The 60,948-nt window shown below is 39.9% G+C and overlaps 1 protein-coding gene across 3 annotated transcripts; it reads right to left on the bottom strand.

The window, feature by feature from the left end:
* Window positions 1-14,972: 14,972 nt before the first annotated feature.
* Window positions 14,973-21,553, bottom strand: LOC108257511 (bifunctional protein GlmU). Of its 3 annotated transcripts, XM_047150981.1 has the most exons (4): window positions 21,159-21,553; window positions 20,817-20,855; window positions 15,940-16,125; window positions 14,973-15,653 (listed from the first exon to the last, which is right to left on the bottom strand). In XM_047150981.1, exons 1-4 carry the CDS (start codon window positions 21,159-21,161, stop codon window positions 15,402-15,404), a joined length of 480 nt encoding a protein of 159 aa, XP_047006937.1. In that variant the 5' UTR covers window positions 21,162-21,553; the 3' UTR covers window positions 14,973-15,401. The 3 variants fall into 3 exon arrangements, with proteins under 3 accessions (XP_047006937.1, XP_047006936.1, XP_047006938.1); XM_047150980.2 differs by lacking the exons at window positions 20,817-20,855; window positions 21,159-21,553 and adding an exon at window positions 17,712-17,876; XM_047150982.2 differs by lacking the exons at window positions 20,817-20,855; window positions 21,159-21,553 and adding an exon at window positions 17,712-17,876 and having other exon boundaries at window positions 15,515-15,653; window positions 15,929-16,125.
* Between the last annotated feature and the right edge of the window lie 39,395 nt (window positions 21,554-60,948).

Here is a 60,948-nt window from a genome sequence, read left to right as displayed (position 1 = left end):
TTATTTATTTATTTTTTAAAAGTCATTCTTTGACATACTACCTGCCTTTAGATATGAATGAGTGTGCGTATGTGTTGCCCTGTGATGGATTCGCTTTCCATCCAGGGAACATTCCTGCTGACAAATAGATGAATGAATGATTAAATGAATAAATGAAGAAAGCATCTAAAGGAAAACTGTGTTGCTTTGTGCAAAATTGTGTACAGTATACCAGTGTGTCTATTTTTGTTCATGTTAAGAAGATAGCAATAGTAATAAGCTCTAAGGCTTGTTGATGTGTATAATGGCTGTGAAACAGTATGACGTGTACTTTAATCACCAAATAAATTCATTAGTTTGCAGAAAATCCGCACAAGCCATTATTCGTGGTCTCCCTTTCTATGTTGTGATTAGCAACAGTTTGAGATACATGAAAAGCTCGACATGAAAAGCTTAAGACGAATTCAAATAGCACAAAAGATCGATTTACACCTCCGAGGCTCGACCGGGGTCACGAACCGTGGGCCTCTTTGAAGAGCACCTTCTTTAAGCCCACTTTGATCAGTACAGAGAATGAGCACCATTATCTACCATGGCTGAAATTCATACACAATCACAGTTGGCTTAGTTGTGACAGACTCAGAGATTCTGCAGTATCTCTTTGTATGAAAAGGATCCTAGATTCCTCATCTACAGTAATGTATGTCTCTTCAGTGTGTTGTTATGCGACAGTTAATAAAGGAATAAATATCTGAATAATTGTAATAGATCAAACTGAAAGAAATGTGGAAACTGCTGCAGGGTTGGTGGGCTCTTATCTGCGTTTGCATCAGTTTTATCCTGCATTAAGTACATTATGTGATAGAGGTTAGGACAGATGCAAATGCAGATAAGAGATATATTAGAGTAGAGATAGGGAGACAAATCCAAGACGTGAGAGAATAGCGTGGTCAAAAACAGGCAATAGGTCAGGCAATCGGCAAACGGGCATAAACAAAGCTAAACGGGAATTGAGAAACGAGGACGAGAATAGGATCAAAACTATGACATAAAACACAAGGCCCAACGTCTTGGCGCAGTGATAACACGAGGCCCACGGGCTTGGCGCGGTGATAACATGAGGCCCACCGGCTTGGCGTGGTGATAACACCCAATACTTTGCACTGAACACAGACACACAGGGGTTTAAATAACAAACGTAATCGGGGTGAAACACAAAACAGCTGAGAACAATGATGACACATACAGGAAACAACCAATGACAATACAGGGGCAGAGACAGGACAGAAATCATCACAGATGCACATGTAGAATGTAAACAAAGTCAAAGTCACTGAAAACCTCGAAGCGTGAGCTCGAGCTTCAGAATGAACTGTGTGCCACAGCACTAGTGTGAGGGGAAATCATGACACGAAGACCTTTAGCTCATTCACTGGCATTATATAAACTCTACATTTTATTGTCGTGTCCATTGTAATTAGTCTCTTGTTCACAATTATTCAATTCAATTCAATTCAATTTTATTTGTATAGCGCTTTTTACAATAGACATTGTCTCAAAGCAGCTTTACAGAAATATCAACATGGTATACAGATATTAAAGGTGCGAATTTATCCCAACTGAGCAAGCCACTGAGTGGCGACGGTGGCAAGGAAAAATTCCCTAAGATTTTTTAAGAGGAAGAAACCTTGAGAGGAACCTGACTCAGAAGGGAACCCATCCTCATCTGGGTAACAACAGATAGTGTGAAAAAGTTCATTATGGATTTATATGAAGTCTGTATGGCCTTAGGAGCAGCCGTAGTCCCAGCAGTCTGGAATTAGAGAAGATTTGAGCTCCATCCAGAGGCAGAAAGGATCTGGATCTCTAGTATCTCCATAAATTCGTGTGGGGCTCGGCGAAAGGAGAGAGGGAGAAAAAAGATAATTATGACTGCGAAGTAGTAGAACAGAATCTAGTCAGGGTAGGCTTGAGTAAACAAATATGTTTTAAGCTTAGACTTAAACACTGAGACTGTGTCTGAGTCCCGAACACTAATAGGAAGACTGTTCCATAACTGTGGGGCTCTATAAGAGAAAGCTCTTCCCCCTGCTGTAGCCTTCACTATTCGAGGTACCGTCAGATAGCCTGCATCTTTTGATCTAAGTAGGCGTGGCGGATCATATAAAACCAAAAGGTCGCTTAGATATTGTGGCGCGAGACCATTTAGTGCTTTATAGGTTAATAAAAGTATTTTATAATTAATGCGAGATTTTACTGGGAGCCAATGCAGTATTGATAATATCGGTGTGATTTGGTCGTATCTTCTAGTTCTAGTTAGGACTCTAGCAGCTGCATTCTGGACTAATTGGAGCTTATTTATATTCCTACTGGAACATCCAGACAGTATGGCATTACAGTAATCTAATCTAGAGGTGACGAATGCATGAACTAGTATTTCCGCATCATGTAGTGACAATAGGTTTCTTATTTTAGAAATATTTCTGAGATGAAAGAAGGCTATCCTAGTAATATTATCTACATGAGCATCAAATGATAGGCTGGAGTCAATAATCACTCCAAGGTCTTTAACTGCTGCACATGATGAAACAGAAAGACCATCCAGAGTAACCATGTGATCAGAAAGAATACTTCTAGCTACACGTGGGCCTAATAAAAGTATTTCTGTTTTATCAGAATTAAGTAGAAGGAAGTTAATTAACATCCAATGTCTAATGTCCTTTGCACAATCCTCAACTTTACTAAGCTTCTGTCTGTCCTCTGGCTTCGCTGAAACATACAACTGTGTATCATCAGCATAACAGTGGAAGCTAATTCCATGTTTACGAATAATTTGACCTAGGGGTAGCATATATAAAGTAAAGAGCAGTGGGCCTAAAACAGAACCCTGTGGAACTCCAAAAGTAACCTCAGTACGCATGGAGAATTCACCATTTACATCTACGAACTGATAACGATCGGTCAGATAAGACCTGAGCCAGGAGAGGACTGTTCCCTTAATACCAACAACATTTTCTAATCTATCAAGTAGAATAGTGTGATCTATAGTATCAAAAGCTGCACTAAGGTCGAGTAACACAAGCAGCGAGACACAACCCTGATCGTAGGTCAGTAGAAGGTCATTTACTACTTTAACTAACGCTGTCTCTGTGCTATGAAATTATCTTTCCTCTGCATTTGGTAATTATACACTGCAATGCAGAACATCTGATTGCGTGTATGGCAGTAAACTATTATTATTATTATTATTATTATTATTATTATTATTATTATCATTATTATTATTGCCATTGTAGTTGTTGTCTGATACATAATCATATTCACTATTGAACCAGGTTCTACATTAAATGAGGATTCTCCATTTAAAAGCATATTTCAAGAATCCAAACAGACCCAGCATTGTACATGTAATCCTAAAACTGGACAGGAAAAAAATTGTTTTGATGGCCACTAATGGTTAAGGTGCTTCACATAATAGTACACTAATACCAGTAATTGACTTAGACTGAACCGGCCACAATTTGCTACAAAAATGGCTTTTATGGTCCATTAATCCGATCATTTAATATCTGATAATGGAACAATGTAGGACGGTGGTCTGAAGAACAGAACAGTAATAGCATTCAAGTTTTACTGTGGGGGGGAGGGGGGGGGGGGTTACAGACTGACAGAGGATATTCTATAATAAGGACAACCTCACAAACAAAACACCACATTTTTAAGTTATATATATTCTATAGACATTGAGTATAGCCAGCGTTTAACTGCTAAAGTCCTAAACTGTTCATATGTGCTAAAACAAACAAAGAAACAAACAGAGGATCTTCCTGTCAAGCTTCCTGTTTTGGAAGCCTGGTGCCCATTGCATCTGCTTATATGGACTTATACCACTGCACTGTTGAATTCTAAAATCTGATTGGTCAGGATGTGTCAATTCATTTTCTATTACAGCAGCTCTGACATGTAGTTCTAGCTGCAAGGCAAATCACAGATTATATTAAAGCATTTGTTCTGATGTTATTGTTATTATGTTTTTGGGTTGTCTGTCAGTCCTTCCTTACGTGTGCCCATCCGAGATTCTCATTTTTAGCACAACATCTCAAGAACGAGTGTTTGAATGTTTGTAGGATTTACATGGAATTATTAATGTAACCAGCAGACGATCTGATTTGATTTTGGAATTGATCCCAGCAGGGGAAAGGTCATTGATTATTTTCATACTGATAAGTAAGACTATATTAGCATGTGCACTGCTGTCAATTTTGCTGTTATTTATTGTAAAGTCTTTCAAACACTAGCATTTGGAATAAACCATCAGACATAGTAAAGTTGAAAAACTGAACATGTGAAAGGTGTTGTACCCGTTATTTTTATGCCAAGACATCCTCACTGAATGCTACAATGAATTTCAAGAAGTCAAATAACAGAAAAAATGTCTCAAAAATTTCATTGCATCATGGAAACTGGGATCTTTTTCCTTTGGCCTAATTGAAAGGAGTGGGTTGAAACACAGCTCTAAAGCACTCTCGGTGGATGCGGCATGGTTTAATTGGCCTAAATTGATGTGAATTGAAAGCACTCTGTAAAAAGCAAGACAACGCGCTGGCGGGTGGCCTGATATAGCCTGTAATATGAGAGCGTGAGGGCCCTTAGCCTCCCATTAGCATGGAAATGCAGAGAATGAGCATCCGGCATAAAGGATTTTAATAACAAACGCGCTTCCTCCCGTTAGTCTCAAGCTGGAGTGGGATTCGGTTATTTTCTGAGGCCGATTGTTGGCATTTCTGCTAGGTACGAGAGTGCTTTAGCCAATTTTTCCTAGTTTTGGAAGGAATGTAATCAGACCTTGGCTAAAATGTATCACTTATCTGAGGAGGGATTTAACTAACAGAGCTCTCAGTAGATAGTCAACATTAACCGTGTATTCATGACCATGGTTATTTTGTGAAATGACCACTCAGTGTGTGTTGACCAGAAAATCATGGCCATGGTCATGGGAAAACTAAAAAACTAAATCGTTGCCTGAATATCACAGATTGGTCAAATACCTTTTGTTTAAGTTCAAAGTTCTCCTTGTGTCTGTGTGGGTTTGCTTCAGGTTCTCCAGTTTCTTCCCACTTCACAAAAACATGCCATTAGCTAAGCCAATTTGCCCCTAGGTGTAAATGTTTGTGTGTAAATAATGTCCTGTGATAGACCGGTGTCCCATCCAGGGTGTATTCCCACCTCACACCCAGTGTTCCTCGGATCTGGATCCACCACAATCTTGACTTGGATAAAGTGCTATTGAAGATTTATGAATCATGTAATTTTGTAAATTTTTATGATCTTAAGTCTGTTCCAGATCCCTGGCACAGTTTCCTGCTGAAAAATCCAAAATAGTCTGACCAGCTATCAGGTACAAAAACTCAAGCTGATAAAGTTGGTAGAACATCTTTTCTAACACCTTATTGCTACTAATGCTACAACATAGACAGGTAGTCTTTAAGAAAACAACATTAAGGCAATTAGAAAATATTGGACATTTATTGGTCAGGTAATAATGAAGCTGGAAAATAAATAACTTACCATCTGGGAAAGATGGTCTACCAGCTTGTACAGCTTAGCCTGTGTCTTGGAAACTGGTAGCTTGTCAGAACAAGTTGGATTTTTCCACAAGATTAGAGGTGAATATACACTATATGGCCAAATATTTGTGGACACCTGACCAACACACCCATATGTGCTTTTTCCATTCCAGATTTAGATTTATTACATTTGCTGTAATAATAAGCTGCACTCTTCTGAGAATGCTTTTCCAAGAGTATTTAGAGCATAGCTGTGGGGATTTTTGTTCATTCAGCCACAAGAGCATGAGTGAGGTCAGGCAATGATGTCGGGTGAGGAGGCCTGGGGTGCAGTCAGTGTTCCAGTTCATCCCAAAGGTGTTCAGTGGGGTTAAGGTCAAGGTTCCTGTAGGAAACTAGAGTTCTTCCTCTCCAACCTTGGCAAACCATGTATTCATGGTGCTCGCTTTGTGCTCAGAGGCATTGTCATTCTGGAACATGTTTGGGCCTCTTTGTTCCAGTGAAGGGAAACTGTAATGCTACAGCATAAAAAGACATTACAATTACTATATGTGCTTCAAACTTTGTGGCAACAGTTTGGGGAAGACCTACTGTGCCATTGCACGATTGACAAATATCTATCATGCTTTTATTGTACAGGTCACGGTACTGGCCATGGTTTCTGCAGTGCAAGGTGAGGCTCTCATTCATGAGAGACCTAGGACCACTCTTTTTACTCAAAAGGTTCCAGCAGCATGGAAAGGAGTTGAATGTAAAGGCGTTGAGTGAAAGCATTCAGATATTTGGAAATAGTGATAAATATCTTTACATGTTAGCTTGTTGTCACATTAATTTGCTGCTCTTTTCTAGCCAAAAGCTTCCCGCTCAAAAAAAAATCTCATTTACTCCACTGGGCAGTCATGGCTGAGCAGCAAGAACCGATTCAAGGTGCCGGTGGACCGGTTCAGCTTCTCACAATGTGTTAACCTTGGGACATACACCAGATGAAGGAGAGCAAATCCATTAGGACTTTCTTTTCTATTTCTGCAGGAGTGCCTCAAATGAGAGGGTCCTGGCCATCACAAAGACAACCTGAAACCTATAATTTTGAGAGGGTTATGTGTCAATTTACACTTTAGCTCTTCAAAGCTCTGTGTTTTGTTGCTACCCTGTGTGTTATGGTGGTGTTTCTGAGACAGAAAGGAGAAGCCTGGTCAAGATGTACCAGTCAAAATGATAGGGTATTAGTGATGGTGGTATATTATTCTGTATTCTTCTTTTAAAAAGCCTTTTGTAATATAAAAGCGGTGGCCTTTAAACTAAGAGCAGAATAATGGAGGTTTTACAATGGTGTAATGCTTAAGCTACAAGACCACACACTGGTGTGTGGTTTTCTTGGTCACTGATCACTCTTTTTTATTCATTATACAGTAGTGTACATTTTCACATTGCATTTCTTGCTATTGAGAATTGATTAACTACATACAGGGTAAGGGATACCCTTCATTTTTGGCTAAAACTATTGCTTTATTTACAGTCCATTCTGAAATTATTAGAACAGCAAGGCCAATTCCTTTGTATTTGTTATACACTGACGACGTTAGGATTTGAGAGCAAAAGAACTTCTCTAAGGTGTAGTTTGTTTGGGGGGCGGGGGTTGGTTCTGTAGGATTCTGAATTCATTCTGTTGCTACCTTCATGAGTTACATCATCAATAAAGATTAGTGAGCCTGCTCCAGAAGCAGCCATGCAAGCCCAAGCCATGACACTACCTCCACCATGCTTGACTGATAAGCTTGTATGTTTTGGATCATGAACACATCCTTTCTTTCATCACACTTTCTTAGAGGTTAATCTTGTTTTCAGACCTTTTGTGGATCATCTCTGTATATCTTTGCAAATTCCAACCTGGCCTTCTGATCCTTACTGCTGATGAGTGGTTTGCATCTTGTAGTATGGCCTCTATATTTCTGATCTCAAAGTCTTCTTCAAAGTCTTCCGCTTTTCTCCCATAGACAGCTCTCTGGTCTTCATGTTGGTTGATCTTTTTTTAACAACAAATGCATTCACTCCAACCAGGGCTCACACCAAGAGGAGACATTCAGAGCTATTGATTGTTTAAACAGTAAATCTATCAGGGCACACCTGGGTAACAATAAACATCTGTAAGTCACATGTCCCAATATGTTTGATCACTTGGGTGGGTTCAAACAAAAGGTGCCATGTTCTAAATTGTTTAAAACATGTAGATTTAAATATCAGGAATTGAAACTTTAGTCTCAAACCCAATTGTCTTCAGTGTAAAACAAACAAACAAACAAACAAAAATGGAATTGACCTTGCTGTTCCAATACTTTCAGAGGGGACTGTATATAAATACTCAATACTATTAGACTAAGCACACAAAATGTCTGCCTGTTTTCAGTGGCTCTGTTAATGGATAGACTGAGTGTAATAAATACCATCAGTATCTTTGTCAAAGGGATTGGAAATCAAGTGGAAATTCTAAGATGACAAAAAGTAGGATTTAATTCAGTTTAAGGCCAGGCTGGTAATGTCCACAGTGCACATTTGAGATGCTCTTAAACAACCCACGCTATCTTTAAATGTGGTCTCAATGTAATCTAGGAAGGTGAATATGAATGTTCACTTATGCAACAGCAATCTACACTCTACATATGTACTGTAATTCTATATATTAGATAATACTATATAATATTTTTAGCAATGTAGCACACAGTATATACAACGCCTGCAACATATTGTAAATATATTGCCCAATTTATATAATAACGCATAATAACACAGGTAGTACTGCAGTACATACAATTATCAGAGTCCTGCTTCTCTTTATGTTGCAGCCCTGACCTTTATCTGTTTAATATGATATTATATGATCACATCACTGAAAATCAATACAAAGTTCTTTTGGCTGATCACCTTAATGCTAGGACGAAACATGTTCTCTTCTGGAACAACCCCAGTCCCACCCACAGGGCACAAGGATCCAGTGAATGGTTTGATGTAAAATTAAAATGCTGTAAATTATGTGCTATGGATTTCACAGTCACTTGGTCTCAACCCAACTGAACACCAATGGGAGCGACGTATTAGACATTGCTCAACACCACACAACAAATTAGGTAATATATATATTTTTAATGGTGTTTCATTAGTCCAGTACGGTTCCAGAGATTTTTTTGTTTTGTTTTCTTTATAATTGTGTAACAAGTTTGAGAGCAACAATTGTGAAGCTATATCTTCATATGGGGCCAATAATGGCCTCTTTGTACAGCCTGGTGGCCTTGGTTGCTAAGACCTGCTCCTTCTGCTCAAAAGAGGGCCTATTTCCATAAAATCCTTTCAGCATGTGCATATATACTTGTTCAAAAGGACATAATAATGCATAGTAATTATTTGAAAAGACAAAAGAAAACTTGTTTATAAACTTGATATTTAGCTGGATACATGGTGGATAATTGGTTAACACATTTGCCTTGCACCTGTGGGGTTGGGGGTTCAAATCCTGCCTCCGCCCTGAATGTGCGGAGGGGAATGAGTGGAGCTTGCATGTTCTTCCTGGGCCTTGGGGGTTTCCTCCCCCAGTCGAAAGATGGCATTTCCAAATTGACTATAGTGTCCGTATTGTGAGCTGCGATGGGTTGGCTCCCCATCCAGGGTGTCCCCCACCTTGCCTGGATAGGCTCCAGGCTCCCCCATGACCCCGTGTAGGATAAGCAGTATGGAAAATGGATGAATGGACATTTAGCTGATGATCCCATCCATCCATCCATCCATCCATCCATCTTCTATACCGCTTAATCCTTTTCAGGGTCATGGGGAAACCTGGAGCCTATCCCAGGAAGCATCGAGCACAAGGCGGGGTACACACTGGACAGGGTGCCAATGATCCCAACAGAGTCTTTTCATGTAAATAAATTCAGCTACATTAGTGCTTTATGTAAGTCACCGGGGATCTACTTCACTTTTGTTCCTTATCATATTTGCTTGCTTTTTTTCACCACACTAAATCTAAAGTTGTTCTTTTGAATAAACTTTCACTTTGTTAAATGATGAAACTTCTTGAGAGCTCTCCCACACAGATCGGTGAAGATTCATCAAGTAAAGAGGACACCGCTCAACACATCTTCATATTTAAAACAAAGCTTCAGGACGTTTCATAACACAGCTCAGCACAAGTTGACTCTCAAAGCTGAGAGGGAACTGAAGGGGTGTCTGGAATAAAAAAATAGGGAGAAAACTAAGAATCAGACAGGACAAGAGGTGGGCAGATAACCATAATCCTCCTCATGCAAAGCTCCGTCACTAATTCTGAACTCGACTGATTGTTGAAAAACTAAACAGGAATTCACTCTTTCAGTCATGTGGAAGGCGTTCAGTCAGTCATGTTTAATTGATTTGTCTATACACATTACATATGCACCTGTGGTGCATGGAAACATATTGGCGGAAACAGGCAAAACAAAACAAAATTCAAGATCATTTTAAGACTCAATCAAGAGGATATGCCCAAGAAGAAAGGAACGTCTAAACACCTCAAATCCGTGTACTGAATTCCATTTTTCATTCAGTAATTACCCAGAGCAACTTATAAAAAGTGCAAACAGCTGAAAGTCTGATGATGTAAAGTATTAGGAGAATATTCATAACCTGAAAGACAAGAGTAAATATGGTTCATGTAAAAAGTGTCACATCAATAATACTGATATAATCTAGAGTCTCAGCTCAAGTCTCATGAGTGCATATTTTAGAGCAGGCCAAGTTCTCTGTTCTTTGCTTTTTAGAGACGAAGAATGCTTTTTGTCTTTCAGCACATATAAAAAAACCATCTACTGCATTTATGATGGGACTATATCGAGATATTACTGCAAAATGTCACAATTATGATTATTAGTATTAGTATTCTAATATCATTTGAAGCGATTGTGCCATCATTCTTGATAAACAGACATAATATGCCCTCGAGCATGTCCATTATCCATCTTACAGAAATGATTTCATCATAAACAATAAAAACAAACACTCCCTTTGAGAGTTGTGTTAATCTCGCCCCCGATAAAGGCATATTACAGGAGATCAGTGGTTGTACACATTAATAGCTGTGCCACAAAACAACATATGAGCAGGATATGGTAGGTCAGTAGATCAGTGGATGCTGTGAGAGGTTCAGAGCACACAGACTTGATAGGTTTTACATCAGGAATGGATTGTGTACTGGACAGAGAGAGAGAGAGAGAGAGAGAGAGAGAGAGAGAGAGAGAGAGTGACTGCAACAGAAATTCAGACGATGAAATGATTCTAATTCATTATCTTTAACACAGAGACCTGAATTCTGGACACTCCACATAAATCAGACGTAAAGCTGTAACTATAATTTTTCAGACATCATACATGGGAAAGTGAATATACTATACGCACAGTATATACTTTTGCTTAGGATAGCCACATAACCACCTCGCACCCTGAGCACCCATCAGCCATATGCTTAAAGACACATGCAGACGGTGCATGAGTGGGCTGAACATCTCTAATGAACACAATATCTCATTAAAAGAGACAGGTCAAAGTGTGTGTTGGGGGAACAACAGGATTCTGCCAAATGCAGGCTTAAATGGAGCTGGCCACAAGTGTTTCAGCACAAAGCTCATTTCTGCAGACATCTCTGGCCTTTTGTTTTGGTGTGTTTGCTCAGTCTGGTGGTGGAGAGTGTTGACCCTGCTACCCTTTGGGACTGATTATCCTCCACATTCCCAGTGATCCTGGAGATCAGTGAGGAAAATTGAAAAAGGATTCAGGAGCCAGACTGTAGGAGACGTAACGCTTGATCAAGGTCCGAAAAGGATCCGCAGATAAGCTGAGTGTCTAGTTTTCCTGTTGGATTTTTATAGCAAGAAAGTGTGAGAAGTGCTAGCTGTTGTATTCAAACAACAAGACAAATGGAACATTTTATCTTCCATCTACAGATCATGGTGGAGAAAGTTAGATATATGAGTTATACAGTATACAGTATAAGATATACAGTAAGTGTATATACTGTATAATAATTAGATAGATAGATAGATAGATAGATAAATAGATAGAGAGTCCACTTTATTCATCCCAGAGGCAAATTCACCTATTACAACAGCACAGAGAGTTAGAACTATACTGAGTAAATATGTATATATTGACAAGTGAAGTGAACTGTGAAGTGAGAAACAGAAGATGGCAATCAATAAAAACAATCAAAAACGTAAGTGTTTTCTTTTGAGTGTCTGTATTGTGTACTATGTGTCACAAATCACTTTCTTTATATTGATGGTACAATTGAAGATCATGAAGGAACAGTACATATGTTTATACACCAGTCTGTGATAATTAATACAAATGTTTGTATTTGGGAGAGATGGTCCATTTCAAATACAATCTATTTACAATTTTGCTAGTTTATTAGGTAACACCTGCCTTGTAGCTTCACTCATTGGCCATTTATCAGGTACATCCACCATATTGCATCTTGGAAGTACACAATTACAGACTGTAATTCATTTATTGATTCATACAATTAGCCAGTCCATCCACAATTTACAACATCCATCAATTGAAATGGACCACCAGTAGCCCATAGATACTGTATCATTTGGGAGTTAGATGAAAATGCAAAAATTTGGAGGTGGATGCAAACATAAGCTTTTTTTTGTTGCTGTTTTATTTTTTAATAAAATACAACCAGAACAAACAAATTCACTGTGAGATTCATAAACTGAGAAAATCAAGAACTAGGTCCCAACACATGAACATGATGTACTGCATATAACAAGTAACAACAACAACAATCTACCACAATGATAGCTACTAAGCAACTAAGAGGAAAAACGCAAAACTTATATAGGAGACTAATCGGGGAGAACAACAACAACAACAAAAACAGGCATGCACAAACACAAGATATGATTTGTACAAGCGAAGAGGAATGCTGAATCCCAGTTTGCCTACTATCCGTTCTCAATAGTATCCAAGATAAGAATTAGTGTGTCCCAAATTGCAGTATGTTGAAATGAGTATCACAGACGTATCCGGATGGTCTGCTATTTCCGCTAGATTTTCAAAGTATGGATTCATGGACAGTTTTTCAGCTAATATTACCCACAATTCCGTATGCGAGGGGGGAGTTTTGTGACGGTTTGCTTCGCCAAATTTGACCTGCAAACATGAGGGTAACATCTGTGATGTGTATTTTAGAGAGGTGTTAATGAAAATAAGTCAAGAGAATGGTAAATTAAAATGCATGGTATAAATTATGTAAGGAATAATGAATAAAGAAAAGCTGAAATGCAACAAGGAGTTTGTTTACGGTGACAGTGTGCGTAACTAGGCAAAAATGTTCTTTTCAGTTACACAATGTGTTCACATGTCCCAGTACTTGCACACTCAAAAGTATTTATTTTTCTTCACAAAAAGAGTACATACTATTAATGCATAGTATAAGTGGGGTGCAGCATTACCCAAATCCATTAGAGGGTGCCATCTGACGTCTTGGCGGAAAACTGTCCATGATGGGTGTGACAAAATCTTTGGGAAGATTATTATTTGGGTAGTAAATTTTCATATGTGATAAGGCAGGCAGGATGTATAACTAAATATAAAGTCTAAGAGTTAATTTTGAAACACGCCAGCCTTATGAATCAACAGTGCAGTTCTGAAATAGTGAACTTTGGTTCTTCTTTGCTTCCTATAACATCCTCCTCACTGGGCAGGATGGGTGGATTTGGAGGTATACAGTATTATTATGGGATATATAAATGCTTATGGAATATCAGGGGTGCCTTCTGAAACAAACAATTAGAACAAATAGAAACCATCACAGAAATTCGAATGGCTTCTACTACAAATACCATTACAAACTACGAGTTAACCATTAAAAGCATTACCACTACCATTATGAGTCCTTAATAGTATCCACTATACTTTACATGCCACCATGCTTCAGGAGTTTCTTCCGGGTACTCCGGTTATCTCCCCCAGTTCAAAGACATGCATTGTAGGCTGATTGGCATGTCCAAAAAAGTGTCTAATGTATGAATGGGTGTGTGAATGTGTGAGTGATTGTGCCCATGCCCCCTGGGATAGCCTCCAGGTTCCCCGTAACCCAGTAAGGATAAGCGGTACAGAAAATAGATGGATGGAATAGAAGGCAACAAATTACCATTACAGTTTCCATGAAAATCAATACAATTCCCATTATAAACCCTCATAGATATTTTTTTTTCATACATTGTTTTTTTCAGGAGGGTGGACAAATCATAAATCTCACATAGCCCAATGGGTAAGGATTGTTGCCCAGCATGTTGCCCAGTCCCAGTTGTTGTGAACACTTCAATTATAAGATCTGCTGATCTATCCTTGCATCACAAGTAAGTAAGTAAGATAGTACCTTTATTTTTTTCTGAATATGTTTAACATATATATAGTGACTGCGTTCTGTGCTAGCAGGAGAGTTGCACTACAGTTTTTATTTTGTCTGTGATCTGTCAGAAAAATAGTTTGACAGACTGCAACAGGTAGCCTGCACTATACATACATTGTGATGTGGCATAATGTGTTGAAGTGCAATATGTTTAAACATAGCTACATAGCAAATGGAAAGCAGTAAATAAGGTTTTTTTCTCTCCTGGTTGTTAAACCTGCTTGAATAATGAAAAATAATAGCCCAGGCATGAAATATGCTTGTACCTTCTGGATATATAAAATGAAAGAATTTTTGAATAAAAAAAACCCCCAAAACAAATTAGTTGTTCATTTTCCAATTACACAAATGTCTCAATAACCTTCTTCCACTTTTGAGTTGTTTCCTCTTTAGAGAAAAGTAAATAATGAATTTGGTAACGTAATACATTTAACCTGTTTTTTTGAAAGGTACAAATAATTCTGTATTTAACTAGACTGCAACACGGCTTCAGCATCATCTCATTATACTATTTTTAGCCTCATGTAAAGAAAAAGCTACATCTTTCCATTGCTACCGCACTGCTGCTTTCTCAAGTACCACTTACATTTAAACGATCCCAATGGGACAACAGTCGCAAATCAGCCGTGCCTTTAACTAATATCTCATAAATTTAGTCCTCTGTTTTTACTCAGGGCAGATGATGGTCACATAATCATGCTGCCTAAAAGATAAGTGTCTGTTCTTTTGAAGCTCATGTATATATTCAGAGTCTTGCTGATTTCAAGGTCATTTTTGGCAGATCTACCTCGGCACACTGAGTAGGAAATTACTAACAGGTTTCTTTTATTACATAATTGTGAAACGCTGAAGAGACATGTATCAAGAGCTTATAATTCCTGATGCATTTAATGAAACCCACTGATTTATAAGCTGTACTGATTGAAGTACATGTATTCTGCTTAGGGCTTGCTGGAAAGTGAACTCAAAATGTACACAACTCATTATACAATCACATCTTTATTACATTGCAGTAATAAAATATTAGACTGTGTAATACTGTGTTGATTCACCCTGGCACTTTCTCTCTTTTCAGAAGTGCACTAACTGCTTTTGTCCACTAACTGCTTTAGACCACATAATGCCTCATGGTGCCCGATCATTCATTCACCTGATGGCCTAATCATCATTTTAATCTATTCTCTTTTGTGAACCCCAGAATACACTTTTAAAAACAAAAAGTGCTCAGTCCTTAACCTTTAATTCATCCAACTCTTCATTACAATTCATCAGTTAATGCTTAATTTGTAAGAATACACTATGTAAAATGAAGATTTATGGCGGTTTATAATACAAGAAGTATTATATAGAATTACCGTACATCTAAACATCCTGTCCACAGATCATTCTCAGTAGTGCACTAAAATAGGTCATGTCTGCTCAAGACGCTTTTGAATGACCAGCTCAGGAAAGCCGGTCCTGCTGTCCATCTCTCTGGTAAAGTAGAGATCAGTGGCTTCCCCTAGAATCACTTCTGCTGTAGTGAACACTTCCAGGTCACCCAGCACGTGACCGCCAACGGTTCGACCCTCCTTATCAGCCAGGCAGATGTGAAGATGAGCTTCAGTGTTTAGTGTGCCTACCAGAGATACAATCTCAAAGCATTCCTGCAGCTGAATCACCTACAAACACACACACACACACACACACACACACACACACACACACACACACACACACCCCAACCATTAAAAACTAATTCATGAGTCATAGAAATACATAAACATTTTTAATATAATGTAAAACACAGTATTTTACTGAAGGATTTAGACATGCACAGTGCCACATCATGGCTCCATCGCAATACTAAAGAAGCAAACCTCAGACACAGAATATACAGTATCTGGTCTGATTTACTGTATTGCGAAACTAGTGCACATTTCCTTTAACTATATACCTGATATAGACCTGATTGGTGTTGTCTGCCGTTGCATTGGCCAGTCGTAGTGTTGCCTTTGTCACGCTGCCCACGCATGTGATGATGAATGGAGCTTTGAGCTGCTTCTCCTCTACAAATGCCTGCAGAGAGGAGAGTAACTCCTGTCTTGGGCCCAGACGCAGGGCAAACACACTCAGAGGCGAGCCTGGTGTGGCCTACACACAAACACACAGACAGACAGAGAGAATGACTATGTGTAACGATACCTGTTGGAGACAAGCGCAGATGGGCAGGGTAGCGTGCGTAGAATCGACAGAAGAGTAAACACGGAAGACAGACGAAAGTCAGGCGAACAATCCAAACGAGGCAGGGCATCGTAATCGATAAACAGGGAGATATGTCCAAACAGGGAGATAAACAGGGAGATATGACTGAAGGCTGGGCGGCCTTCAGTCTCCAGTGGTTCCGGTGGGGAGTCATTGGGCACCGCCATGGCCAAGGGACCCGGTATTACTGGCTTGAGGAGAGAGACATGGAATGACTGGGCAATGTGGCTATGCTTGGGCAGGTCCAGGCGGTACGTGATGTCATTAATCTGCTTCAGGATACAGAAGGGGCCGATATACTTGGGTTTAAGTTTTCTGCCCGGGAGTGGCGACTTTCGAACTCTTGTGGAAAGCCGCACCCTGTCCCCGGGTTGATAGTTGGGGTGATTCCTCCGGTGCCGGTCCACCTTCTGTTTGGCGGTGCGGGAGGCCTGCACCAACTGTTGATGGGTGCGTTCCCAGACCTGTTCACTCCGGCAGAACCACTCATCTACCACTGGTGAGTCAGTGGGGGAGGCGTACCAGGGAAACAATGTCAGCTGATAGCCCAAGACACACTGAAAGGGGGGTGAGATGGGTGGCAGAATGTCGCAGAGAGTTTTGTGTGTATTCCGCCCACGGGAGGAAGTGGCCCCAGTCCTCCGGATTGGTGGCGCAAAAGGTTCGGAGGAATCATAACTTCTTGATTGGCCCGTTCTGCCTGTCCGTTGGCCTGGGGGTGGTAACCGGAAGTGAGATTAACAGTGACTCCCATCTTCTCCATGAAACTGGCCCAGACACGAGACGTGAATTGCGGACCCCGATCACTCACAATCTCCTGCGGGATGCCGAAGTATCTAAACACGTGTTGGAAAAGTAGTTCGGCTTGGGAGAGCAGGTACACTCAACCCCGAGGGGGACTGGCTCCAGGTAGGAAGTCTATGGCGCAGTCATAGGGTCTGTGTGGTGGTAAACCGCTTGCTCCTATCTTGCTGAACACCTTGGAGAGGTCACGATATTCTGGAGGGACCGTGACCTAGGACTCTCCACTGTCGTGGTGGCCACAGGGACCGTGGGGCCACTCAGGCAGTGGTGTAGACAGTACGGGGACCATTGGGTAACTGTCTGTCCGTCCAAGATAACTGAGGATCATGACATTCTAGCCAAGGTATGCCGAGAATAATGGGGTGCTTGGTAGAGACTGTGAGACACAGGACGATGGTTTCATGGTGAAGAGCACTGACTTGTAGGCTTACTGACTGTGTACAGTGTGATATAATCCTCCCTCCTATTGGGGACCTGTCGATGGATTGGACCTCTCAAGGTTGGAGCAAGGGGCGTATGGGGAGGCCGAGATTCTGCGCTGTCCTTTCATCTATGAAATTTTCGGCTGCTCTGGAGTTGATGAGCGCTGAAAGAACAGCAGCCTGGCTTGAATGCTCTATTATCACAGGGAACACAAAGATATCAGAATTATATAAATGGACTGGACTCACCCGGTGGCGACGAGGTTTGCTGTCCGTGCTCCCCTCGGCCTGTCGTGGCATCCTATGGGGACACTGACGAATGACGTGGGTGCCCTCGCCGCAATAGAAGCACCGTGACTCACGATGTCGCCTCTCCCTCTCCTCCTCGCGGGTCCGGGCACGACTGAACTGCATTTGTTCCGCTGGTGGCGCTGGCTCTGGTGGAAGCGGGCACCACAGCACGGGACCGTTCGTACGGCGTAGACGGTCCAGCCGTATTGCCAGGTCAATGAGGTCATCGAGGGTTAGCTGCTCGCCCTGGCATGCCAACTCTCAAACCAACTCCTGGTTTAGCCCCTGACAGAATGCGGTCTTCAGTGCTGGCTCATTCCACCCACTCCTTGCAGTGATGGTGCGGAACTCCAGAGCGTATTCTACCGAGTAACGTGAGCCCTGCGTGATCTTCAGGAGTTCCTGACCAGTCTCCCAGGCGTCAGGGGAATGATCGAAAGCGCGTTGGAATCGTGAGAGGATATCCACTAGAGAGGGTCTGACACCGCCTCCTCGCTCCCACTCCGCTGTAGCCCATGCCAGGGCGCGTCTGGTGAGTAACTCTATGAAGTGAGTAAGCTTTCGGTCCTCCGGCATCTCCGGGTGGCTCTCGAAGAACAGCGTGCACTGAAGCATGAAGCCCTTGCATTGCTCCGGCTCTCCAGTGTATCGCTCCGGTGTAGGCAGTGGTGGATAGTGCACAACCGGCATAGCTGGAGTGAGCGCCACTGGCTCTGGTGCGGCATACACGGGGGGAAACGACAGAGGAGGTATGTCAGTAGCGGGGGCAATCGCGGTTTGCCCCCCCGGAAGAGTCTCTCATTCAAAAGCGATATTTGATCCCGCTGTTCAACTATCTCGCGGTTTTGCTCCAAGATCTGGCGTTGCCACTCTGGCGCGTCTGCTGCCTCCATAGTAGGCGAAGTAATGTGTAACGATACCTGTTGGAGACAAGCACGGACGGGCAGGGTGGGGTAAATCACAGGTGTTCGCACTCAGTACTCTGGCGAACTCGAGCGCGGGCATGGCTGGGAAGTGTAGTTCTCGTCCGCCATGTTTGTAGGCGGCACTGCATTTTGAGAACTGCAGCCGCGAGTTCGCCACGACGTAACACTATGACCTCTAGATAAGACTCAGGAAAACATTGCTACCCAAAGAAAAAAAGGTTATATAGATACTACAAGACAAAGTTTAATAAAACAAACAAACAAAAAACACATCCATTGATTCATACTTTATGTGTGGCCAGTATGCATTACTGGTCACTACAGCTTGAGGTGACATGGATATGCATGTGTTTTATTATACTGCTGCCATTAATGGTGTTATGGATATTCCGGAGGCTACTCTGGACTAGAGAAAAGAGAAAAAGGTTCCAGTACACATCTTAACCAGAGAATAGCCTGTAATGGAGTCAACTTGTACTTCTAGTGTCACGATTTAGAGTTGGACATGGATGCAAGTGCAGATAAAGGTTTATTAATAATCAAAACAGACACAAAAGAAGCTATAGACAGTTGGTATGAGGTGCTTCTCCTGAAAAGCTGTCTTTGGTCAGCACCAAACATGTCTGCTGTTACTGTGGCCAAACAACTCAGACTTCTTTTTGCATCAGATGGTCTGCTCTTAGGCTGAATTTGCTGGGACAGTCAGTCCTGGACAGAGTGTCAATCGGAGCCATATGTAGATGATTTTCCTTACAGTGGAATGATGGATTTCAAATCATTTGGAGATCTTTTTAAATCCCTCATAGGCAGCCACAGCCTTTTTTCTGAAGGGCTTATATAACTTTATTTAGATCTTACTTTTTCCATGTGACTGATCTGTTTGTTTGTTTGTTAATTTAAATAGTGAAAATGACTACAAAATGTCAATTTTATGTGCCATTTGATAGAGTATATCACCTTTAATAGGCACTGTTTCAAAGAGGATCAAATGTTTGCTTGTCCAAATATGTAAAAAAAAAAAAAAAAAAAAAGAAACCCACTTATTTTTTCATATGACTATATGTACATCTGGCCCATTGAGTCGAATTAATGAATGAGACACAGCTGTAGTGAGACACTATTGTCAGGTGTCTGGGAAAGGAGTAAACCCTGGACAGGAGCGGCTGAGCATCTGGAATTTCACAAACGCGCTCAGTGTTTTGTCTAGTCACTAAAGAAATTGTGAGGCTGTGTATCTTTCAGCAGAAGTAGGCCTCTGCAGTGTGTCCTTTTCTCATTACACACCGCATGCTGTGAATGCACTAGTGCCTTTGCGCAGTTTGTGTTTTGTGTTCCACAGGTCAGTGCATCTATTCAGCATGTCTTTCTCTTGCCTGTCTTTATCTGCCTCTAATTCTCTTTCTCCTGTGGACTGCCTTCTCCGTCTGTATAGGTTGCACACACCCACCGTCTTTCTGTGTCTGTCTCTATCTCTCTGTTTCAATGAACTCTTCATGGGGGCTAAAAGGGCCACAGTGGACACCTGTAGACTCTGTGAGGGTGTTTTTTTTTTGTGTGTGTGTGTGTGTGTTTTTTTATGGCCTGGGCCTCCTGACACTAGCCAGCTGGAGCATTTTAAATTCAGACTGTATCCAAGATGAAATAGAATTGTTTGGCCAAAAATGAAATGTATACTGTACAATTTATCTTTAACTGAAATATAAGCAGTCAGCCAGGACATGTTTAGTGTCTGAAGTTTACTTGTTCAGTTTTATACTGCGTGCCTGTCTTAATCATCACACATTATCTCAATAGACATCATGGTATTTACATATAAACAGTTTCATTAAAAAAATCTGAGTATGTGCACATTAACCACAAGGTTTTCCCCTCTGCTGTGTAGTTTTGTCTATTTACTTTTAGATTGCAGAACATCTTGACACGGTTTTAAAATTTACACATGTAGTTTGCATTATGCTAATTCCCTTCTTTTTTGATTACCCCAGTTCTCTCATAACTCTTCATACCCTGTGCATGTCTGTCACATAGACCCTTGTCTTGTGTAATGATTCCAATTTACTGATTAAACATTGTACACTACATAAGAGACAAATAGGAAAGACTACTTTTCTTTTCAGTAAAACATATATACTCATACCATTGATGTTTCCATTTTCCGTAACAGCAGCTCCAGCTTCTAGGCAAATCACAGGTTTATATTACTGTGCTCCTTCTAATATGTCATTGTTTTCAAATATTGTGTTCTATTATGTTTCTATAGAAAGAAAAACTTCTTGTAACAGTCTAGCGATAAAGCTGTGATACTCACATGCACAAATGGAGAACATACCAAAGTTCACGTTTTGTTAATAAATAACTATAGTATGTGCAGTGCCACCGTGCCACTCAACAACTTAATGTTATTGTTTTTTAAAAGATCAACAATACACTGCTATACATCACATACAAAATATTAATAATAGTTTATAAATGAGCTTACCATTTGGCTTCTGGCAAAGTTGCCCCCTTGAAGTCCTACTTCACACTGAACACGTGTGGCCAGTTTTATATGTATTTCCTTTCTGGTTGTTGGAACCAGGAAAACTAAAAAAGCTACAGTTAAAAGTTACTAAAAAACTATTGAAAGTTACAAAGCAAAACACAGAATAATGAGAGCTGCATGCAGTGTAGGAAGTTTACCCAGTTAGAATGTGTTATAGGAGCTATAGAAGAGTTCAATCAATAACAACTGGAAAAGGAGTAAAGGTTAAATGTGCGGAATGTCTTTAAACCAACAAAACATTCAGCCAAAATTGCTTCACGTGATTGATGTATTAAATTGGAATTTTAATACAGCAAAAAGATACAAGCAAGCTGACCTTTAACGTGTAATGTTGAGTGGCTGGGTGATGCACTACAACTAAAACTAAAAGCAATTTTCACAGCATCTGTTAAAACATAATAAAGCAAGTGTTCCCTAAAGAACAATCAGTGGTCACGTAAGGCCACCTGCTGGTCAACGTCAATGAATACGTCTAGATCTAATTCAGAACAATTACTGTTTTGGGGTGTCAGAATGACCCATTTAACCCTTTAAACACAAGATTTTTTTTAAAAAAAGATTATCCCTACGTTTTTCTTCTTCTTCTTGCTCATCTACTTTTTTTTGCCATTAAAGTGGATGGGAAGAGTTTCCATCCATATATAAATTTCCATATATTGCTAATAATTGAATACATCTAATATTCATAAATAAATATTACAATTGTAGTGCTTTATAAAATCTGAATGAATAGCAAACCAAAACATTGCTAAGTAATGAATAGAACTTATTATTTCTCAGTGTAATTCATTATAACTCAACATCCTGTACACGTTAAAGCAGAAAAACACTAAAATCGGGAGTTCCAGAGAAATTAAGTGGCCCAGATAGGGAAACATCTGGGCAAAAACAAACAACAACAACAACAAAAATAAACAAGTCAGTTAAATGAACGAAATGATAAACTTTCCATTTGGTGTCTTTGGATGTTCCACTTCATTCTGTGGAGCCCAAACATTTAATAACATCTGAAATATCTGGTCACATGAAGGCTGATACAAAGCATTCCAAGCAAATCAATGTTTGTTCTCTGATGCATTTGCCACCATCATTCTTAAGCTATAGATTGATAGAAGGAACATCTTTGATGTTTCACCATAAAGAGTCACATAAAGAACCATCCCTTCTTCTATACATCCACCTTTATTGACGTTGCTATTACGGCATAGATAAAGACGCACTGACCCAATTCCACAAGTGTTCCTCTTATAAAGAAAGGGGCTGAATGTTTCAGAGAAACATTTTTAATCTTATATCTGTGACCCTGGTGCACTGTAGATGCTCTTTTTCGTCCTGGTAATAAAATGGATTAAATAGACCATCATCATGCTTGCGCTTCAGGTACTTGATGTTGAAGAATACACGCCAGTTTCAAATGTTACTATGGGAGAACTGGGATTTGAAAGCATAGTTAACTGAAAACTCAAATGCAATTTTCCATTTGTCCCAAAGCAGATGACTTATTTGGTGTCTGAGGTTTTTTTTATGTCTGATTTATTTATTTATTTTTTTAGCTTTGGCCTGGATACAAATGTAGCTAAGTAATGGAAGTACAATATATAGAAAGTATAAATATCTACATCTAATTCTTCATTGATGATTCTTAGTTTCTAGGTGTTTCTCATATCATTTGAAACGAGGCCCTCAATTTGATATGTATATGTGTCAAAATATTCCATCCATCCATTCATCTTCTATACCGCTTATCCTACAGGGTCACAGGGAACCTGGAGCCTGTCCCAGGGAACATGGGGCTCAAGGCAGGGTACACCCTGGAAGGGGTGCCAATGCATCACATACACATTCACACACTACGGACACTTTGGACATGTCAATCAGCCTACCATGCATGTCTTTGGACTGGGGGAGGAAACTGGAGTACTCGGAGGAAACCCCCACAGCACGGGGAGAACATGCAAACTCCTCACACACCGGGCATTGGTGGGAATCGAATCCACAACCCTGGAGGTGTGAGGCAAATGTGCTAACCACTAAGCCACCGTGCACCCACGTCAATCTATTAGTTCAACAAAATGCATATTAAAGTAGGCTACGAGGCAATTAAGTTTAATAAACTTAATTGATGTCACGTCAATGCCGTATTCGGTTTCTGACTCCATTTCTCAGAATGCACCTCCAACTACAAACATGGCTGCCATGGACTCCAACTCCCAGTTCACATGCTCAAGTTCACCCAATTACTGATCGCACACACCTGGACTCAGTCACCACTGTACACCATATAAACACACTCACTGCACCTAGACTTTATGAAATATTTGTTCAGCTCTGTATCTCATCTGATATACCAAGCCTTTGATGAAATTAGTATTTTTGCTGTGCAGTATACATTATTATAGTATACAGGATTACAAGAGTAAAGACAAACAGTACTAAAGATGTTGAAAGGATGCTCAGTATGAGCAAGTTTAATAAGAGTCCTGGGTTGAACACAGTAGATGTCTACTGAATCCAGGTGAGATTAGAAGACTAGAAGAAAAGGTGAGATTTGGTCATAGACTGTTTATGGGAAATACAAATCTTTAGGGTATTCATATGGAACCAGAATGTGAGTCACATTCAGTCACAAAGCAGAAGCTCCAAGCAAAAAGGAGCAAAAAATAAAAATGGATTTATTATACTGGTAACTCCGATTAAAATAATCTTTTGGTGGCATTAAAATGTGCCATAGCAGGAAAATCTTGCTAGCACGTGGGAATTGTACAAGTTTATACTGAATTATCACACTTTTGTGACAATTCAGATCTTACCCGTCTGGAAGCCAGAAAAAAAAGCGAAAACAACAAGAAAAAGTGTAACAGACGAAGCAGAAATGTGCTAAGTGGTGGAAATAATCTAATAATGAATTAATTAAGGATGACAGCTGTAGGCTAAACCATAAAGTAAAGTAACGCTAGCCCAACATCATTTTGGCAAGCAAGCAAACAGCTAGATAGGAGTCAGCGCTTGCGTTGGCACATGTAATATTAATTATTAATTATTTAGTTATTATTTGGTCAAATGACAAATTATAGCACTATATCTAGCATACAGAATGCTTCTAGGTAACATAATGGCAATAAAGAGGGGAGAAAATGCCAAGAGGACCCCTTGCATTTTCCTTCCTGTGGCCCCCACAGTCCCTAGAATCACGTCTGTCTGTACTTCCTGGTACTCACATCCTTCTAATTGTTTCACAGCTGAGCACGGAACCACAAACTTTATTAGTGCCATGAAGCCACTGGTCTGTTCTGAACACTGGGTGGCGCAAAAGCATCAGTTTTTCATCATCTGTGTCATCTCCCACCTGAAGTTCTCGCACTGATCTGCATCCTGAGTATCATGCCAAACTCAGATCCATTCATTGTTTAACAATGTCTTGTGGTATGATCAATTTGTGGAGTAAATGGCTGTGACTGTATGCCCATTCAAACTACATGACAAGAACATCTGTGCTGCTCCTTTGGCTTCCCACAATTCAGTGCAACTGTGACGCTTATATGAGTTGAGAAATCTTTAAAAAATGAACACAAATCCAGTTGATGTGCAAAAAAATAGGCCATTGCTGACACAATTCAAAAGATAAAGCAGTAAAGTGATAAGGCAATACAGTACAATGAGTACAATATGAAGCCATGTATTCTTCACTGGGGCTGACAGGCCGCTCCTCCTTTAGTAATACAATCACAGCTATATCTTAAAATTTGCCATTGATTTAGTATTTCAACATGATCAGAATAGACATGTCTGAGTATCCGTCTCCAAAGCTCTGTTCTCTGTGTGTGTAAAGCTCACCCTCGTGTTTGGCACTGGTTGTAAATGCTTGGCTACAGGCCACCCCAAATGGCTCCGTTTGTCATACAACACTTGTCTCCTATTTGAGACCGTGGCTGAGGGAGAAACATAATGGCAGTTCAATTACCTGCTTTATTACCACATGATCTGTCCTTACTGCCTGCACACATTTTGATTTGTCCCACCTTGCACACACACTGGCAGCACTCTCTACAGCCTTGGCAAAGAGCTGCTGGCTCGCCCGGGCCCATGTGAACCTGCTCGGTTTGTGTGGGAAGGAAGCAGGTGACACCTATTCATTAACCATTAGCACTCGGCGTCCGCGCCAGGCCAGCTGGCCTCCGTGCGCTCCTTCACCCAATTCACTCATATTTCTCTAAGGAAGGAGCTTTTAATAGATGACAAAACTAAATGAATGAATTTGCTACCTCAAAATGAGCTGCAGATGTGAATGATGGATAACGGACACTCACGTAGACTCTAATTTTCATACCTTCTGTTGCAGACACCATCAAAGTAATGACCTGAGCATGGGGCATCAGGTTGAGATTATAGTAAGATTATAATGAGGTTATAGTCACAGTTTATGATTCTGCATTAATTAATCCCTTTGTGATTGTTGTCTTCTGTCTTTATTCTATCTACTGTGTTGTGTTGTTAAGTATTTCATCTGGTGGTGTTGTTCAAGTCTGTTAGCAGTTATGTGACATCAGTTATTTAAATCAAATCTAATTTACACAATGTTCAGTTACCTAATACACTGTAGTTCATCAGTCAACATATGGTTAGTGTTCACTTTTTGCTTATTTTATTTTAGCTATCACGCTAATAAAAGGCTGTCTGACCCAAAAATATATCCATATATCTTTCACGCTTGTTTCACGCAACACTGGTAAGCCGTACAACTTCCCGTTTCTGCTACAATATTATTTTCAATCATAGGAAAGACCATGGAGGTGGAATGAAAACATAAATGTGATTCTGGTCGGGTGTGCTGTTCAGTATGAAAACTTCTGCAGCAGTGATTTTTCTTTTTTCTGGCTTTCTTTTAAGAAATAAATAGACATTTCATCAGGATTGAACATATGACAGGCAAGTGTTATTACACCATAAAATATAACAGCCATCTAGGTTCCAATCCAGGCCATGTAACACAGTTTGCCCAGGGAAGAGGTACGGGTATATAAGGTTTGGGAGATTTCTAATTTGCATATTCATAGTAGCTGGATTTTACAGTTTTCTTTTCTGTGTATTTCTGTACTCACTTTAATATATTTATTATACAACATTACCCTGTTGAAACAAAACATTTTAAAAATGTTTTGAAAAGGAATTCGTTCTTCGCTCTTGCCCCAGTGTTGGTCACCTTTAGGGTCTTTAGAAAAAGAGCAAATAAAGCTGATTGATTTTCCAGGTGCTGTCGCTGCACAGCCAGGCAGATATTTACAGAAGAGGCAGTAAAAGTGTGCCATGTTTAACCAGCCTGATTTGTGCAGACAATTGTGTGTGTGTGTGTGTGTGTGTGTGTGTGTGTGTGTGTGGATAGGAGGCAGATGCTGTGGGTAGGTAGAGCTCACAGATAAGAGGCCTTTCAGTCTTGCCTGAAGTGAGATGTGCTTGTAAATGCATGTCAAACTCACTGGACTAAAAGTCATTTACAGGTCTGGTTTCATGGACATACAGTAGTTTAGCTTCTTTAAGATGTGGGTTGGACACATTCATGTTGTTGTTTTTTATGGAAGTATTTATGACATACTACTTCTCTTACCAGATCCAACATGTTAAATTGAAGCCGATATAACATTGCTCTTTTACAGAATACAACCCAAGTAATATCTGATTACTGCTGGGCCTATGACAGTCCAATTTCATATACAGTATAGACAAAGTAGAGGGTGGTGATGCATTGTGCATAGCAACAGATGGTCTACATCAATAATTATACATAGAATAAAACCGGCTAAATGTCCAAATTAGTGCATCTGTAGGATGAAATATACTATATCTCATTCTCATCACATGTCCTTACCAGACTGTTTTTGAAGCTACAGATGGGCTGAACGAAAAAAATAAAATGCTGAGCATCCCTGTTCACTGCTAATCCCAAGAATATGCTCAGCTAGAGCTCCATCTAAACCCAGGATTAGCAGAAATAGTCCCTGTGTGCAGCAACAGTCCAGGACTGATTACAGCAGAATCGAGACACTCGTGGCTAAATATTAATGAATGAGTCAAACAATAAGACTTTTGGGGTGCTGCTGAATAAAGCTATATATAATTATACAGTGATTTGTTTTTCTTTACACTTAAAAATCTTTACATTTTCATTGCATGGATGTAAAATGTAAAGAGGAGTGAAGGGCCTGTTTTAATAGGACACGGTGTCACACATAACAAGTAGTACACATAAGGGTTAATATGGAAGCACTGTGTGTACTCTCTGTGTAGGGGCTGGTACTGAGAGTTGTAACCTTGTATCATCATCATCATCATCATCATCATTTTTTCCTTTAATTTTTTCTAGTGGGGTCGCGGTGGCAACAGGCTGAGAAGGTCAGCCTGGACTTCTCTATCCCCAGCCACAGAACCCAGCTCCTCCCCAGACATTCCCAGACAAACAGTAAAACCTCTCTGGTGGTTTCTGACTTTGCCATGAGGTCCCTGTCGAGGTCCCTGTGGTCCTCACCCTATCATGGAGGGTAAACCCTGTTGAGGAAACTAATTTCTGCTGCCTGTACGTTCAACATTATTTTTTAATCAAAACCCCGCACTTGTGACCATGCTTGAGGATAGGAATAGACTGTAGATTTCAAGATTTCCTCTGAACACTAAGCTTCTGCTTCGCAGCCACACTACAGTGACTGTAACACGGCTGCTGCTGACCCAATCCATCTGTCAGTCTCACTCTTTCTTTTTACATCACTTGTGGATAGGTTCCCACCACCAGGGGTAAGGTCCTTTTCTTCATCTAAAAGGAGCATTCCACACTTTTAATGGAGTGAACCATAGACTTGCTGCTAGTTGCTGGTTTTCATCCCAGCCACATTACACTAAGCAAAGTGTGTGTTGGAGGTCCACTTTGGATAGTGCCGAGAGCATAAAGTCATTTGCAAACAGCCCATCCATGGTTGGAGGCTGGGGGCTCAATGGTTAAGGCTCTGGGTTACTGATCAGAAGGTTGGGGGTTTAAGCACCAGCACCACCAAGCTGCCACTGTTGGGCCCTTGAGCAAGGCTCTTAACCCTCTCTGCTCCAGGGCACTGTATCTGTGCTGTAATGTATATGTGATGAATAAAGGCTTCTTATTCTTCTTGTGTCTTATTTCAACTTAATGCCAAGATTACATGCCATATAGTGACCCAGACAGTGTGATTTTTCTATAATTGGAGCATACCCTCTTGTCCCCATATTATATTATTATTGACCACAACCCCAGTTTTCCAGGCCAAATATACTACCACAGATCTCCATGAAATATTGCAGAGGTGTGTTACTCACACCACCTCAACCTTTTCTAATGCCTTCAACCACTCTGTCCAAATCTCCTCCATCCTATGTCCTGAATTGCATGCATATTCTTATTAGGTAATCTGATTATGATTATAACGATATATTTGATTTTATATACATAGGTTCTTTGATTTTCATATGGTCATGAAAATCAAATTTCATATCAGCCATCATAGACTCCTCTTGTGAGTTCAGCATTCTTTCACACATTTCACCCTGGGAGAACAGAGCAATGTCTCTGATGTTCTAGTTTACATGCCCATACACAACAACCACTCTCATCTAAGTAATCCCTCAAGTAATAATTTAAGGCTGTGAAATCTGAGTGCAAACTAAAATCATATTCATGTGTATAACAAAATACCAGACATGGTTCTCCTGTAAGTTAGAAGACATTCTGATTCAATGAGATACCGTGACAACAGTTGATATAATATACCTGCAGTATTCACATTTCTGAATAGGACACTCTAAGTAGCTGTGATGTGTCCTATCAGAGACAAAGGACTTAGATGGAGGTCTAAATCCTTGCTCTGTATATGAAATAACAATTCATGAAAATGTAACTATATACAAAACAAGTCAATAACCAGACAGTAGGACAAACTCAATTTTCCCCTCAAATTTACAAGGTAGCTTGATGATGGAAGGCGGTGGAACACAAACTGGGGCTCGTTAGTTACCTTTAATGTGTAGTGAGAGGCAGGACATAAAACAGTATACTTAGAATACACCTTTGTGGAGCAAATCCACAAATCATTATCAGTGTCCATCACAGGAGTCAAAATACAGGCATGCAAAGTCAAACAGGGTAATCCATAATCTGTGTGAAAATGGACAATGGCCAAAACCAGGAAGTACATACCACAGAGAAATAAAATAGTATACATAGACAAACTAATCAAGCATTGCATTGGTCAGGTGACATGTAGGGGATCCCCTTGGTCCTTTTCTGTTCTCCCTCTATACCTGCTCCCTTTGTGATGTCATATCCTTGCATGGGTTTTTATACTGCTGCAATGCTGATGATACCCAATGCATCCTCTTCTTTCCTCCATCAGACACTCATGTTTCTGCACAGGTTTCAGCATGTCTGGCAGACATCTCATCATGGATGAGCTACAACTAACTCCTGGGAAAACTGAGCTGTTGTTCATCTCTGGAGATGCATCCCCATGTCAAGATCTTGGAATCTCCCTGGACAACTCTTCCATCTCATCCCAACATCTCTCATTATATGCATCCTTAGGGTTAGCATGGCCAACCAATTGTCCTTCTTGCCCCACATTGCTAAACTGACTCACTCATTTAGGTTTCTTTTCTACAGCATTAGGAGGATCCAGTCATTTCTATCTAACGATGCCACTTGGGTTCTTGTTAAGTTCCTTGTCATTTCGAGACTGCACTACTGGAACTCCTCTCCTGGCAGGTCTGCCCCTATGCGCCATACGGCCTTGGCTAATCCAGAATGCAGCTGCAATTCTTGTTTTCAACTTCTCCAAGTTCTCCCACACCAATCCATTGCTACGCGCTTCCTGTAGCTGCCTGCATCAGATTTAAAAACCAAGCCAAAAACATACCAGAGCCCAAATACCTTAAGGATCTTATCATACCCCAATCTGCACCATGCTCCTGTGGATCCTCTAGTTCTTCGTTTGGAACCACCATTTCTCAGGGTACTAGGAAGACATGCATAAGAATTCTTCTTTGACCTGGACCACTGAATTGATTTATTGATCCTGAAGGCTTGTCGAGTGCCGGTCACAATGGCATACTGTCTGTCTGAATGGGATTTTCCATCAGAGTCAGTTATTTCTCTCTTAACTCCTAAGCATGTCTGATGTGTTTGTCACAGACAAAAGCCAAAGAACAAATACAGCAGGGGTGACTATGCTGCTTCTGGAAGTAAAAACCTTACAGAATTTAGTTTTAAATCTATCTGATGCAGCTAATCAAGACCTTGTGGAGACATACTATATGGTATCTCCAGTATCATCTACAGTCCAATTAAATTGATTTATTTTTCCCTAAATCCCATCTGGGATCTGAGTGTATTCTCACTGGTGGCATGCTCCTGTTTTTAGTGCTCTGCTTCACCTTTAATCTTGACTTCTCTTGATTGAGAACACACACTCACACTCCAGCTCTGATGTCTGCAAGCCAGCACACACACACACACACACACACACACACACACAGGTGGGAACTGCTGAATCTAACCTTCATACTGACACTAACGCTATTTCACCAGCATCTGCTTCTTCAAACAATTTCTCTAAAAACAAATTTAGTTTTTTGCTCTGTTTCATCTTGCTAAACTAAGACACTGACTAAGACATGCTAAGACATTTATTGTTATGAGACATTGGTGAAAGAATTGTAGTAGGTTTAACCTTAAAAAATACTTGGTAGGGCCTTTCCATTCACATTTATTTGTTATGATAGGAATTTTCACATCTGTAAATACTAACATAAGATAGGATAATTACATTACCTTGGCACATATCAACAGAAAACAATGTTACATAAACATGCAATTCGGATTTTAACAGGACCCCCAATATGGTGGTGGTTAATTTTTAAGCACAGCAGTGACAGTAACATGGCAATGTCTGTCATGCAAGAACAATACTGAATTAGACCAGGGTTCAATTGTATGACATTTTCTGTCAATCTAGTTCAGCAAAATACATTCATGACCAATAAATAACCATTTGCAGGCAAGATGAGTTTAGACATGAGTTTTTGTGACTCTCTCACAAGCCACATCTGAAAGTCTGTGATATCACTGAAGATCTGGAAACAGTTTGTTGGATAAATTTACAGAAAATATTTTGTGAAAGACAGAATTCCATCACTTGTTTGCAACATTAGCCTTGTAACACTAGTGCAAAACTAAAGAACTGTAGACACCAAAACTCTAAATGCCACTCCAGAAGAATCTAATTCATCTTCCCACACATTTACAAGATCAGGGAGAAAATAAGAGCTGAATATACAGAGCATACTTGAATCTGTAGCACATAATACCGCTTAGTCCTCCAATCTTCTACAGCCATGTTCATTTCACAAGATGCAAGTCATGATGCAATCCTCATAGTTCTGCATTTAGCAACACCTGATGAAATGTTAGCTAATAACGCTCCTGTTCTGTTTACTACTTGGCAATGAATAGTCCACTGACCCAGCAAACCAGTGTAGAATTTATAACAAACTATACTAGCTATGTAAACACACCAGAGACACCGACAATCTTTGAACAAGCATGAAAAACATAATTTAAACCCTTTCTAATAAAGATCTGTAAAGCTTATTTGGATTACAAAATTATCTTTAAAATACAGTCTCCTGAAAAAAGGATGTTTAAGTATATATGACAGATTAATATATGATGAAATCATGGTTATAGGTTTTTCTTCCATTTTTACATGTCAAACTGTAAATAGTAAGTATTTGCAGGTAGGATTTAAAGTTGTGAGTGAGGAACTGAAAAAAAAGTGAAATATTAGCATTGTGAAAAATGAGTCTACTGAAGAATTAGCATAGATCAGATAGAAAACACTGTTCCTGGTCTGTCAACACTTAATTCCAACTTATTGTTTAGTTATTCATTTTAAACTACTACAACAGCTTACAATGTAAAATTAGCAAAGAGTGCTTGTTCATACAAGTTTGTCTTTCACTTCAGTCAGGTGTTAGTGTGATTTTGACTCACACTGTCTGTGGTATTTGCTGTGATAATGATTGTGGCCTCTAAGCTCTCATTAAAGCAGTGTAATCTGTGCAGTGGGAGTGAGTGATAACGGGGCTGTCTCCTGTGGGACTTGAACTGAGCCAGGTGGAGAAGGGGCTTCTGGGTATTCTGGCTATTCCTGCCATGAGCCAGCCTATCAGGATGCAGAATCCATGGAAACATGTGATGCCTCACAACATGGCTGTGTTGTCAAAAACATGGCCATGCTGTCTTTCTCCAAGATGGACGTTCTCCAGTTCTGCTTGCTGGCTCGGGTCTATGTCCCGATATGGATTGCTCATTGGAGACGAGATGGCGTTTAATTAAAAAAAAATTGTGTGTGCGTATGTCTCCATGTGTGTGTGTGTTGTGTCTGTAAGAGAGAGAGAGAGAGAGAGATGGTGTGTGTGACGGACTAATTAGGACCAGCAATTACCCCAAACTGTGGCTGCGTCCCTCCCCTCGACTGAAAGGACAATAGGTTGTCTGTCAGTGCCAGTGTTGCTCATGCATGACAGATGTGTGTGGACGCCCTAGACAATGGCGCCAAATGGGTACCCGATCGGCAAGAGAGTGTGTTTGTGTGTGTGTGTGTGTGTATGTGTGTGTATGAAGGGGGAGTAGTGGGTGGTTGAGAGATGGCAGCTTGCATCCGAGACAGTCTGCACAGGGTGAAGAAGATCACCGCAGGACCAGCAAATCCAAGCAGACCCCCATGGACTGGCCTTACACACAGACATACACACACACACACACACATACATACACACAAACCTGTCACAGGCCCCATGGAGCTGGCTGCAGTTTGCTAATGGATGTCTGCCACCAGTATCTCAGCCACCAGTCCCACACACTCACTCTTTAAATATGAGCTTCTCGAGGAGGAAAAATCTGGATCTTTTATTAGTGTGTATAAGAAAAACAAGTCTTTGTCCGTTTCACACATCAGTATAAAATGAGTAAAGTCCACAAGATACATTTGTGTTCAAAATGCTTGAAAAACCATAGAATAACAAAGAACTAGCAGAACTAGTGAAGAATTAACTTAGTGAGGCAAAATGTCAGATTAGTAGTCAGTAGGAAGACTGATAAGACATCATTACCTTTTACACCAGAAAGAAGAAAAACAGACAGGACTTATGTACTTTTGTTTAACATACAGTAAGCATTCAGTGTGCTGGAAAGTCTTCAGTGATGATTATGAAGTACTGTCATATGATATGCCTCAGTGAGGAATTAACATAGTAAGGAGTTGTCTTACTGAAGAATTATCATAGTGAAAAATTTGAATAGGGAGCAATTAGCCCAGTGAAGAATTAGCATAGCGATGTATTAGCAGAGTGCACAATGTGCATAGCAATTAATTAACATATTGAAAGAGTAACCTATGTCCATCATTGATATTTGTTAGTCCCCTCTTACAGCAGATTTGAAAAATGCACTTTAGGGGGTGGATCCAAAGCATGTGTGTGGAGATGACATACAATGTGCGAAGGTACTCAAGGACTATTCAAGGAAGGGAAAGACTGCTGCTTATGCCAACAACAAACACACAAATCAGCATATTTATATATTTACCCGGGCCAGTGGGGGTTCAATGATTGAAGCTTTGGGGTAATGATCGGAAGGGTTAGGGTTCAAGCCCTAGAACCAAGCGGCCACTTTTGGGCCCTTGAGCAAGGCTTTAGAGCAGTGTGTCATGGTTATTTGCTCCAAGGGCGTGGCATCATGGGCTCTGACCCCAACTTTCTGATGCCAACAAGCTGTGAAGAAAATAATTTCACTGTACTGTATGTATATATGTGAGAAATAAAGACTAATTTCTTATATTTCATTCATAAACCCTATTTGAATGGAATTAGATTTAAATGAAGAACTGAAGTTATTCCATCATGTTCAGCTGCCACTCTGACCAAACACTTAAGAATATTCACACCACAAATGCATATAAAACAACATATGACTGTGTGACTTGAATCTTCTTCATCCGCTCACCACTTAGGAAGTCCTCTTGCCCCGCTCCTTAGCTGTCTGATTGACAGAAGCTGAAAAAAAGTGGTGGTAATCACAACGTGATGCTGTTGCCCTCTCATGCTGCTCTCTTCTGTCAGTATTCCTCGGATGTGACAGGTGCTAAGACAGCCATCCTTAAGAGAACGCTAGACGCATCCATGCAAGCTCCATAGATTATTTTTCCTCTTCACTTTTCAACACCTTGTGTGCGCATTCACCTTCCTCCATGACTGCTGATGACTTCCTTGATAAGAAGATAAGCAAAGCGTGCATGGTAATTCTTTCTGTCCTCTTTCCTTAACACATTTTCTCCTTTTTCTTCTGGAGAGATCCTACAGATTATCTTGTCCAGCAATCCTACCACCTGTCCACTGGATCCCATCCCTTCACAGTCACATCCATTATATACGACTCCATAACATCTGGTCATGTACTGACTGCCTTCAAGAGAGCATTATTATTGCCATCTTGAAGAAGCCCATTCTAGATCCCTCAGACATCAATAAGTACTGACCATACATCGCTTCTTTCTTTTCTTTCTAAACTTCTTGAGCATGCTGTACACAATCAGTTGTCTATCTTATACAGAACAACCTCTAAGATCCAAACCAGTATAGCTTCAAATTGGCACACTCCAGCAACTGGCCATTGAAAAGCTTCATGCTACTAGATCAGCAAGACTGGCATTGATCTTCATCCTTTGTGACCTTTCTGCAGCTTTCTACACAGTCAATCACAAGACTCTGCTGTTCATCCTCATGAGTCTTGGAATTGCTTCTTACCAGGAGGGATGGTCATATCAGGTGACATGGAAGCAATCCCCATCTGCTTCATGCACACTCTCCACCGGTGTCTCACAAGCTCAGTGCCCTCAGGCTCTTCTGTTCTCCCTCTATACCCACTCTCAATAAGGTCATATCCTTGCATGGGTTTTCACATCTCTGCTATACTGATGACACTGAAGTCCTCTCCTCTGCTCCCTCAGATGCTCATATTTCTGCTCAGATCGCAGCATGTCCTTTAGACATCTTATCTTGAATGGCAGCTCAGCAGCTGAAATGAAATCCCAGCAAGACTGAGCTGCTGTATTTGCTTGGAGGTGCATCCCCATGTCAAGATCTTGTGATCTCCCTGGGCAACATTCAGATCACACTGCATGCAACCTTGATTAGTTCTGGACAACCAAATATCCTTCTCACCACACAGTGCTAGCCTTACGCAGTCATGCAAGCCTCTTTACAAGATTCAGAGGATCCAGCAATTTTAACCCACAGAGATCACTAAGCTGCTTGTTCGGACCCATGTCATCTCAAAACTACTACAACTCGCTGCTGGCACGTCTGCCCCTGCACACCCCCCAATCCTTACACTTGATTCAGAATGTAGTTGCATGAATTGTTTTCAACCTTTCCAAGTTCTCCTACATCACCCCATTGCTATGCTCCCGACACTGGCTTCCCGGAGCTGTCTGCATCAGGTTTAAAACACTAACATTGCCTACAAAGCCAAAACACACAAGCATAAGGTACTTATCACACCTGGCTCTGCACCACGTTCCCTTTGAGCTTTTAGCACAGCGACTCACAATCCCTCAAAGAACCAGGAAGACATGTATCAAGATTCTGGAATGAACTTCCCCTGGATGTCTGAACAGCTGAGACACTGGCTGTGTTCAAACAAAGACTAAAGACTTTCCTTGTCACCAAGCACTTGACATTTGTATGTTTTCTTTTCATGCTGTGCTAACCTCCTCCCAACAGGATTTTAGCTCAGTGGTTAACCTCATGGTACTCCCTGACCTTGTGAATTACCATCATGATATGTTTTGAGACTACAGCGCACTTCCTCAGATTACATATCTTCAGGGATCTAACACACATGTAATTGTAATTGTGATGTTTTTGTGTTTCTCCCTCAAACTGTACATGAGGTCAAAACACAACATCCATGCAACCTTATTCTGATATCACAGCTAAACACTGAAAATGAAAGCTGAATCCCATACAGCTTCATCTAGTACACTATATGCTGTATATATAATACAGTGCTGTGAAAAAGTATTTTCTTCTGTTTTTGTGCATATCTCTAATACTAAAAATATACTAAACTGTTGCAGAATTTAAAACAAAATCTATGATAAAACAAAGGTGACCTGAGTAAACACAAAATACAGTTTTTAAATGATAATGTTATTTATTGAAGCAAAAATGTTCTCCTATACCAACTGGGCCTGTGTGAAAATGTATTTGCCCCCATAGTTACTAATTCCCCAAATCTATGAAACTGCATTCATAATGGGGTTCAGCTGGACTAGATGCAACCAGTCCTGATTACTGCAAACCCTGTTCAATCAAATCAACACTTAAATAGAACTTTTTCAACAGCATGAAGTTGATTATAAGGTCTTACCCAGTAACACACTACGCCAAAGTTGAAAGAATTTCCAGAAATGATGAGGAAGAAGGTGATTGAAATACATCAGTCTGGGAAGGGTTACAAAGCTATTTCAAAGGCTCTGGGACTCCAAAGAACCACAGTGAGAGACATTATCTCCAAATGGAAAAACTCTACACAGTATTGAACCTTCCCAGAAGTGGCTGACCTTCCAAAATTCCTGCAAGAGCACAGCAACGACTCATACAAGTCACAAAAGAGCCAAGGACAATGTTAAATTAACTACAAACCTCTCTTGCATCAGTGAAGGTCACTGTTCATTACTCCACTTTCAGAAATGGCATCCATGGAAGAGTGGTAAGGTGAAAACCACTGCTAACCCAGAATAACATTAAAGGTTCGTCTGAATTTTGCCAAAACACACCTTGATGATCCTCAAATCTTTTGGGAGAGTGTTCTGTGGATTGATGAGTTGAAAGTTGGACTGTTTGGAAGACAGGCGTCCCGTTACATCTGGCATAAACCAAACACAGAATACCACAAAAAAAAATGGTCAAGCATGGTGGTGGAAGTGTGATGGTGTGGGGATGCTTTGCTGATTCAGGGCCTGGGTAACTTGCAATAATTGAGGGAAACATGAATTCTGCTCTCTACCAGAAAATCCTAAAGGAGAATGTCAGGTCTTTAGTCCGTAAGTTGAAACTCAAGCGCAACTGGATTATGCATCAAAATAATGATCCAAAGCATAGGAGTAAGTCCTAGTCCTAGTAATCAGTGAAAGACTGATATTCAGTTATCAGAAGCATTTGGTTGCAGTTATTACTGCTTAAGGTGGCACAACCAGATTTTAAGTTTAAGGGGTCAATTAGTTTTTCATATGGGTGATAGGTGTTGGATAACTTTTTTTGCTTCAATAAAAAAATTCAAATAAAAAGTGTATTGTGTGTTTACTCAGGTTGCCTTTGTTTTATGTTGCATTTTGTTTAATTATTTTAGTTAATTTAATTGCTGTAGCCCCATCAAGGGTGTATTTCCGCCTCATGCCCAGTGTTCCCTATTTATGCAGGGAAAGTTACACATATTCAGAGTTAGGTTGTGCAGCTAAGTAAGATAATTTTCTTGCCTCTCCATCCAGATCATGCAATTTATCTGGGTGTAGTTCATGACATTGAGGTTACCAGATCTTTCTTAAGTAGAACCATCAGAGCTGAGTCTTTCAGTAGTATCTTGACCACTGCTTTCATAGACTATCAACTAGCTTTAAGCCTGACAAATATGATTGGATAGTAAATGAAGACTAAATCTGGAATGGGTTGTTCATAAAGCAAATATGAGTGTGATGGTTAGGTAAATATCTAACAGGAGTATAATATAATGGCACTATGGATTGCTGCATGGATAGTCCTAATTGTGATGATGACATTAATCACTGCTACTTTTAAACTTACATAGACCCTGATCCTACACACCCTATTATTTTGCATGTATTTTTTTATAGGGTGCCAACAGTTAACTGAGCACCGAGATGAGATACTAAATCAATATACTCACTATGCACGCTTAACTCAACTCTGAATATATAATATAAACATAGGACTTTGTGTAGTATTAGCATAGTAATTAATCAACTTGGCAAAATAGAGTAGAACAATTCATTTCAGATTAGCATGGTGAGAAGTTAGTTCAGCAATTAATTTTACTCACATATTAGCACAGTGTTCTGTGTGTAAGAAAATAAAGTAGTAAAGTAAAGTAAGGACTAGTGAAGAATTAACCTAAAGAAAAATTTGTGAGGAATTACCATAGTGAGGATAATTAGCATAGTGAACAATTAAGCATAGCACAAAGAATTAGCATAGTGCAGAATCAGACATTAGTAATAAGCCTGTTCTTTCTATATAAAGAGTTCTCCTTTCATACCAGCTTGCCTTTCACCTCAGTGTCCCAACTGAAACTGCCACCTCCAGCAGAGCAGGCATGATTGTGTGTGTGTGTGTGTGTGTGTGTGTGATGAGCTCCCCTGTCAGAAGCAGCATGGCTATAGCCACAACACAGGCTGGAATGGCAAGTGCGAACATGTCGCTGCAGAAGGCAGCTGCCAACGTCAGGTGCCGGATGAGAAGCCACGTGTGAGTTGTGTACGTGCAAATGTGTGTGTGTCAGCTTCAATCAAAGGAATCCCCTGATGCGAGCATTTTTCCTTTGTCCTCCCTCTCTCTTTCTCTCTCATCTTGGCTCTCCCTTTTTCTCTGTCTCTGCTGCTAAACTTGTCAATGCCAGTGATGTGAACTCCCGTAGGAATCTCTCTCTCTCTCTCCTTTGCTCTCTCTCTCTCTCTCTCTCTCTCTCTCTCTCTCTCTCTCTCTCTCTCTCTCTCTCTCTCTCTCTCTCTCTCTTCTGTCTTTGTCTGGCTAGGAAATGAAAGAAATGAAAATCACTGCTATGTGAAATGGAATTGCTCTTACTCATGCTCAGTTCAGTGGAGTGTACACTCTTACCTCACTAGATTTTAATCAGAAGGAGACAAAGCCTACACACACACACACACACACACACACACACACACACACACACACACACACACACACACACACACACACACACACACACACACACACACACAGGGCCAGATATTCCATCCTCTGCTAGGATTCAGATGCTCTTTTCTCTACTTGGTGCATATTATATTCCCTAACAGTCAGGAAACTTGATAAAGGTCTCCAACACACACTAATGTCCATTAACTGGGTTAAATACCAAACACCTTTTTAAAAGTTATTTTGTTCTTATTGACATTTCACAATCATTTGTCAAAAATGAATACAATACTTGAATTGCTTGTTACTTACATTTCCTGGCCAAAAAAAAAAGTCACACACTCTAAAATTTGGTTGCACAACCTTTAGCTTTGAGTAGAGCATGCATTCCTCGTGGCATTGTCTCAACAACCTTGTGCAACGTGACAATACTTATTTCCATCAGAGTTGGGTTAATTTTTGGCCGAGATCTTGAGGATGGGAGAGTCGAACCACTCCGTAAAGTCTTCTCCAGCACATCCCAAAGACTTTCAATGGGCTTAAGGTCAGGACCCTGTGGTGGTCAATTCCTGTGTGAAAATGATTCCTCATGCTCTCTGAACCAGTCTTTCACAATTTGAGCCTGATGAATGTTGGCAATGTCAGCCTGGAAGAAAAAAATCTGTTAATAGGATAACTTGGTCATTCAGTACGTTCAAGTACTCAGCTGATTTCATTTTATTGCCATATAATGTTGATGAGCCTAAACCTGTCCAACTGAAGCAACCCAGGGCATAACACTGCCTCCAGAGGCTTATACAGTAGGCACTATGCATGACAGGTGCATCACTTCATGCCATTCCCTTCTTACCCAGATGCAATCTGGACTCAGGAGACCACATGATATTTTTCCATTGCTCCACAATCCAATCTTTATGCTCCCTAGCAAATTGAAGTCGTTTTTATCTGATTATCCTCACACTGATAAGGCCACACAGCTGTTTAGTCCCAATCCTGTAGGTTCTTGTCACATTGTGCATGTGGACTTTCACTATTAAACCATGAGTTCTACTGTCAATTTTTAATGTGATGACTTCACCAAGCATTTTAAAAATCTCTGATCAAGATCATTCAAGATTTAGAACATTAATTTTTTCCTCAAAATTGACATTTCACCACTCTCCTTCCAGGTTTCAATAATGCATTGGACAGTTCTTAACCCAATTCCAGGGATTTCAGCAATCTCCTTAGTTGTTTTCTTTGCTTGATACAGGCCAATAATTTGCCCTTCCTGAAACACAGTAGCATCTTTTCCACGACTATGGGATACATCTTCTGACGTGATTGTTTAAGAAATGAAGGTTAAAAGAATTGTTGCCAGCTAAAACATATTAATCACTGCAATAACGATCCAATCATAGGCTCTTAAGTATTTTCTTATTTAAATACAAATCTTTCTTTGGCCAGGCAATGTTTTATGACCACTTTATTTAAAACCAATAATGCTTCTTAAATGAAAAAGTGTCAAAGGAAACTATATATACACTACACCAGTCAAAAGTTTGGAGACACTTGACTGTGACACCCCTAAGTGAAAATGTCCAAAGTTGAGTTATTTTGAGGGGACCGCAAATTTACACTGTTATACAAGCTGTACACTCACTACTTTACATTGTAGCAAAGTGTCATTTCTTCAGTGTTGTTACATGAAAAGATATAATCAAATATTTACAAAAATGTGAGGGGTGTACTCACTTTTGTGAGATACTGTATATATGTATATATATATATATATAACACATTCCACAGATTCTGGTGGAATTTACATTTGAAGCATTTCATTTGATCACCTGTATCATATCTCTACTTATTCTGCATACTCTGATTGTGATGGTGATTGTCTCATAAGTTACGGCAACACATAACTGTACCGATCATTTAAACAATGTGTTCTGAGGGATTCTGTTGAATTTATTTTACAGTTAATGTGGTCCCTGGCTGCAAAAAGTTTCAGGACCCATATTCTAGTTTCTTAGCAGTTAGATTTCGTCTTTTTACTTTTGTAGAAAATTGCAAAACTCATCACTGGCACAGATTTTGGATCCATCTTTTCATCGTTTAAAGAGATTAATGGCTGCCACTGCTCATGCATCTTTAAGCATCTTGTGCTGTGGTAGTGTGAATCGATTGCTATATATATATATATATATATATATATATATATATATATATATATATATATATATATATATATATATATATACACTCAACTGTGGCTGTCCCCCATACTGAATCAATAACCAACAATCAGCAGCGGCCACGATATCCTGGTCTCTGGGCTTTTAGAGTACATTATACAGTGCTATCAGAGATGCCCAAAGAGAAGTAATGTGGTCACTTGAGGCTTTTTCATACATGAAACATCTCTACGAGTGCCACGAGCACTCTTCCAGTCAGGCTTTCACCATCAAAGCCTCACACAGTGCTGATCTCAGTACATGCTCGTTTCTGGGCCGACGAGATTACCTGTGATGGAGCTGCTGGTCGGAGTGGGTTCTACATTCCACCCGCTGCGTATGTCATTACAGTGGAAATGCGTTTCACCCATCGTCCTGGCTTTCAGTGGCATTTCACTAAGTCTCCTCACTGAAAGGATGTGGAGAGCTTGTGGTCATGCCAATCTAAATCCACAGGAGGTGCTGCGCTGCTTTTTGTGTGTGTGGAATGTGATACAGCGATAAAAAGAAAAGATCTGCTAATACACCCTTGAGGCACTCAACACACTCGCTATGCCCTTTCAGATTCAGAAATACAACCACATCAGGAATCCGAGCAGAGCCTAAATGGTCCACTATCCTCTCAGAGCCATCCAATTAAAGTAGTGGTCTCATGCTGTGAACAGATTTCTTCCATCCATTTCTTCCTAATAATTATCTGGCAATCATCTGGGTTGCCAAACAGAGGAAAGAAGACAGATATCCTGTTGTTCAGCTTCTGTGAGGACTTGAGATGCCCTCCTGCTGCTGTTAGCTGGGTCTTTTACTAAAAGGCTTAGGATGGCTTTACATGAGCTAGGATTGAACTTGGTTTACCTCACTTCCTTACCTAATATCAACTATCAATGTCTACATGACCAGATCAAAGTCTTACAGTGCACATTAATATAATAGGGTCTGACAGTTAAGAGTGCTGTATCAAAAAATGATCCATGAAGCATTAATGGAGAACTGGTGTAATTTGGTCAAATTATATTTATCATTCTTTACTGATATACATCCAAAACTGTGTGTCACTGATTAAAAGCAAAAGAGGGGATAATTCAGGGAGTGAACTAACTAAATTACTATTAGGGGTGTCTTTTTACTTGTGTTAGATGGCATCACAGAAGCTAATAATGAAGGATATTTAATATAAATGCTGTATGTTTATCCTTATATTTTATATATACATTATTTCTAAACTATTAGACTGATGTGTATCCATTAAAAAAAAAAAAAAAAAATTAATTGAATTCATGCAGGGTGCACGGTTGCTTAGTGGTTAGCACGTTCGACTCACACCTCCAGGGTCTGGGGTTTGATTCCCGCCGGGGCTGTGTGTGTGGAGTTTGGATGTTCTCCCCGTGCTGTGGGGGTTTCCTCTGAGTGCTCTGGTTTCCTCCCCCAGTCCAAAGACATGCATGGTAGGCTTGTTGGCATGTCTAAAGTGTCTGTAGTGAATTTCCCCGTGACCCTGAAAAGGAGTAAGCAGTAGAAGATGGATGGATGGATGAATTCATGCAGCTTAAACAGATTTAGCTAGTAGAGTCAATTTCATTCATTCATTAAAATGCTCACCAAATAACACAAAACCATTTCTTTCTCACAAGCACATACTGTAGGTGGGAACTGAGTGAAACCTCAAGTACAGATGTTTGCATGAATTATTTGTGCATTTAGGCATGCTTCATTTAGGAGCTGTATTTGCTGTCATTGTTCACTATCTCAGCTGAAGTTTTGAAATGCTACTACGTACACTCCCACATTTGTGAACACAGAAGGGCGCAGTTCCACCACTGGTGTTCAAATGAGCGCTTGCGAATGGACTTTACTGCCAGTAAAGTGCTGCTAGAGTGGTTTTGATGTTCTATGTCTTTGGCGGAAGATGAATAAGATCGGATGATAAGATGTGTGTTTATTGATCCCCCGTAGGGGAAATTCAAAATTCCATGCCATTTGTATCTGTCAGAATGATGGAATGCCTACAGAATTTCCTGGTAATGTTTATAAAATTCGTTAAATAATAGAAACTTCTCAGTTAGAGCAACCCCGGTCCTCACATGACCCTATCCAGATTGCAGTAGATCCAGAGTCTATCCCCAGAAACACACACACCTACACATACATTTGTGCACTCATTTATACCCAGGGGCAATTTAGTGTAACCAGTCAATCTACTGGTATGTTTTTGGGAGGAAACTGGAGAACCCGGAGGAAACCCACATGCCCAACATGATAACATGCAAAACTCCACACATACACTGCCCTAAGCTCAGGATCAAACCCAAGACCCCGGAGCTGTAAAGCAGCAATCCTACCTGTTGCACAACCGTGCATTACATTACAGAAGTGCAATAAAAGGCACATGGATGTATGAGCGTATTATATAAAGGCAGAGGTAGTGCAGCTGAAGAGCCTATCTATCTATCTATCTATCTATCTATCTATCTATCTATCTATCTATCTATCTGTTGTTTGTTTTTCTTATTGTCTTGGTTTAATTAAATATCTTATAGCTTTCCTTTATGCTGAATGAGCAAATGTTACAGTGCAACAAATCTATTGTGGCATAATTGTGATGAGTAATTGAACAATTGTAAAAAAAAAATTGTGTGTGTGTGTGTGTGTATATATATATATATATATATATATATATATATATATATATATATATATATATATATATATATATAAATAACTGGACTATATATATTGTCCAGTCCTAGATCTTGATAAGCATTCAGTAAGCATTACTGCACAGAACTAAGATTTGACAATGAATAAAAACTAACAAACTAATTAATTAAATAAATACATATGGTATCAGTATTTTTTAAAAATAGTAATTTCTTTTTATTTCTTCACATAATAAATCTCTGCACAGTATATCTGTCCCTCAGTTGTTAAAATCTCTGATGCAAATCCAGTTTTTATTTCCCATTTTGCAGTATAAGCGAGTTGTGATAAACTGATAAAGAAGTGCGCTTGACCTTGTTATTCTAATCATAGTAATGGGTGTGAAAGCATCTCCTGAGATAAAACACATTACGATAAACATTTCACACGTCCCTTGAGACAGGATGCAGTCAGATGAGTGTAAACTGAATCTCCACAGTAAACAACCCACCAGAAGGAAGAGTAAAAAAAAATCCTCTCCTGCTTCATGCGCCGTCTGTGTTATTGTATGAGTTAACGTTTACGGTATAAGGAGGAAGACGAGATGAGAGAGGGTCTGCTTGGCCCCTCAGGTTTGCTTTCGCGCTCTGAATGGCTTAAGCTAATCCTGTTAGCACTCAAGCACCCTGACGCTGATGCTAACTGACCAGCTGCTCCTGATGGCCAAGTCCAGACACTGTACAGTGTGTGTGTGTGTGTACTGTGTGTGTGTGTGTGTGTGTGTGTGTGTGTGTGTGTGTGTGTGTGTGTGTGTGTGTGTCTGTGTGTGTGTGTGTGTCACCCAGTGTCTGACTTCATACTAACTGCGTTGCTATTGTGTAAAATGGACTGCTGATGTTGTGAGTAAGGGCGATGCTAATCCAGTCTCCTAAACACAGCGCTATCCCTTAAAGACTGAACACATGGCGGGGACATGGATACATTTCACAATTAGTAAAGAAAAATAAGAAATATTAATCTTTTTCTTTTGGAAAACCTTCAGTGCTATCTTTTTTCAGTGCTCATTTGGATTGAAGACGGGTAGCTGATACGTGACCTTATTTTACAGTATAAAATAAAATAAAATACGATACTACCCCTTCGTCCTGCATATCTGAATGTGTTCCCTGCTCCAACACACCCATTTGTTTAGTGTTAACTAAACTGTTAACTGCTGTTCATTAACTGATTAGTTGAATCAGAGCAGAGAGAACACTAAAATATGCAGGATGAGTGATGGAATGCTATGTGCTAGTGTGTTTCAGGATTTACAGGTGAGTAGGGATGCCTCTTTGTCTTATTGGATAAATGGTGGTTCACACCGTTCATGAGGTTTTTCTCTCGTTTATGGAGACCAGAGTTTCCCCTCTGAACAGATTTCTCATTTCATTTCTCTCATTCTTCTCCGACTGCCCCAACCATGTCGTTGACTGTTGTCTAAATAAGTTTAAGTAGGGTTCAGTCTAAAATTTAACATTTGAAAATACAAGGAAGCCTCTGATTAATCTGGAGCAGGACTGGAGGCCTGTCTTTCACCAGGTCATCCATGCTGTCAAATGGTTCCAATTAAGCTCCAACCAGTTTTAGATCATCTTGGGCAAAAATATTGTCAGAGAATAGAGGAGAATGGGCTTTGTTTTCAGAGCATTTTGTTACAATGGGTTTGTTATCATAACATTTTTATTTGGTATGCAGTGAGATCTTTTGAAAATGTTTTACAGATAAAAGGTCAGGTTGCACGGTGACTTAGTGGTTAGCACATTTGCCTCGCACCTCCATGAGTTTGCATGTTCTCCCCTTGCTTCAGGAGTTTCCTCTGGATACTCCAGTTCCCTCCTCACGTCAAAAGACATACATCGCAGGTTGATTGCCATTTCAAAATTTTCTGTAGTGCGCAATTGTACCCTGCAATGGGTTGGCACCATGTCCAGCGTCTCCCCAGCTCTCACAGCTACGCTGTGTAGGGTAAGCGGTATGGAAAATGAATCAATGGATGTATCAAATGTTACACTCCAAAGAGTACAGAGGTCATGTATTTTCTAACCTTCTTTCTGACTAGCAAAATACAGTAGATCGGTCAATTACACTTAGTGAACTGGGAGTAGTAGGAGTGGGTATCATTAGTTTATGGAACACAATATCTATTAAATCTTAATTCCTAAGATTGTTCAAGCAAGATACATAGGATGGTCAGGCAATAGGGAGCATAGGCTCCTCGTAGCACCAGGATCCTTGGTCCTTATGAATACAATTGGGTCTGACAGTCTTCTATCAAAAACTGTTTTTAAATAATCATTAATATCCAATCACTTTGGTGATGGTATTTCATACAGGTGCCATAGTGTCGTAGTAGGTAGCATTGCCACCTCACACCTCTAGGGTCCTGGCTTCAATCCTGAGCTCCAGTTAGAGTCTGCGTGGAGTTTTGCATGTTCTCCCTGTGCCCACATCGGTTTCCTCCAGGTTCTCCGGTTTCCCACCACCTCCCAAAAACATGCTGGTAGGGAGATTGGCTATAATAAATTGTCCTTTATGCATGTGTGTGTGTTGGCACAGTTACCTTACCATGGACTGGCATCCCATCCGGGGTGTATTCCGACCTTGCACCCAGTGTTCAGCTCTGGAAGGATTCCTGACTAAAGTGGCTACTGAAGATGACTGAATGGATGTCACCAAAATACAACTGAAACAGTAATCAAGAATTTAATAGTTTCAAACAATACCTTTATTAACTTTGTTGAACAGGCTGTTAGTGTAGATTCTGGGTTTCTGTAGCTGGTTTATTGTGGTTTCACAGTAAACTTAAAAGCATCCAACACCACAATGTATTGGCTTTTTGTTCCATGATATCAGGAAGTGTTTCCTGTTCCTTGTTTAGCAGTATTTCTTGCTTGTTATTAGCATTTGACCAAGACTATCCATAATTCCCTAATATTCTTGGGCCCTGGGTCCTGAGTAAGACGAGGCCTCTGGGACCCAAATTTAGATCCAATATACTCAATATACACACGCATATATATATATATATATATATATATATATATATATATATATATATATATATATATATATATATATATATATATATAATGAAATGATCAAATTAACCTGGAATTTTTCATCAGAAAGTGGAGATCAGTGATGTAATCCAGCAGAAAATCCAATAATGTACTGTACACCTGACCTTAGTCATGATAAAATGGTTACAAACATGAAAACACTCCCCAGAGATGTTAGCGATATCCTGTTACTGTTTTATGTAGCCTTCCATCATTATTAATGCAGCTATGTGGCAGCAATTAAATACTCCTAATGCCTTTGTATCGATGTTCTGGTGCTATCTGTGGCACTCAGGCCATTCTCCTGCTTCTACATGCGGAGTGATGTAGTGAGTGGAGTGTAGTGTGGGGCCTGTGACCCCAATTTGTGCACTATGATTGAGGAAAGAGCTTTTCTTTCTCATTCTTTAATCTCTTCATATCCTATACGACTTGGAGCAACGTGTTTATTTTGGACCAGACGTGATTAATATTTAATAATTGATAATAATAGGATGTGCATTACGCCTCTTAACACAGTACAAAGGCTTTTTGAAATGGCAGGGCTTTGTGTGTGTGCTGGGTTGGAGTGTGTAAAGGACCTCCCCGCCCCTTTGGCGTTAGCATCTCTGCCCTGAATGGAATTTGTTCTTGCATGTGTCTCCACACACGGCTGGGTAAAGAAGATTAAAGTGGGACACTGGCTGCATCTCTGCCCCTCCGTCTACAGCCTCTGGGCTTTGATGTGTTAAATGGGGCATCTTCAGTGTGTGTGTGCGTGTGTGCGTGTGTGTGTGTGTGTGTGAGGATGTAATCAGAAAGCGTGCTGATATGTGTTAAGAGATTAAACACAAAACAAACGGTTCATGGAATCGCAACGAAGCGCTGGATAACACCTCGCCTAATACAGCCTGGCTTTAGAGGACTAAAGTAGAAAAATGAAATGCACTGTATAGCTTGTAAATATATCTTGTTTATTCCATAAACAACAAACAAAATACTGACATTTTTCTGATTTACTTAATGGCTTTTTGTTTTTCTTTCAAGATCACCTGTCCATCAACCTCGCTTGTATAACTGTTTGATCGAAGAATTATATGAAGTGTATTTTTTTCATCTTTCCTCCATAAAAACTATGTACATCGGAAGGAAATGTCACTTCCTCAGGACCATGATGTGGCACACAATACAGTGACATGGTACACCGTAGGAACAGGATGGACTATCCACCTACAGTAGGTGGTGAATCAGTATATCGTGTACATGAGCGAGGGCATTGGTATGGACCCTGGCTCACTACACATTGGGACACCGATAACTCAGTTTTCGGCAACATGACTATGTACTTGCGTTGTAAAACGCCACCAAAAGTTTTAAACTTAAAAAATATTTACATTTTATATGTCATATACATTTGTTAGCTTAATCACACACATTTCTGTCATGGTACTTCAAGCAGGACTCAATCAAACCGTATATAGAACATCAAATCATGTTAAAAATCACTAACGTAAGTGATCATTTGAGAGCGACAACAACGATAACAAGCTGCTTACATGAATTTAGATGAAGTCGGCTGAGTTCAACCCTCACATTTTTCAAATTGAGAGGTTTCAGAAAACATGATGTAATTTTCGGTCAGGGAACATAGTGAGCATCGATGCTGCCTGGTTTTTGCTGTGCATTGTGGAATTTTTTTAGGAAGCAAACTCTCTCAGATTTTGCGATTGAGACAGCCATTAAAATGGCCGACTCCCTGATCAGTGCCCTGACTACTGAACTAGGGATCTGGTTGAGACATACCCTGTATAATAGATAATGTAAACAGATCATATGACCCATCAAATAAGCTAATTAAGACAACAACAATAAATAAAATATAATAGAGGGTTGTGATTTCCACTGCTCGAACAAAATTTCTAAATTGTTCTTAAACCGTTTGGCTATGCTGCACAGACCCTGCTTTGAGAACCATGGCTGTAGATCCACTCATATTAAAACTATTAAGCGGTGTTTTGTTTGCTAATAGCACTGTTGTTTTGTCCTTTACTTTAACAAATAAAAGAAAATGTTTTTGTCTGTGATTTTGGAACATTCATAATGTGGGAAAAGCTATTCGCTTGTCTGTGCTCTGTAATGGCGTACACGAATCTGACTGAATCTGGGACGGAGCAGCAGTGGTTCTGCCAACTAATCAGTGTTCATTTATGAAAAAACAAAATCATTTTAAAGACAAACATTAATACATTATGTTCTGTCTACTTTGTCCTGTATACTCGAATGCAGAATGCAGGGACTAAACGAGCTACGCCATGGCAGTAAGAATTAGCAGTGCAATTTGCCCCTCCATCTGCATCAATCAAAGCTTTGGAGCTTCATTTGCTCAATTAATTATCTCTCTCTCTCTTTGTGTGTCCTCAAAAACCTGGAGCCTTCCTTTCCCCTTTTTTGTGTCGTAATTTAGAAAAAGGCCTTGCCACTTTCAGCGCACCTCCGTCGCCCATGAAAGCAACAGGCGTCTCTTCGAGTAATAAAATGCACGTTGGTATTGCTTTTAAACAAACAAAACAGCTGCCTACATATGTTTTCAGTAGCCATGTAATTTGTCTGGCCGCTAATGACTAGCCGGCGGATTCGGGTGGCGTTTAAATGGGTAAATCTATACCGATTGTCATTGAAATGAGCGCTATTTACTCCGCTTTTTGAGCGCGACAAACAAAAGCTAACAAAAAAGGGGACATCAGAGGGCCGGGTTTTGTGCATCTCTTCGCATTGTGTGAGCTCTGCGCCGGATTCGTGGCGAGCCTCGGCCGTCTCGCTGCTCTCCTCTATCTCCTCCATCTGCTTTCTGCGTCTATGAAAAGCCTATTATGGCTGGCTGAGTTTGGCACAAACGGGCCTCCGGTATACACTGAAACATTAGCAGGGGTGCAGATTCCAAGCAGCAAGGACTCGTAGTTTAATTACTCAGGGATCGGGGCTTTTAACGAGTTTTAAACCGTATTGTCTCTACAGCCATAAAGAAGACATAGTGGCTAGCGTTGGCTAAAAAGGCTCTGGAGCAGGCAGGCCAAGGAGGGCAGTTTGGGGGGGGCTGGGGTCTTTATTAACCCTAGAGTGACTAGCTAATGTGATTGAAGAGGAACCACCTGGCGGGGTGGACGTGTGTGTGTGTGTGTGTGTGTGTGTGTGTGAACTGTACAGTCAGCTGCCGCCGAATGCAGAACACCAGGTGCCGAGCTCCAGCTCTCCTAATGCCATGTAATAGCACGCCTGAGCGCACGCCGACGCTTGGGGCTAGGATTAAGGGGGAAAGAAAGGCTGTCAGTGACATAGAAGTCCATTTTCTTTTCTTTTACAGTCATCCCCACCCCCAACACACACACACACACACACACACACACACACACATACACGTGTATATATATATATATATACTCATCTGGTCTGAGAAAGAAAGAAGGATGTAAAGATTGAGAGAGAGAGAGAGCAGTTTTATAAAGCAATGATTAAACAGCGAGTGTGTATACATATGCCTTGTGGAAAATGGGAGCCCCTTCTCCATCTGTTCTAGGACTTCTGAACCAATTTCAGTAAGGGCACTCCACTCGTCCACTCCCTCACTCACTGGCCTGTTATGTACATAACCATTTGTTGCAGAAATCCTAATCAGTGTCTCAGTTAATACAATTTCCAAAATAAAAGTCCGCCCCTGTCGTGGCAGTTTGGGAGGTGAAGGATGATGATGATGTTGGATGATGAAGCGAAAGAAAATGGATGATGGAGTGAGAGAAGAAGAAAAAGGAAAAGGATGAGATGAATCAGTGAATCAGAGAAAGAATAATCTTGCAGTTCAGATTTCTACATGAGTATTCATTAGGGAGCCATTTATTGAGGTATTTTTCATCAATAAATATGTCCAAGAACAAGACCATTTCCTGTACTCTGTCAGCAGATATGTGAGATCATCTCATTTAAGGCTGTTTTCTTCTTCTGATTTGAACCAGGTTTGCATATTTGCATCACAATTCACACACAGAGAAAAGTGTGCACTCTTCTGAAATCCTAACATGTCAAAGTGAGTCACGGAAGTGTGTCCGGTTGCGTACCAGAAAATGTTGTAATCCTTCTTCTGTGGTTTCATCGAGGGTTTCGGAGTAATAATACTAATATAAATCTGTAATCCAGCTGCAAACCTGCATTACACCAATGCAATGCTACAGTATAAAGAGTAAAGAAATATGGAAAGTACTGATGAGTGATGAGAAAAGGGAAAAAACTGTTTTAATAACATTCACAATCAGGATTCTTGAATTTTGAGTCTTAACTATATCTGAAAATCTATTTGTCTTGAAGGGTTTCAAAAGTTTATCTTGATGGACACTGGCATATAGACATGTATATATACTGTACATGGATGTGTGAGAGGCAATCAGATTCAACATTCTGAAGCTTGTGGCCAGAAAAGTGTACAAAAGATATCAGTTAGAGTAAAAAACTATGGGCGAGAGACAGAGAGAGAGAGAGAGAGAGAGAGAGAGAGAGAGATGATCAGTGTTTGGCATCTTATACACTGCCTTTAAATGTTTTTTTACACATCTTTTTGAACATGTGGTGTTTTTTAAAAATGTCCGTACAGGAGATTTCGTGGAGGTTTTTTGTGTGTGTGGTCGTTGCGGTCAAAAATACTTGATTTTGCTGTGGCTTTTTTCTAAATCTGTGATGCAACTTTGTTCTCTTGGAGGAATTTTGAAAGGCCGGCCACTTCTGGGAAGGTTTACAACTGTGCCGAGTTTTTCCATTTGGAGATAATGTCTCTCACTGTGGTTCTTTGGAGTCCCAGAGCCTTTGAAATAGCTTCATAACCCTTCCCAGACTGATGTATTTCAATCACCTTCTTCCTCATCATTTCTGGAATTTCATAAGAATAATGATTTATTATTATTATTATTAGTAGTAGTAGTAGTATAGTGGTAGTAGTAGTAGTTGCCGATGAGCCACCATTTAATATTTTTGATTATAATAAGAAATTATGATGATGATGTTATTTTGTATAATTTGTAACACATTTTTATGATCATCGGTTGTGATGCCACTAAAACAAACAGAAGTGAGATAGAGTGAGATTGGTGAGAAGTGTATGAGCAGCACAGAGGGAGCTGTTTTCAGCACCAGAGCTCGCTCATGATACTTCACTACAACCACACACACACAAACACACACACACTCACTCACTCACTCACACACACACACACACACACACACACACACACACACACACACACACACACACACACACACACACACACACAGAGATTGCACTAGACCTATTTATTTTCCACTGTGTGTGTACTGCTGGCATGTGTGTGTCAGGTACTGTAGTGTTAAACATCAGAATCATAAGTTTGGGCTGAGAAGCAGTCTACCAACTGCAAAATCTCCAGCTGACACCAGTGAGATGTAGAGGATAATTATTACAGTGTGGATGGAAAAAAGATGAGCTATAGTGTGTATCTGGACACCTACACAGTGGCACATTAACATTTGTGGCATTTGGCAGACGGCCTTATCCAGAGCGACTTACAGTTGCTTTGAAGTCTCTATCAGTAAATACATCCTGAAACATTTACACTTTATAGAGTATACACAGATTATAATGTAGCTTCATGTCAACTTGTTTAGATGTTCACTGTTCAGCACTGTATGTATATATATATATATATATATATATATATATATATACATACATACATGCAACTTATAATGATTTCTGCAGTTTCAAAATTATTCAACCCCCTGAATAGAATCCCTCACAACAGCACAAATATGCAAAACAGGTGCTGTTTCAAGCACACCTGATGCAATTAATCAAGAGCTACATTAAAAAAATTGACAGGAAAAAATACGTACCTGAAGACTGAGATTTTTTTATTCCTTTTATTTACATAGCAAATATAATAAAGAATAAAGTGTAAATAGAATAAAATCAATCCTAACAAAAATACGATCATATTTCTTTTATGTAAAGTTCCAAATCCAATTGTAATCTTTTCCATTTGTGAGATGATCAGATTGAATTTGTTCTTTTGATTTTTGCTCCGATATATATTTTTATAACAACATTGTGCATTGTATTGTTTTTCATATACAGTACAAGAGGCCTGTTTTGCAGCTGTTTTTAAGGCCGTTTAAAAAAAAAAAAACAGCTGTGCTGATACCTGCACACAGTGGGAGTTTCCATGTGACTTTATTATTATTAGAGGTTTGCTTAATACATATATGATTTATTGCATTAAAATCCTGTATAATGTGTTATTTGATATTGTTTTGGTGGTTAAGAGGTTGAATGTGTAAATGTTTGTAGAGAGAGAGAGAGAGAGAGAGAGAGAGAGAGAGAGAGAGAGAGTGTGTGTGTGTGTGTGTGTGTGTGTGTGTGTGTGTGTGTGTGGGTTGCCTTCCGCTTGTCTCATGCAGTCAGTGTCTGCTAGTTGCATTAGAGGACCATCTGTAGCTTTAGTGTTTGTGTGTGTGTGTGTGTGTGTGTGTGTGTGTGTGTGTGTGTGTGAGGGCCAGGGCAGGCTCAGTGCAGTAATGTTCCAGGAGGCTGTCTGGACCCAGTCAAGGCTTTATGCAAGAACGATTGCACCCCTACCCCCACCCAACCCCCCTTCTCTCTCTCTTTCTCTGCTGCCTTCACACACTCTGCCAGAACACACCCGATAAAGCAGCGCTCCTCCCGGCCACCGGAGACGCCTTCAGACTCTACAGAGGCATGAGTCATCCTCCCTTCTGCTACCACGGCTCCTAATAACACACTCCTAATGTTTCCGTGTGGTCTACATAATTTGTCCGCCATTTTGCTTAACACATCTGATCCCGTAGTGAGGATGCAAGTCGAAAGCCAGGTCTTTGTCAGTGTGCTAATGTGAATACGGCTTGGATGGAGGGCGGGAGCAAGTGAGAGGGAGGGAGGGAGGGAGGGAGTAAGGGAATAAGGGAGAGCCCCATATGGTCCACAGGCACAGCTCGATCTGAGCTGTTTGTTGTTGTTATTTATTTACCAGAGTGACAGAACGGATGGAGTGCCAGCAGAGCAGGCAGAGCGGGCCGACACTCTGGCACTGACAAACGCTAACGTCCAACAACCAGACACCCCCACCCATTCTGTGCATGTGTGTATACCATCTGTGAGACAGCCTTGCTGGTGCTTATCTGTTGCCTCGCTGTGACCCCACGGGCATCGGGCCATGCTCCCTGGGGGCATCTGCTGACATCATCGGGTAACTGTCATGACACAGACGTACCTCTCCAGCAGGAGCTCCATCACGGCTGCCCTAGCCTGTAAGTGAAGTCTGTTACAATTATGTCTGTGTTCCTCCCTTCATATCACATACCATCTCTCCTGACTAAAATCCTGACTAACAGATGTGGTCTTCCCCTTCTTTCCCTTTTTAAACATATGACTTTGGGTTTTTTTTTTCCTCTCTAGATTTTCTCCCATGAACATTCATTCTTTCCATTCTTCTTTTCCCCCTCTTTCCCTCCTCTTTTTTTAAATAGTTTTTCCTCAGATGCATATACGTGTATTTTTTAAGGAGTTCTTTAAACATTAAACTCAAATACCACAGCCATTTACACTGTGAACAAACATGCAGTCTTAAACGCAAAAGGCAATAGCTCACTCGAAATCCTTCACTTATTTATTTATAAATGAAATAAATTCATAAAGCAATGCACCGGGCAAAACAACAAAAAAAAATCGTTGTGGTCATTGTAGTCACCCAAGACAATCAAAAGCTTAAAAAAATTGTCAGACAGAAAAAAATTAGTTTGTGTGTCTTTATTTCATTTCTCGTCTCAAACCTTTACACTGAGGTGTAATATTATCTGTAGACAACTGAAAGGGAGTTTATCAAAAATCATCCAGTTTTACAGTCACAAAGTAACCACACTTTTCTTCAGCACGTTCCATTCCAGGTACTGTATATACATTGTATGCTTATAAGATACAGCAGGCATAATGTAGAACCAAAAATACAACCAAAAATGACTGAAATGTAAATCAGGAACTTATTCAGACAAAGAAAATTAAATTTTTTTTTTTTTATATAACCTCACTGAGCATCCAAACACATCTGTCTATCTGTCCATAGCATTACGTTTTCTGTCTATCTGTCCATAGCATTACGTTTTCTGTCTATCTGTCCTTAGAATTACGTTTTCTGTCTATCTGTCCATAGCATTACGTTTTCTGTCTATCTGTCCAGAGCATACGTTTCCCTGAACTCTACGTAGAACTCTACATTTCTCCTGTAAAGTCATGCAAATGTTTATGACAACTGATAGGTGATGAGCCGCAGCAGTAAATTAGAAAACCGGGACCTGGGTTGCAATATTTTGCAAAACATTTTTACATATTGCATGCTCAAGAGTCTTAAAATATATTATTAACATCAAAATACCACATACCACAAAAATACCAAATACAAGTCATTGAAAATAACTAACACCAAAACTTCAAGGTCCAAGGGAATCTTCCAGGTCCTGCTAGCTGTTGACCAACGCCATTGCTTTTTTCTTAATCTAATATACTACTACACTATTAAATTCATCCATCAATTCATCCATCAATTTTATGTACCGCTTATCCTACACAGGGTCGTGGGGAGCCTGGAGCTTATCCCAGGGAACTCTGAGTACAAGGCGGGGAACTCCGTGGACGGGGTGCTAACCCATCACGGGGCACAATCGAACACGCATTCATGCACTGCAGACAATTTGGAAACACCAATCAGCCTGCAACACATGTCTATGGACTGGCTGAGGAAATCGGAGTACGTGGAGGAAACCCCCGAAGTACGGGGAGAACATGCAAACTCCGCGCATACAGGGTAGAGGCAGGATTTGAACTCCCTAACCCCAGAGGGAGGACTGTGAGCTTGTTTAAATTTGCTTGGTATCAGTTGGAGAATATGATTGACTGCATAACTGACTGATCATTTATTATAACAGACAAAACCAATAAAAGGAGAGCTTTCCTTCTACTTCTCTTGCCCTCTATCTCTACTTGTGCCACCTTTCTTTCCCTCCCTGTGTTCAGGTGTAGTGGTTGGAAATAGGAGAATAACAGTGTATTGGAACATATCGTTTGATAGAAGGAGCTCGATTCGATATGACTGCATATCAAACAATACATTTAACAGACCATGTAATAAAGTAGGCTATTCAGAATGAAATACTGCTTATATCACCCCTATTCTGAAAAAGTAACGTCCTCTTTATTTTTAAACGGCTTAGCGTGTATTAAAGTGTTTTAGCTTGAGAAAACTACTTGTTTCATATGGAGTTAAAAATGGAAACCTAATGCACATATTCAGGTAATGCTTATTTTTTTCAATAATGCTGTACTGAAAATGTATCACAACGAGACACCAAAATATAATATCAAATTTGAATTCTGTGTACCATTACACCCCATTACATGTCCTTTTCTTTTTTCCCTCTTCTTTTTTTTAAAAACTTTTTATATGAAGTCTTTCTCTTCTCTTTAACATGGGGTTTGAGCTCTTCTCCTTTTTTTTCTTATAAATGCAGCCTTTTGCACTCATACCTTCTTTCTGAAAAGGTCATTGTGTTCCCCTCTTTGGAGCTCTTATATTTTATTTTTAATACATGTGACATGATTGACATGATTGTGTTTCTTTTTCTTATTTAACCATGGTCTTTGCCTTTTTCTCCTCTTCATTTGCTTTGTGTTCTTGTTCTGCTCTTGTTGTTCATTTATTGTTACCTTTAATTATTTTCTCCAAATTTGTCTCCTTTCCTTCCTCTGAAATGAATGGTTTTGCTACACTCTTTCTGTTTACATTCTAATGTGGTCTTTTCAGGTTTTTTCAACTCTGTGGCCTTTCACATGTCCTTTCCATTTTTTTCCTCCTTAAAAACTGGTCTTTGCCTCTTTGTCATCTTTAGAGCTCTTCTCATTTTTCTTAAAAGTTGTCTTTTTTCTCTTTTAAACAAGTATCTGTCATTCTTTTGCTCTTTTCATTACAGCCTTTCAGGATAGGCTCTGGATCCACTGCAACCTCGACCACGATAAAGCAGTTAGTGAGGATGAATGAATATGATTATTTTTTCCTGCTCATTTCAGGTCTTTAAACATTCAGTTCAGTTCAGTTTTATTTGTATAGCAGTTTTAACAATGGACATTGTCCCAAAGCAGTTTTACAGAAATAATAAAATAAAAATTTATTAATTTGTACCTAATTAGCAAGACAGAGGCAAGGGTCACAAGGAAAAACTTCTTGAGTTGATATGAGGAAGAAACCTTGAGAGGAACCAGACTCAAAAGCGAACAACGAACCGCGTAACAACGAACAGTATAATTATAAATAAGTCCCTTCCATAAATGTGCTCATACTGCATGGTCAAATAGTGCAGTTGTGTAACCTTGAGACATTCATCACAGTTTTTACATGAAGTCTGTTTTGTTGAACTTTTCCACTGTTCACTGATGGAGGCTTGAATGCAAAACTGTTTGTGTTAGTTGCAGTTCTGAGGATATAACAGCAATTGTAGTCCTGACCATCATAACATAACTGTTCACATGAATTGAGGTCCAAAGCCATCTTTATGGTTTTTAAGTGGCACCACCCTCAGCAATCTCAGTAAACTTTAGGCTGCACCATGTGGGGCCATCCTCAGCAGCAGCGTGTCACTTCCAATTGATGAGAACTCCAACCAGAAATAGAGCATCAGGACGAGTCCCGAACACTAATTGGAAGATTGTTAAATACTGGGGCTTTGTAAGGGAAAGCTCTTCCCCCCTGCTGTAGCCGTCATTATTCGAGGTACCAACAAATAGCCTGCGCCTTTTGATCGAAGTAGGCATGGCGAATCATAAAAGACTAATAGTTTGCTCTGGTTCTATGGTGCGAGACCATTCAGTGCTTTATGGGTCAATAGTAGTATTTTATAATCAGTACAAAATTTAACTGGGAGCCAGTGCAGTGTGGATAAGATCGGGGTGATGTGGTCATATCTTCTGGTTCTAGTAAGGACTCTTGCAGCTGCATTCTGGACTAAGTTTGTTTATGCTCCTACTGGAAACTCCAGACAGTAAGGCATTACAATAATCCAACTTGGAGGTGATAAAAGCATGAACAAATTTTTCTGCATCGTGTATTGACATTATATTTCTTATCTTAGCAATATTTCTGAGACGAACGAAGGCTATCCTAGTAATATTATCTACATGAGCGTCAAATGAAAGACTGGAGTCAATAATCACACCAAGGTCTTTTACTACTGCACATGATGAAACAGAAAGACCATCCAGAGTTACTGTGTAATCAGGAAGCTTACTTCTAGCTGCATGTGGTCCTAGTACAAGTACTTCTGTCTTATCAGAATTAAGTAAAAGGAAATTAATAAGCATCCAGTGTCTAATGTCCTTTACACATTCCTCAACTTTAATGAGCTGGTGTCTGTCATCTGGCTTTTCTGAAACATACAGCTGTGTGTCATCAGCATAACAGTGGAAGCTAATGCCATGTTTACAAATAATTTGACCCAGAGGTAGCATATATAAAGTAAAAAGCAGTGGGCCTAAAACAGAATCTTGTGGAACACCAAACTTTACCTGAGTACGCACAGAGAAGTCTCCATTTACATCTACGAACTGATAGCGATCAGTCAAATAAGACCTGAGCCAGGAGAGGGCCGTTCCCTTAACGCCAACAATGTTTTATAGTCTGTCAAGGAGAATAATATGATCTATAGTATCAAAAGCTGCACTAAGGTCAAGTAATACAAGCAAGGAGACCCAACCCTGATCAGAGCCCAGTAGTAGGTCATTTACCACTTTAACCAGCACTGTCTCTCTGCTATGATGAGGCTTAAATTCTGACTGATACATTTCAAGAATGTTATTCCTATGTAGGTATGAGTATAGCTGCTGTGCTACAACCTTTTCTAAGATCTTGAAGATGAAGGGGAGATTTGATATTGGCCTTTAGCTGGACAAGTGACAGGGTCAAGGTCAGGTTTTTGTTTTTAAATCAGGGGTTTGATAACTGCTAAATCTTTTAGGTACATAGCCAGTGCTAAGAGAAGAAGTGATATATTTATACTTAGAGGGGGTTTGATTACTTCTGGAATAATCTGTTTGAAAAACATGTAGGTAAGGGATCTAGTATACAAGGCGATGATTTTGATGAAGAAATTAATGAAATTACTTCGCTCTCTCTAAGAGGAGTAAAACATTCTAATCATTGATCTGATATTGCTATATTATCATCTACAGGGTTAGTTATAAAACTGTCTGGTTTTAAATTAATTAAACATGACATAGTCTTGACACTCCTTGAATAGTTGACATCATCATTTCTGAGTCGATGCTTTGAGTAGTAGGAGACACACGGTGCTTCATCATGGTTTCAGGAAGTGAAATAAGTCCTTACTGTAAGTGAATACCCCATAGGCTCAATTAGCCTGTTACTGTGGGACCTCTCCCTGTGTTAATTGGATGAGTGTTGAGGCTGTTGCTGTGAGACGGGGGACATCGCTGCGGCTGTTTTCTCCAAACCGGTAATGACGACCTGGCTGTTTTCTGCTTTCTCTGAATATTTGTAAGTGTAAAATGTGGCTTCATGTTGAGCTCTGTAAACACGGACCTGTCAAATTGGACTCATCTTGGCTGTAGGATGGGGAGAGGAATGATGTTAATAAAACAGAGTGAGTGTATCACTGGAGTGCTCATGGATAGATAGGAAGTGGCTGATGCTTATACGCCATTGAAAAACAATTCAGATACTCTGTGACATGTTTATTAATGAGATGGAAGATATACTGGACTTGAAGGCATCAGGCAAACAATTTCACGTTAATTAAGAAAAAAAAAAAGAAATATCTGTAACGTGCATACATCTGTTGTAGATATAGTAAGCAAATCTATAAGTTTAAGTATACTTAGATATTAAAACTACAAATTTAGCTTAGCAGAAGTGTGGATGTGACAGACTGCATAATGATTGGCAGTAGAGAAATGGTGGAAAATCTGGGTAGTAACATTTTTATTATTTTGCTATGGAAACTTTGCAGTTTTTCTTCATATGAATTTTTTTCATGCGAATATAGACTTGACAATTCCTGATACCAACTATAACACATACAGTATAGTCACATAAATTAATTCAGAAAGAATAAAACAGGCACAAAACATATCCATAAATCACTCAGTTGCAAAGATCTAAATAGTAAATTAATCACAGAAGCTACAGCTACAGTGGGGCTCGGAAATTTTGCAAAAGTTTATACTTTAGAATTTGTTTTATATATCTGAATAAATATATCTGCATAAATAGATACTGAAAGAAAAGTTTCACATACTTTTGCCACTTACGGTATGTAATATTGGATCATATTCCTCAGTACTATAAATGAACAAGTACAATATTTTTGTCTCATTGGTTTAATTGGTTCTCTTCATCTACTTTTAGGACTGATGTTTTAGGTCAAATTTATGCAGAAATATAGAAAATTCTGAAGGGTTCACAAACTTTCAAGCACCACAATAGTAAGAAAGTAATTATGAAAATACATTGGCATAGGATTCAACCTTTTACTACACTGCAGGCACAACATATTGTCGGTTTGAGTCCTCCTGTTAGTCAAAAGACACTCTGATTCAGTGAGCCGATAAAATATCCCTGCAATTTTCACACTTTTCAGTAAGGCTTTTTTATTAGCTTGTGGTCCAATCTATTAGAGACAAAA

This window comes from Ictalurus punctatus, chromosome 25 (assembly GCF_001660625.3).
Source record: "Ictalurus punctatus breed USDA103 chromosome 25, Coco_2.0, whole genome shotgun sequence".
In the NCBI taxonomy this organism is placed as follows: Eukaryota; Metazoa; Chordata; class Actinopteri; order Siluriformes; family Ictaluridae; genus Ictalurus; species Ictalurus punctatus.
The sequence above is the reverse complement of the archived record's forward strand: the minus strand, read 5'-3'. Positions and strand labels throughout refer to the sequence as shown.

What these genes read in the sequence shown, in the direction of transcription:
- LOC108257511 (XM_047150980.2), bottom strand. Translation starts at nt 17,876, where the DNA reads ATGCAGTTCAGTCGTGCCCGGACCCGCGAGGAGGAGAGGGAGAGGCGA. An exon ending in GCAAACCTCGTCGCCACCGG is followed by an intron (nt 16,126 to 17,711) that starts GTGAGTCCAGTC and finishes GTTTGTGTGTAG; the next exon opens with GCCACACCAGGCTCGCCTCT. An exon ending in CGGCAGACAACACCAATCAG is followed by an intron (nt 15,654 to 15,939) that starts GTCTATATCAGG and finishes GTGTGTTTGTAG; the next exon opens with GTGATTCAGCTGCAGGAATG.